Genomic DNA, 72,089 nt, shown 5'->3' on the forward strand with positions numbered 1-72,089 from the left:
AAGAGAAGCATGCACAATACTATCGATGTCATGCATGTAAGGAAAACAATGAAAAGAGAGAGAGAGGAAAAGAAGAAAAGAGTAGCAGTGAGAAACAAGAGAAAGAGGGAAGAAAAAAGAAAGAAGGGAGAGGAGGAGGGAGACAAAACGAGAAAAGAAAGAAGGGGAACATGGACGGCAATGAGCTTCCGCCATCCATGACAGAGGAAAGAGAAAATAGAGGGAAACATGGACGATGATGAGCTTACGCCGACCATGATAGAGGAAAGAGAAAATAGAGGGAAACATGGATGGCGATGAGCTTCCGTCGTCCATGACAGAGTGTCAAGATAGAGAAAACATGGACAGCAATGAGCTTCCACCGTCCATGACAGAGGAGTGAGAAGAAAAAAAACATGAGCGGCGATGAGCATCTGCTGTCCATGACAGAGGAATAAGAGGAGAGAGAAAATATAGATGACGATGAATATCCACCATCCATGAATGAGGAATAAGAGCAGAGAGAAAATATAGATGATGATGAGCTTTTGTTGTCCATAACAAAGGAATAAGAGGAGAGAGAAAACATGGATGATAATGAATTTCCACCGTCCATGATTGAGGAATAAGAAGAGAGAGAAAACATGGATGGCGATGAGCATCCACCGTTCATGATAGAGGATAAAAGGAGGAAGAAAACATGGATGATGATGAGCATCTGCCATCCATGACAAAGGATAAGAGGAGAGAAAACATGGATGGTGATGAGCACCCATCGTCCATGACAGAGGATAAGAGGAGAGATAAAATATAGACGGTGATGAACATCTGTCGTCCATGATAGACGAATAAGAGCAGAGAGAAAACATCGACGAAGATGAGCTTATGTTGTCCATGACAAAGGAATAAGAAGAGAGAGAAAACATTGATGGTGATGAGCATCCGCAGTCCATGACAAAGGAATAAGAAGAGAAAGAAATCATGGATGGTGATGAGCATCCGCCATCCATGACAGAGGGGGGAAACATTGGAACTTTGACGGAAGCCCGACCTGCCACTCGGGTTAAGGCCCAACTCACTGTTTATGTCCCAAGAGTAGAAAGAAATCACACTAGGAGATAAGCTCCGCCATGCATGAATGGAGAAGAGAGAGAAAAGAACATGGAAAGAGAAGGAAAGAGAGGAAAAATAAAGGAAAGGTAGAAGAGGCGAAAAGGAAAGTGAATAAAAAGATTAATGAAGAACGAGGAAAGAGAAAGATAGAAGAGATGAGAGAAAAAGAGAGATAGATGAGGGGAGAGCAAGAGATAGATGAGAGGAGAGAGAAAGAGAGATAGATGAGAGGAGAGAGAAAGAGAGAGATGAGAGGAGGAGAGAGAAAGTTACCTTCACCCAATAGTACTAGACCTTTTCTTCTCTCTCCTCTCTCTTTCTCCAAAACGTGCCCACAACTTCAACGTTAAAAACTCTTAAAGTTTATTAATGAGATTAAAAAATCCAGGGTTTTTTTATAATTATGTTTAACATGTACTTATAGAATTGGGTCCAAACATGGCTGTACACTCAAAAACTACCTAAATTGATGATGATTAAAATTTAATTAAATTAAAATAAATTCTAAAAATGGGTGCAAAAGGACTGTTTTGCCCCTACCCAATAGTAGATGAAATTCCAAAATAGTTCTTGCTGCTACCCTAGAACTTGCATGATCTTCCATGGATGATTCGGGGTTGCTTCGGCTTTCGTTTAACCGAAAGCTTATTACTTTCTTATCGCGCTCGTCATGACGATCGAATTGATACCAACTTCAAGCCATGGATCGCGTTTTTTTGTCACGATCATGCGACTCGAAATTTGCATAGATCTTGAAAGCTCTCGATCGATAATGTGTTTGTTTCTTGATGTTTTTCTTTGATTTCTTCACTGAGTTGCATTGAGCATGTCGTCACGATCATGTTGCAATGAATGAAGCTCGATTTCGTGTCTAAACGAAGATTTTGTCGTCTTGGGTTTTTTACCATAATCTGAAAATCTGGCGGTCGAATCTGTAGCAACTTTGAAGCCTTCCTGTGCTGAATCCAACCGTTCATCATATGCAGGGTTTGGACCAAACATAGCCTCGAACCTTACGTACTTAATGCAATTGATTTTGACTTGATCAGGTACGCGAGCATCGTGATATGGCCGCTCAAGAGAGGCGTGTTGCTGTTGAATTTTCTACAACTATCTTCACGAATCACCAACTTCTCTTTAGTTTTTCTCCCTGCTGAGGTATTGTCACGAGCCGTGCCACTTATCAAAATGCTCATCTTGATGAGACAAACATGCTCACAAAATTTGACCACAATCCGACTCGAAACAAGTGAGTTACGGGTCTTCAAAGTTACTCCTCATGACAGTGCACACTAGTCTCCTTTAATGAAGATTGGTGCAAGGAGACACCGCACGGGAATAGCGTGCGGCCTACCTCTTTTTAATATTTCACCCATAACTTTGTCTTGAAATATTTGTTTAAGCCGAAACTCGATCCCTAGAGGTTTTCGACTGTGCCGGATCCAATGGCGGTGGTTCCACAACTGTTTGACACACCAAAAGTAGATTTCTAGTTATGGGGTCCGTTTCAAGGTGCTAGAGGCCGATTTTTCCAAAACATTTTCTTTGTCTGTGCTGCCATATACATGTCAGATTGAGACTAAACTTGGCAAGTGGCCTTTTAGAGTGCTTAGGAAGATTTTGATCAGATCTGGGGCAATTTTGAGACTGTTGGGAATTCCATTGTATGTCGAGGCTTTATTGACTGACTTCTCTTTTATTCCGCATCGGGGACCCAAGGTGCTAAAAAATGTGTTCAAATAAAGACCTCTGGGTATTCCCTTACCACTGGTATCTCTTCTAACTTGGACTAGATGTTCTGATTTTCTACCACATAGGCTAAGTATCCAACACATCTCTTAGCCAAAAGATGGTAAGCCCGAAGAGCCGAAATAAAATGTAGAGGGGGAACCTCCTTGATACCAACAAAATGTAACTCAGGTTGGTTAGGGTGTCTAAGGGTAACAGTCGTATCATAACAACCAACAGTGGCATGGTGTGGGGACAACCAATTCATGCCTAAAATAACATCAAAGTCCCGAAAATCTAACAGTATCAAGTCTATGGGCAGGACACACTCCTCAAGCAAAACCCCACATTGTTTTTGTATCATGTCAGTTTCCATAGAATCCCCCATATGCTACTAAAGTCCAGTCAAGAAGTGAAAGTTCGACATTTAGATAGCATGTAAAATGAGGTGCAACGAAAGAATGAGAGGAATCAGGGTCAATTAAAATTCTAGCCTCTCTACCACAAACAAAAAGCTTGCCTCGGATCACTAAGGTAGAAGCCTTTGCCTCCTAGTCTATAAGCACAAACACCCGACCTTAAGTCTACAGTCTGTCCTTGGGATTCATCATATGGCAGTTCTTGATCAGGTGGTCAGGATTGCCAGATCGATAACATGTCCCTGACTTCTTGTAGCACTCAATCGAAGAGTGGTTATTCAATCCACAGTATGAGCAGGTCGGGCGCCGGTTATCCCTCACATCGCTCGGGAAGGTCCTTTGGATTTCACATTGCCCTGAGTAGGCCTTCCCCTAAAGTCTCTCCTAGGAGCTGGCCGAGTCTTCCTCTCAAAGCTTTTAGACGATGCAGGCCTTACTCTCCCTTCCTTTCTCAATCGGAACTGTTCACAATCTCTCTCAATCTTCATGGCTAGGTCTACCAACGGGGAGAATGTCTTAAGATTGGCTAACATTTTTCTCCCTCGGATATCTAGCCTGAGGCCCCTCTCAAACTTGCTCGCCTTACATGCCACTGTATTGATGATATGTGGTGCGTAGCGAGAGAGCTCTGCAAATTTAGTTGCATACTCCTCCACTGACAGTCCCCCTTGCTGCAACTCAATAGATTCCATTTCTTTTCTTTCTCGAACTGAATCAGGGAAGTACTTCTCATTAAATGCCACTAGAAAACTTTCCCAGGTTGCCTCAGTCCCTGTCTCCTCCCAAGATTGCCTCATCAAACTCCACCAGTGCTCGCTATCCCCTTCTAAGATAAAAGTCCATAGTCTCACTTTCTGCTCATCTGAACATTGCAACACTTCGAAAATCTTTTCTACTTGCCTCCTCCATTTTTCAATCTTTTCCACTCCTTCGTGTCCCGAGTATGCTAGAGTTGCAAGTGTCCTAAACCTCTTTATCTATCCACTGTCATCTTGGCCTGGGATGGAGGCAGTCAGGGTCAGCATATAGCCCTTCATCATTTGAGTCATGGCCCCGATCGTCTTGAAGAGTTCCCCCAAGGCCTCAGTGTTCTCGTTACTAGAACTCGCATTGTTAGCATGAGTCCTCGTCATCTTGACCTAAAATAGGAACACTCAGTTACTAGCCTATCCAAAAACCACTCTAAGGACACTTCTACGACTCTCTAGGCCAAGAATCCTATCTTGGCTGCTTTGATACCATAAATTGTCACAGTCCTGCCTCTTGCCCCCTTGATGTACATGTCGAAAGGCAACAGCGTGCGGGACCATAATTAAAGGTAGCGAATTCCACTCAGGTGGGAGTGCGCTCAATATTTTTGAAAAGAATGAATCAAAGCAAACCACTAAAGAAAACAAAACTAGAAACACAACAATAAAAAACTAGGCAAACTAAAACCAAATCCAAAATTATTACAAATATGTCCAAGGCACTAAAAGCCCAACAACAGTTACATAACACTAAACAAAACAATTATATGGCCAAACTACCACAAAACCTTCAATAAAAGATAAGCATCCTCACCAATTTTGAGCTCCAACTATCAACAGCGATCACCGAACCGTCCATCCTCAAACTACGAGTTATCACTCAACATTGAAGAAAGTCAAAGGGATGAGCTATAAAGCCCAGTAAGTAGATCAAAGCGCCATGCATTCCTGCCTTTACACAGTTATTCATAACCGTCCCCAAAATTCATACAAGTTTTACAATATGGGATCATGCATCACACTTCAAAATATTCTGAGAAATTTCTTTGCATGGTGGAGCAAGCACAAATCAGACATGAGATATCCAAGAGCTAACAGTTTATCAACTCTTTTTATTGAAATAACTGGTCAATAATTCAGGCAAATATATATAATGATAGTAGGCAATCCTAATATCACAGATTCCCGAAGTAGAAGCCCTATCAAATAGGTCAATCCAAATACCATTGCTTAGGACAAGTTAGATGCTTTGATCTCACCCTCTGGGTCGAGTTGACCTGGTGGCACGTGTCTCGAGTGTCAAAGAAAACCTAGGACTTGAGACCGCTCTCTCAGGAACCTTGTTAAGGAGAAAGGGTAGGTACCGCAACTGATGAGAAAGGAATTTGATGTGAGGCGGGACACACCTCACCTGGGTTCGTGACTCACTGGGGCTGGCTAGCATGGGCGCCCTCTTAGATCACGACGGAAAGGCCCCCAGTCCTTCAACTGGTTCGAAATCTCCTCCCTTGACCTGTACTCTCATGTTTCTGCAATCATACACACATGATTAATTTTACAAGACAAGTGGGCAGAGGGACCCCACCTTGTCTTTGAGCAAATGCACACAAGCATGTGCATTCAAAAGAAGAAAGAGAGAATAAGAGGATAGAGATTAGGGTGATGAAAGAAGAAGAAAGAGATATAATAGAAGAAAGGGAAGAGAAAAATTTGACCAAGTGGCTAGACAGACACGTGGCTAGACCAACAAGTGATTGACCGGACATGGTAGCAAGACGGGCACAGTAACTCAGACCGACAAGGCGACAATACTACTCGTCGACAGAGCCATCACCAACCAGTCCTGACACAATGGCTAGCCTGTCGTGGCAACAAGAGGGGCACAGTAACTCAGACCGGCACGATAGTAATACTGCTCGACGATGGGACTACCATAACAGTGTTATTCTTAGCCTTCCTTAGTCAAACGAGAGAGAAAGAAGAAAGAAGAGAGAGAAGAAAGAGAAGGAGAAGAGAAAACAGAAAAAGAGAGAAGGAGAATAGAAGAGAAGAGAAAGGAGAGATAAAAGAGAAGAAACCAAAAGAGAGAAGAGATAGAGAAGAAGAGAGTTAATGCAAGGAGAAGAGGGAGGTGAGAAGAAGGGAATAAAAGAGAAGAGGAAAGAGAATAAAAAGAAAGGAATAGAGGAGAGAAGAAAAGAGAGGAAAAAGAGGAGGAAGAAGGAAGAGAAGGAAGAAGATAGCGAAAGAAGAAAGAGAAGGGAGAAGTAAGAAAAGAAACATGGAGAGAGAAGTAAGAAGAGAGAGAGGAGAAATGCGAGTAGAGATGAGAGAAAAGAAAGAGTGAGGAGAAGAGGATATAAGAGAGAGAAAAGGGTGATGATAGAAGAAAGAGAAGAGAGGGAGAAACATGGATGGTGATGGGCTTCAACCGTCCATGACAAAAGAGAGAGAAGAGAGAGAAATATGGACGACAATAGGCTTCCATCGTCCATGATAGGAGAGAGAAGAGAAAGAGAAACATGGACGATGATGGACTTCTGCTGTCCATGACAGGAGAGAGAGAGGAGAGAAAAACATGGATGGTGATGGGCTTTTACTGTCTATGATAGGAGAGGGAGAAGAGAGAGAAACATGGATAGTGATAGACTTCTGCCATCCATGATAGGAGAGGGAGAAGAAAGAGAGAAATATGGACAACGATGGACTTCCACTGTCCATGACAGAAGAGAGAGAGGAGAGAGAAAACATGGACGACAATAGGCTTCTACAGTCTATGACAGGAGAGGGATAAGAGAGAGAAACATGGACGGTGATGGACTTCCACCGTCCATGACAAGAGAGGGAGAAGAGAGAGAAACATGGACAATAATGGACTTTTGTCATCTATGATAGGAGAGGGAGAAGAGAAAGAGAAACATGGACGGCGATGGACTTCCATCGTCCATGACAAGATAGGGAGAGGAAAGAGAAAAACATGGATGATGATGGGCTTCCGCCATCCATGACAAGAGAGAGAGAGAAGAGAGAGAAACATGGATGGTGATAGACTTCCGTAGTCCATGACAGGAGAGGGAGAAGAGAGAAAAACATGGACGATGATGGGCTTTCATTGTCCATGGTAAGAGAGGGAGAAGAGAGAGAAACATGGACGGTGATGGACTTCTACCAACCATGACAGGAGAGGGAGAGAGAGAAACATGGACAGCGATGGGATTCCATCGTCTATGATAGGAGAGGTGAGAAGAGAGAGAAACATGGACGGTAATGGACTTCTGCCGTTTATGATAGAAGAGGGAGAAGAGAGAGAAACATGGATGACGATAAGCTTTTACTGTCCATGACAGAGAAGAAAGAAGAGAAAGATAAACATGAACGGCGGTGGACTTCTATCGTCCATGACAAGAGGGAGAAAAGGAAAGAAACATGGGTGGCGATGGGGTTCCACCTTCCATGACAGATAAGAGAGAGAAAGAAAAAAACATGGACACTGATAGGGTTCCGCCGTCCATGATAGAGAAGAGAGAGAAAGAAAGAAACATGGACGACGATAGAGTTCTGTCATAAGAAACATGGACGACGATAGAGTTCTGTCATCCATGATAGAGGAGAGAGAATAAGAAAGAAACATGGTGATGGGGTTCTGTCGTTCATGACAAAGAAGAGAGAGAAAGAAAGAAACTGAATGGTGATGGAGTTCCACTGTCCATGACAAAGGAGAGAGAATAAGAAAGAAACATGGACGGCGATGGAGTTTCGTCGTCCATGACAAGAGGGAGAGGAACTTGGAAAGAACATGGATGGCCATGACAAGAGGGGGAGAGACCTTGACAATGACCCGGCCTGCCACTCGGGTTAAGACTCGGCTCACTGTTCTTGTTTCAAGAGACAAGAAAGGAAAGAGAATGTCATGCATGTGATAAGTACTGCCGTGCATGACTAAGGAGGAGAGAGAAAGGAAAGATTAACGAGAGAAAAGGAAATACATAAAAAAGAGAGAAAGAAAGAGGATAGAAAAAGGAAGAAGGGAAGAGAGAGAAAGAAACTGGAGGAGAGAGAAGAGAGAGAAAGAGAGAGGAGAGAAAGAGAAAGATAAGATGAGGAGAGAGAAAGAGAGAAGAGAGAGAAAGAGAGAGATGAGAGGAGGAGAGAGAAGAGATAAAGAGAGGGGAGAGAGATGAGAGAAAGAGAGAGGAGAGAGAAAGTAACCTCACCAAATGGTATCGAACTTTTTCTTCTCTCTCTTATCTCTCTCTTCAAGACGTGCACACAATCTCAATGCAAAACTCTCAAATTTTATCCATGAAATTGAAGAATGAGGGAATCCTTTTGTAATTAAGTTTAGTATGTATTTATAGAATTGGGCCCAAATATGCGTGGATCCCAAAATCTAGCTTAATTGATGATAATTACAATTTATTTGAATTAAAGAATATGATCTTGCCCCTGCCCAACATTACATAAAATTTCAAAACAATTATTGCTGCTACCCTAGAACGTGCGTGATCTTCCATGGGTGATTCGGGGTTGCTCCTGTGCTTGTTTAGTCGAAAGATGATTACTTTCTTATCAGGCTCGGCATGATGATTATTTTGGTACCAACTTCGAGCTATGGATCACGTTTTTAAGCCATGATCATGCGACTCAAAATTTGGATGAATTTTGGAAACTTTCGATCGATAATGCAGTCATTCCTTGATGTTTTTTCGTGATTTTTTAGTTGAATTGCACTAAGCATGCTGTCACGATTGCGTTGCAACAAACACAGCTCGATTTCGTGCTCGAACGAAGATTTTACAATCTTTGAGTTTTGATCGGAATCTGAAATCTAGCTGCCGAAATTACAGCAAATTTATATAGTTCACGTGAAATCCGACCGTCCATCACGTGCAAGGTTCGGACCAAATGTAACCTTGGACCTTACGCATGCAATGGAACTGATCTCGCGTTGATTCGTTATGCGAGCACTATGATTTGGCCACTAGAGCGAGACGTATCGCTGTTGAATTTTCTGCAACTATCTTCACGAATGACAAACTTCTCTCTAGTTTTTCTCCCTGCTTGGGCATTTTTACGGGGCGTGCCACATATCAAAACGTTAGTCTTGATGAGATGAACACGCTCACAAAATTTGAGTGCGATCCGACTTGAAACAAGTGAGGTATGAACCTCCAAAGTTTCTGCTCGTGATTGTGCAAACCAGTCTCCTTTAATGGAGATTAGTGCAAGGAAGCCGCACGGGAATAACATGCGGCTTACCCCTTTTTAATGTTTCACCCATAACTTTATCATGGGATGTTCATTTAAGCCGAAACTTGACCCTTAGGGGTTTTTGACCGTGCTAGATCCAATGGTGGTGTTCCCACAGCTGTTTGAAGCACCCAAAATAGAGTTCTAGTTACGGGGTCTGTTTCAGGGTGCTAGAGGCTGATTTTTTTGAAACTGTTTCTTTGTGTTCAGTACCTTAGACATGTTGGAATGTGGCGAAACTTGACAGGTGGCCTTTTGGAGTCCTAAGGAAGATTCTAACCCATTTTGGGAAAATTCTGAAACATTCAGGAATTTCACTGTATGTCAGGGCTTTATTGACCGACTTCTCTTTTATTCCGCATCGGGGACCCAAGGTGCTAAAAAGTGTGTTCAAACAAGGACTTCTACCATTATTCAGGAGGGAAGATAATGACAAATAGATGACCCATTCATAATGTCTTCACACACACATACAACCCCCAACGCACTTTGAGGCTTTTGATGGGCGGTGGCCTTGCAAGACACGACCCTCTTTTACTCTCTAACTGGAGGGTGTTACACAACTAATGGATGACCCATTACGTAGTGTCATTTATACATATATTAAGGGGGGTATCCCACCCATATGACTCACATCCTAACTCTCTTCCTATCATTGGAAATCAGGGAAAGATCTCAACTGCAGGCATAACTTTCGTATTATATCATATCACACTACCAATGGATACCCCATTGCATAGTACTTCATATCACATTTGTGGCATGTCTTAATACAACCATGCACAATCAATAATTCATGGGCATGTCTTATCACAATCATGCACATTCAATAATTCATAGGCATGTCTTATTAAAACCATGCACATTTAATAATTCATAGGCATATCTTATTACAATCATGCACATTCAATAATTTATAAGCATTCACTATTTCATAGCAAAGAAAAAATTCCAGTGTGACAGTCTCTCCGAAAAATGGGCATAACTTCCAATCCATAGGAAATTTCATCATAATTCTATAACCATTTTGAAACTAGTCATTCATCTGTCTTTTAGAAGTAGTTTGGCCTCATTCTGAGGCATTTTGGTCAGTAAAAAATGCTACACATTACATGTGATAATTCTGGAAAACTCATCAGAAACTTCAGTATGGTATCCTTGTAGAAAAAATAACATAACTTCCGAATCACAGAGAATTTGATCTTGCTTTTGAGACCATTTTTAAAATAAGTTCATATATATTTCATTTAGAAGTGGTTTGAGCTCATTCTGACATGATTTGGTCAGTGAACAATCTTACACAAAACATGTAACAATTCTGGAAACATACTTGCATTCACAATAGTGACATCTTCATAGAAAAAAGGGCATAATTTCAAAACCGTAGATAATTTCATTTTGATTCCAGAACCATATTTAAAGTAGACTCACTCATCTTTCATTAGAAAGTAGTTTGAGCTTATTCTAATATGATTTTTTTAGTGAATAATCTTGCTAAAAAACATGTAAAGTTTCTGGAATTTCTTTCTATAATTCTGGCTTGTTTTAGCAAATGGCTCATACCTTTCCAATCAAAAGAGATATTGATATGGGGCCTTTTCCCTCTTAAAATAGACTTAAATGAGTACTTCCCTATAAAATTTCATAATCAACAGAAATAATTTCAGTACTCAAATACTTACTCAAAGTGGAGTCACAATTCTAAAAAAACAAGTACATTCCAGCAAGATTGCAAGAGCATTCAAGCCATATTCATGTTCAAAGTTTCATACAAAATCATGCTTAAACCTCATAATTTGTTAGACTAAGAAAACATGCATTAACTAAAAACATGAAGACATGGTACCTAAACCCACTTACATGCACCAAAAGTTCTAAGTTTCCCCACACAGGCCAATCTTCCAAAGATGGTCTCAAGCTTGAGGTTCTAACTATTTTGAAAGGTAGGTCATGGGTGAGAGGGAGAGCAAAAACTCTTGAGAGGTGAGTGAAGGGAGGTACTTATAAGAAAAGAGGGGGAGGCAACAGGCAGGTGGCATGCATGGGCACTCAAGTGGCATATAGTAGCAAATATGTGGCATTCAATGGCATACAAGTGGCATACAAGTGCCACATGGTACTCATAGAAGTTCCCTGAACAGTCCTATACATTCACTCATAGCAGCAACACACACGGCGGTGTCGTACAAGGCGGTGACGCTCACGGTGGTGACGCCCACGTCGGTGTCATACATGGCAATGACGTGCACGGCAGTAACCCCATGCATGCACAGCAACGTCCTTGTCACACACGGTGGCTTCCTCGTCATGCACGGTGGGTCCTTACAAGAGGAGAGAAGGGAGAGCGGGCCGGCAGCTTAACCGCTGATCCCGTTGACCGTGAGAGAGCAAGAGAGAGGGAATGGGAGAGAGAGAGAAAAAAGGTGGATCGACAGCTTAGCCGTTAGCTCAGTTGGCCGTTAAGAAAGAGTGAGAAAGAAAGGGAGAAAGAGAAGGGGAGAAGAGAGAGAAAGAGAAGAAGAGGGAAGGAAGAGAAAAAGAAAAAAACGGAGAAAGAGAAGGGGAGAAGAGAGAGAAAGAGAAGAAGAGGGAAGGAAAAGAAAACGAAAAAAAGGGAGAAAGAGAAGGGGAGAAGAGAGAGAAAGAGAAGAAGAGGGAAGGAAGAGAAAGAGAAAAAAAGAGAGAAAAAGTGAGAGAAAGAAAAGAAGGGAGGAGAAAGGGAGAGAAAGAAAGAAGAAGGGAGAGAAGGAGAGAGAGGAAGGGGTAAATAGAGAGAAAGAAAGGGAGAAAGAGAAGGCAGACCAGCAGCTTAGCCACTGACCCAATTGGCCGTGTAGAGAGAATGAGATAGAAAGCTAGAAAGAGAAGAGTGAGAAGGAGAAGAAGAGGGAAGGGAAGAGAGAGAGAGAGAGAGAAAGGGAGAAAGAGAAGGCAGACCGACGGCTTAACCGCAGGCCTGGTCAGCCGTGAATAAGAGTGATAGAGAAAGAGAAGAGGACAGAAGGGAGGAGAAGGAGAAGAGGACGGAAGAGGACGGAAGGGAGGAGAATGAGAGAGAGAAGGCGGGCCGGCCCGGTTCGCTATGAAGAATGAGTGAGAGTGGAGGAGAGAAGAGAGAGAAAGAGAAAGAAGAGAGAAAAGAGAAAAGAGAGAGGGAGAAGAGAGAAAGAGAGAGAGGAGAGAAAAGAGAGAGGGAGAAGATAGATAAATAGGGGGGAAGAAGAGAAGAGAGAGAGGAAGAGAGAAAAAAGAGAAAGAAGAGAGAAAAGAGAAAGAAGAGAGGAGAAGAAAAGGAGAGAGATGAGCAAGAGAGAAAGAGAAGAAGATAAGCCCGGTTGACCGTGAGGAGAGGGGGAGAGGAGAACAGAGAGGAGATGGAAGAAAGAGAGAGAAAGGGGAAGAGAGGGAAAGAGAGAAGATTACCTAGTCAGATCGTTGAATCGGACTAGCGGCTAGGTCGAAAGTGGAGAGTCCCAAATGAGAAATTAGAAGTTCCAAGTGAGGAGTGAGAAGTTCTAAGAGGAGTGACTTATGGGAAATGTTTTCTCTCTCTTATCTTTGGATGAAAAGAGGTAAAGAAAAGTATTGCAAACCATGGGAAAACTCAAATTGAAATCCTTAAGCTTAGGGGGCAAATCTCATTAATTTCTCCTCTTTGAACTTAGGGTTACAAATGCTTGTGCTCAAAACTAACTAAAATTGCTAGAAAATACAATTTTCATGAATTAAATTTGAATCATGTTCCACAACCTTCCAAATGACAAGATGGTCCCGAAAAAGTGGCCATGAACCATTATGATCTTTCGAGGTTCGTTTCAGGTGTTTCCGGTGACTTTTCGGTAAAAGGAATTCCACGAACGTAACAGTCTCGACGAGACGATCGTTTTGACATATCTTTTGATCCTCAAATCAAAGTATTGAGTTCTCGACGACATTCGTCAAAAGATGGGAAATGTGCAATCTTAGATCTTGGATCTTGGCCATTCTTTGCCCTTTTTTATTAATCTTCTAATCATGGAATGACGAGGAAGTCATTACAATCGTTTAGCGACGAGAATGGCTCAATTTGGTGTCCAAATCTCCACTTGCAGAATTGGGGAACTTGCCGGAATTTGGATTCTGATCATCGAAACAATGCCTCTTTTTCTACCTTAAAATACAGCCCTTCTGTCCATTCATCATGTGTGATGCTTAGCTTGGATCGAAGCCCTTGACCTCGTGGTTGCAACGTACCCAGTTTCAAGCCAATCCGATATCGGGGCTCCATGATGTGGCCATTTGATTGAAGGGATCTTCTTTTTCCAAAAATTTGCAACACATGAGTTTTCTTAAGCAACGTCTCTCTAAGATTTCTCCCGTCTCGGGCCGCATCATGGGTCACGCCACATATCAAAACGTGTGCGTTGACGAGACGAAGGTCCTCGCATTTGAGCTTAATCCGAAGATTTATGGCCCTTCAAAGGAGATATCAAAATCACATTACACAGTTCCCGTCTATAGAAACTGGTTCACCGAGGGCATACCAAAATAGTGTGTAAGTTGGCCACATAGTGGTCTAGAAGTGTCCGAATGATAGGAACCAACCACGCACGCAGACCCTCCACGATTGTTTGAGAGAGGATTTTCTCCCTCGTGCACACTTCCCATCTGTGTGAAGACCGAAGCAAAAATCAGGCCCTGACCACTATCATCATGAAGCATAAATCAACTGGAGAGGAACGATTTGATATATTTTTTGCATGATGTCGCGAAGGATTGATCATGTTCTTGGAAGTTTTGAAATTCCGGTCAAACATGAAAACTTGACTTTCTCAAATGGCTAATAATTTGGTCTTCTTTTTTATGGTCAATTGAAGAGGAAGTCATTTTGCAACAAAAACCACATGATTTGGACTCCGATTGATCATTTTATGATGGAAAATTCACAATCGAAAATAAGGTTTGTTATAATGGAATACCCCAAAATTGGGTCGTTAATATATAGAAGGACAAAATCCTTTTTTTTTTCTTTTTCTGACAAGTTTTACCCCGGTTTGATGTTTTTAACATCAGACTGATAACTTCCCCGCAATCTTGTAAAGTTTTCCCCTTTTTTTACCAGTATAGCCTCGGGCCCTTGTTCTATCTAGCATCTAGAGAGAGAAAGAAAGAGAGACTACTATCTTGGACATCTTCGCATAGAGAAAAAAAGGAGAGAGCTTGGAATCTGTTATCATCTTGTCAAAGCGAGAGAGCACCATGACCATGGCCAAAGAGTGTAGCACCCACCGCTACTTGATGAGTCCATATATCCCTAAACAAGGGATATGCCCCTATTGCCTCACCTAGCGCCTTCCTTTCCTCCAAAACCAACAGAAATATGAAAAACAAGGCTCTTCTTTCTCTCTCTACAAAGAAAGAAGATCAAATAACTCAAAAACCTTCTTTCTCTCCCTTTTCGAAAAACTCCATTGTGGAGGTTGCCTGCCTCGTCGAAAACCCATCTTTCCGACTGCCCCACCCTTGGTCCAAGCAAGAACCACTGTTTTAGTAAAATTCCTAACTAAAACCATTTTTCCATTGAGGATTTCGATCAATACGGCAACTCAACGAGCTCTGACTACTAGTGGGCTTCATCGCTTGATGGAATTCTTTGCGTGAAGAGAGAGGTTCACGTCTGATGGCATTATTTGCATGACGAGGGAGGTTCAAAGTAAGGCGGTCCGATGTTTGAAACATCAGACCCATGGCAACCTTGTCAAAAAATAGGATTCCATCCTTATTTATAATAAGGGCCCAATTTTGGGGCATTTCGTTATAACATACCTTTTTTCTGGTCCATACGTAAATTTCCCTTTTATGATTTTTGTAAGTCGTCGAAAAATAGTTTTCTCGCAACCCAAAAATTACGTCTTTAGTGCGAGCTTTGATCCAGTGCCTTCCCTGTCTTCATCACATGTATATCTTTTCTCAAAACGAAGCCCTTCGAGTCATGGTCGTAATGGTTCTTTTTTTAAGGCCATCCAACTTCGGGGCTTCATGATTCATCCGTTGGAGCGAGGGGAGGTCACATGCACAAAATTATGCAAAAGGTGCTTTATGAGCAACCTCCTATTTAGGATTTCTCCCATCTCAGTGATTGGATTGTGGCATGTCATATGTCAAAATCTTCCCCTTAACGAGGGGAATGACATACAAAAATTGAGCTCGATCTAACCTGGGGTCGCTGAGATACAATCCTCACAAGAATGCTCCATTTTTTTTAACGCAACGCTTTTACTATAAATGGAAAATGGTTCTTGGTAGTTCCACATGAATAGTAAAAGGTGTGCCCATTTTAGCAAAGGGGACCTATTGAGCTGAAATTTGGAGGTTAAGCTTATATCGGTCTTCTGAATCCATCTGCAGTGGTCTGATGATCATCAAAGATCACTATAATAGGGATCTAATTATGAGGTAGCCGGTGCACGTTAGAGAGTTGTAATCCAAATCGAACCTTCATCATGTTCCCTTTTGCCTTTGTCTAGTTGGAGCGGAACTTTAGGATAGACTTTGGGATATCAAAGGTTATTCTCACATACCTTTTGGGGGTCGAGATGACAGCATTTCGATAGCTATTTTTGCACGGGCTTTTGTAGTCAAACAGGTCTGGGTTGCAACCTCCTCCTATTTTATTCACATGGGGAAACAAGTGTGTCAAAATACCTTACAACAGAGAGATTGGAGATAAATCTTCAAATATATGCCAGTTTTCCACGGAGAGAATACACACTCCAAGATTTCTAGGAGGCAACATCTCTTGTATGACGTTGATCTTGACGGGCTTATTCTCCAAGCCTCAATATTTGACAACGGAGCCCAGGAATTTCCCATATTACATGCCAAAGATACACTTCAATGGGTTCATCTTGAGTTGATGAAGGTGAGTCGATTAAATACTCGCTTGAGGCCCCTTTCACCCCATTTGACCACAAGATCATCCATATGGCATTGCACCTCTTTGTGCAGCATATCTTCGAAGATGGTGATCATGGCTCACTGATAGGTGGCTCCCGCATTTTTTAATCCAAATGACATCACTGTGTAATAAACCCCCTTGGGAGTCAAGAAGATTGTAGCTTCTTCAACTTCAGGAGCAATCCTTATCTAGTTATACCCCCCCGAATAACCATCCATGAAGGAGAAGGCCTGACAATTTGCTGTCGAGAGCCTCTCTTTTTTCTTTTTTTTGATGTTTATCTTTTGTTACCTAAAATGTCCTTCATGACCGTGAAGGTAATCATCATCCTTTCAAGACTGATCCTCGTAAACCCATCAACGCACCCTCAAATGGAAAGGCAAAATCACGATTTTAATAGATCTGTGATGGTTTAAGTTGGATTTAAAACTTTTTAATTCACCACGGTTCTTTTAGAATCGTGATGGTTAATAACTTAAGAAAATATATACTATAGTCCCATGGGAGCTATACTATGCATCTGCTCCCTTTCTCAAAAACTTAATTGATTGCAAAGTAATAATCCTACTCTATCCGTCCCCTGAGCTATTTCTCCATAATTTAAGTCCGCATATGTTACTCCTTCTTGGAGTTAAAGTCTTACCTTCTTAGCAAAAGACTTCGGAAGTCCAGATACAAACCTTTCTTTTTGGTCTCCTTATCTATAGTTTTAGTCATATAGTATATCTATCCCCTGAGCTATTTCTCCATAATTTAAGTCTGCATATGTTACTCCTTCTTGGGGATGAAGTCTTACCTTCTTAGCAAAAGACTTAGGAAGTCCAGATACAAATCTTTCTTTGTGGTCTCCCTATCTATAGTTTTTAATCGTATAGACATTTTTATATAATCTATATTCAAATAAAAATTTATAATAAAGATAATGTAACAAAAATCTATTTTTTCATCGATATCTTCATTTTTTCTTCAAAATTATGAATTATAGTAATAATTAAAGTATTTACTACATCTTGAATAGTTTGAGTTTGCTCATTTTTTATAGATTGTCCATTTGTATTTGATTTTATATGAGTTAGTATAAATGATTTTATCTAACCTCTCATAAATAATGATCCCACCAACCTTCAAGATGCCCTTCAAAATCTTTCTATTACGATCTTTGATATAACATGATCAAATCTTTCTATTACAATCTTTGCTATAACATGATCACTATTATCTGTTATGATACAAGAATTTGAGAGCATAGTCATATTACAACAAACATCCAGTATCCGATATTTAGATAGTCCATCAATATTATATTTTAGGATAGCATCCTTGCAAATGACATGGAAGTTATATGACCCTTCTTTTCAACTTGTATGTCTATTACAGTAGGTCTTTTGATAATAATTTTTTTTCTAGAGGTTTGAGTAACTAGGTTAGATTTAGAAAATGCAACTTATATGAGCTTAAAGGGGCTACTTTCTATCTCTTTTACCAATTAGTTCGTTTGCATATTTAATATTGAATATTTCGATAGTTTTCTTATTTTAATATTCATTCTCTTTGATAATGAGATTAAATTATACGATTGCTTCTAAAATAATTTATATTATAAAATTTTAAATATTTAATATTATTAAAATTTTCTAATAGATATGCAATTTGTACATTCTCTGGTAGATAAAGCTCTTTATCTTATATAATATATTTAATATTTATTTGTTTTATTGTTTGTTCACTTTCATATGACGCCTATTTTCATTCTTTTATCAGATAAAGAGTAAAAGTTTTCTTTTTTTATAATTGTTAAAATTATTAGCATAATGTGAGTTTATTTTATTTTATTAGTAGATTAATGAAAAAAAAGAAAGAAAACTAGTTTGATATTCTATATTAATAGTTACTATTGTTATAACTATAATTAATTATTAATATACAAATACTCTACAATTATTACTATAATATATAGTATGATATGATTATTACAATTTATTGGATTATTATTATTATTATTTATCGTATTTATTAATAAATTATCCTCAAAATATACTTATATGATATTATGATTACAACGATAGCATTTTGATAATAATACTAATAATAACAATTAATATGTATAATCATAATGAAAATAAACTATCGATACTTCCAAACAAGAAATATTTATGACATTTTTATAGTTTTAGTTGTTAAAAGAATATTATCTTGGCATGACTACAGAAAAAGAAAAGTAGCTTTCTTTCATTTTTATTTTTATTTTGTGGAATTTATAAATTTAACTATAAGTTTTTGTACATTACTTGATTTACTCAATTTATCTTAGCATAAAGAGGTATGTTTTATGTTTCTCTATTAATTATTTTCCGTGTATTTTTATTATTAAATATTTTCATATCTTTAATTTCTTTTTGCTGACTATTCTCTTTGATAAAGAGATTATAGGATCCATTTAAAATACTTTTTATTTTCAAATCTTGAATTCTTTATGTTGTTAAATTTCAATCGTAACTCATTTTGTTATGTTGTAAAGAGATTTTAATATAGGTGTGGTTTGTATAAGGCTGAGGCCCCAAAAAAATCAAAGTAAGACGTATCTTCAAATAGTATAAAAGATATCATTTTAGTACCAAAAATATTAATGATGGCCTAAAAATTTATTTTCATTTCTAATTATAAAATTAAAGCTTAAAAAATATTGTAGATCAAGCATATTTATTAATACTTGAAAATCTTGAAAATTGACGGTCTAAATAATGCATTACAAGATGTATTATTTCCAATTCTTGAATCCTTTTTTTTTAGCACTTATGTATCTCGAGGTCGAGATGATCAGATTTGAAGGTTTTCTGGCATTGAAACAACTCCTTTTAGTGAATTTTTAATGTGCACCTTATTTTAATTGTTTAGAGCTTCAACTTCATATAAAGTTATTCCTTTTAATATAATATTAATAGGAATAATCTATAATTCCAAACCCTTCAAATTACAAAGGTTAATGTTAGAGTAAGTTGTGAATGGTGGATTTATTAATTATGTAGTTTTTTTTTTTGAAAAATTAATTTTTTGAATATCTTCCTCATTAAGTAAGGGTATTTGTACAAATATCATTGAAAGACAATTGATACTTTTGTCATCTTTATAAGGGGTGTAAAGTTCATTAAAGATAAGGGTACTCTACAAATAAAAGTTTAGGATACTAACTTGTAAATATCATTATATTTTTATAAAAGTTTCAAAAATTTCCTCACTTAATGATTAAGTAATATAGTAAAATAGTTTTTAAATAAAAGACAATATTTGTTTAGGGAAAATATCCCCTTATTCCCTATTTTTCACTTCTATATCTCATGAGACCCAAGAATTAAAAATATTAGTTGTAAGTCAATGTGCTCTCATACTGACCCAAGAATTATTTTAAGAATTAAAAATAAATCGTGGCCAGAGAGGAGGGAAGCGTATTTTGCCAATGACTTTGGCGGTCCTTTGGCATATGCTAAGGTAGTGACAGGAAAAGTGACAATAAGATGATAAAAGAATAAAAAAAAAAAGATAAAACATTTGTATTTGTTAGAGAAGAGAGAAGAAAGAGAAAGAGTTTAGAGAGAGAAAGAGATAGGGACTCGATGGAGAAGAAAGGGGAAGCGAGGAGAAGCAGGCACAATTTAACGGCCGCAAGACAATCCAAGACTTCTCCAGTGGTAAAGCTCATTTCGGTAAAACACAGAAACTGGTTCCTAAAAACCATGGATTCTCAATTTCTAGAGAGGAGAAAGGGACGTTGTAAGCAAAGGACTTTCTATGCAACTTTGGGTTTTAGAGAGAGAGAGTTTTGAGAGAGATAAGAAAAGTTTTAATAGGATGTCATTGTAGTGTTTTTTTTTGTCACAATTTTATGGTCAAATGGGTTTAAGGGGTTGTAAGATAGAAAAGATGAAGACCTTTTGCTTAGAAGTAATATTTTCAATCCTTAAGTCTCATGATATATGGAAATTAAAAATAGAGGAAAAGGAGATATGTTCTTATTTATTTATAAATATATCCATCACAACTCATTTTAACATTAATCTTTGTATCATTCACTCTAGACAAACCTATATAAATATCATAAAGAATTTTTTTTGAAGATTTTTTAATACTTTAATTTATGACAAATTCTCAAATTTTATAATATTCTCAAATCGTTCAATTACTTGTAGTCATTGGCTGGTTTTAGATTCCATAAAATGCTTTTTATTAATGAAGATTATTTATCTACATTTTAAGTACCCTACTTTTATGATTTCTTTCCCTAAATAAAAAATAAAGTAACCTTTATAATATAAAGATTAAAAAAATGGATGTGGTTTGTATAAGGTCAAGGCCCTAAACAAATCAAAGCCCCACCTTCAAATAGTATTGAAAGATGTTGATAATAGAAATTTTTGATGGCTTAAAATTTATTTTCATCTTGATTTTATAATGATTCGAAAATAGTATGAATTGATTAGACCTATGAACACTTGAAAACATGAAAATTGACAGTAAAAAAATGCATTACAAGATGCACTATTTTCAATACGTAAAATCCATTTTTATACATCTTGAGGTCGAGAGATCACTTTGAAAATTTTTAAGCATCAAAACAATTTTTTTAGTGAAATTTGATTATTTAGAACCTCACCTTAAATTTTTTCTAGAAAAAATTAAAAATAAAAACACATAACATGCACCTACGTTATTTTGATGAGAAATTTGGGGGATTTGACCTTTAAAAAAAAGTGTTGAATATGAGATGGATGACAGATAGGCTGTAACACCAGCCCAAACACGACTGTCCTACCAGCCACACGTGCTATAATTCCTTTTTTACCCAAACGACCTCCCTCTCCACACCAAATATCAATAATACGGCCCCTATGGGATCCCGCACGAAGCCTTTCAATTGGACGCCCAAAAGACCTCAACCAGCGCACCGCAGCGCAGTTTCGCAAGTTTTTCGGGGATACCGAGAACGGAACCGTAACATGAATCCATATGAGCATTTATACCCATAATGCCCCTAACAAGTCCGAATTTTTTTCATCGTCCAGGACCATGGGTGCAATTGGCATCGTAGGCGTAAAGGTAAGGCGCACCTTCAAATTTTATCATGATATATAATTTTGATGTAAAATATTGTTAAAATTATTTCAAAATTTATTTTTATATTTAATTATAGAATTTTAAATCTTAAAAAATAGTTAAAATCAAGTAGATCCATAAACATATAAAAATCTTAAAAATAGACGGTATAGATAATATATTATAAAATATACTATTTTTTATATTTAAATTTTTTTTATTTTTCATGATCATACATCTTGACATTGAGGTGATCAAAGGTTTTACAACAATAACACTACTTTTTTCTGATAGATTTTCGATGTGCATCCGTAATTTATTTAAAGTTGCATCCTTATATTAACTTTTCCTAATACGAAGGATAAAGTTGTTTACAATTTGTAGTTAAAGTCTCACTTTGTAAAAAAAAGAGGGCATATAAGGTATTGCAGCCGGAAACGGGGTCAGTGCAGATATTTTTTCCGCTTTATAAATTAGGGTTTCCTATCCTCTCTTTTTCTTTCTTGGATACTGAGAGAGAAGGTTCAGAGAGAGAGAGAAAGAGATACCAGGCATAGGGAAAGGAAAAGGGCAGGGGTCTCAGAAGCCGAACCGCGCATGCCTGAGCGGCTCCGGCTCCAGGTTAGGAGCCAGGCCCAATTCAAGACAATCAGAGCCATAACCAAACCCTAGCAAGCAATGTCAAAGCCATGGGGTGGTGGCATCACCTCATGGGCTGCGGAAACGGAGCTTGCTGAAGCTGAGGAGCAGGAGCAGCTCGAGCTCCAGCGTGCTGCGGCCGCCCCTGCCGAGCCGAGCTTCCCAACCCTCAGAGAGGCCACTGCCTCGAAGCCGAAGAAGAAGAAGCAGGTCCTGTCTCTTTCTGAGTTCGCAACTCGTTTGAGTTTGGCTCCTGGTTCAAGAAGGGACTATGAGGCCAAGGGGTTAACGGCTGATGAGTTGATGAGATTGCCCACTGGCCCTAAAGAAAGGTCACAAGAGGAACTCGAACAAGGTAGGTTAGGTGGTGGGTTCAGGTCTTATGGCACAAGCTATGGGCCAGGCTCAAGTCGAGGTGGGGGACGAGGATTTGGTAGAGACAGAGGGGATGACAACAACGAGGGGTCATGGAGTAGTGGGAGAAGGGCATTTGGCCGAGGGTTTGATGACGAGCGGCGGTCATCTAGGGTTTCTGATTTTGAGCCTCTGCCTCCATCAAGAGCAGATGAGGTTGATAGCTGGGTGGGCGCCAAAAAGACAGTTCTCCCTCCCCCTGAGCGGCGTAGTAGTGACCACCGGGTGGGGTCTCGAGCTGATGAGGTGGACAATTGGCTCTCTGCAAAGAAGACGACAGCAGCACCACCAACGCGATCAGATCGATGGGGCGCTCGAAGGGAATTGGACTCTGATGTTGGGGGCCGGCCGAGACTTGTGCTCGACCCTCCTCGTGGGGAGGTTTTCATCATGGAGGAGCCGGTGAGGGCTCGGCCAAGCCCTTTTGGCGTGGCGAGGCCGAGAGAGGAGGTGTTGGCGGAGAAAGGGGTGGATTGGAGGAAGATGGAGACTGAGATTGAAGTGAAGAAGGTCGGTTCACAGTCAGGAAGTAGGCCAGGGAGCTCACAGTCAAGCAGGCCGGGGAGCCCAGGGGCGGATACTGGTGTGAGGCTGAGGGCAAGGGTGAATCCATTTGGGGATGCAAAGCCAAGGGAGGTGCTGCTGCAGGAGCAAGGCAAGGATTGGCGGAAGATGGATTTTGAGCTCGAGCATCGTGGGGTTGGCAGGTTTATTACCCAACATTTCATTATCTTCCATCCAAATATTTCTAGTGATACTTGTTATATTTGCTGTCTTATGATGTGTTATGTTATTTCTCTTCTTTTTATTGGTTTGGTTTGAATGGATTGGCACATATTCGGCAGGGGATGTGGGATCAATCCTCCTTGAATTTGTTTTACATTATAGGATACATCTTGAAGATTAACCTACTGAAAGAACAATGGATGAGGTCTTTATCTTTAATGGGTGTTTGTATGGTTTTCTTACTTGTTACTGTGGTTAATAGGCTCCTACAATTATGTTTGTTGTGTTTTGGTGTTTCTTATTTATGGATTGGTGTGTATTGAAAGATTTTTGCTTTTTGCTTGTGCTAGGTGTTGTTTGATGGGAAGGGTGGAAGCAGGGTAGATATTGATTAGGAAATGAAGTTCCTAGAATTTAGCTTATCAGCTTGCCCTTGCAAACTTATTTGTAGGAACATCAATCGTAATTCTACAACCAGCATTCCCTTAGATATCTGTGTTGATAAAATGTCTCATCTCCCTCTCCCTGTCCTCCATACTAATGCTTCCTTCGTATTTCCAGAGAGTGGGACGTAAACTTTGATTATAATTTCTACCTATTCTTCATTGTAAGTTGAATGGGGTCATAGTTTATAATTCATGAATCTGTTCAGGTTTGATAAAACTGGAGATGACTTCCAGCTATGTAAAGGGTGTAACTAACCTTCGCATGATTAAATATTATCAATTATTAGTATCTCCATGATTTTTAATTATAACATTAAGGATGGTTCACTTTTCTAACTTGCTTCCTCTTGTGAACTTGGGGGTACTTATAAATTTATATCTCTTTGAAGTGGGTGATTTGTTTCCTCTATGATCATAAGGTGGAGTCAGAGGCATGTTGGTTTAAGGTTTAAGGCCACCACACCTGGTCTCCTTGTCATTTGCCTGTCTGATATTTGAATTGTAGGTGGCTAGTTTGAGCTTATTGCTTTATTTGTTTTCATGGCTACCATGCCTCTGAATGAATACGTGGCTGATAAGATGCTACATTCATTAATATGAGATGTAGTGATTCTAATGGTTGTTTTTGTTTTGTTGATTTTATTTGATCTTGCAGATCATATATTTTGTTCATGTTTACTCCTTATGTCTTTTTCACCCCATACTAGCCTTGGTGTTTGTCTTGTCACGAGAAGTCAAATGATACAGTGCTGCTTACCTTCATTCATTCACTGTGGGGTTCCATCCAGTTCTCAATTAATCTAATGGGTGGTGGCTAAACTATCTACTGTGGAGTACTGTTGTAAATTGATTACAGGGGCTGGACGTGTGACTTTATTGCATGAGCCTGGTGCTTAGGGATAGGGTGGTTGCCCTGCTTCCAAATTTCGTACCCTAGCTTTCGCATACCCTACTCCTTCTAAATATAAATCTTCTATTGACATTCTTCTGTTCCTCACCTGCTAGCTGTCTTGGTAAGTGTATTTTCAAGTTATGGTATTTTGGAGGTCTTAATGGGGTGTTTCTAGGTGTGTTTTTGAGTTTAATTGATGTTGTAGGTGTCTGTTTGCTCTTTGATATGAGAGATATTTTGTTTGTGTAGTCCTTTCTAAACTATGTCTCAACATGTAAATATGAATAAATGTGGTTTTCTTGGAATTCACTTCTGATTTGAATCTAGCACAATTTGCCAATCCATAGGGTGTGAGACCAAATCCTTCCCTTGTAGATACGTTGTTATGTGTTTGGTTTGGAGTGTCAATAGATGCAATCAGTGTTCAAAAAGGCGGAGGTGGCTGCCTAAGCGGCCAGGTCATCCCTAAGTTGTGTGTACAACTCGGGCATATAAAATAATTGAAAATAAAAAATGCGAAAAATGTGGAAATGTTTCATAAACATTTCTTGTATGATTTAGATGTATTGGGAAAAGATTGGTGAGTGTTTTTTGCCATAATCACTATTTTTATATTTTCCTTCTTTTTTGGATTTTGAAAATGTCCCAAACTGTAAATCATTTTTTTAAATCCATTTTTCTCTAGTTTTTAATCTTGTCTTATCTTTTTAAGTTTGTTTTAGGTTTCATTTTACTTTTGACTATATTTTTCCTATTTTAATTATCAATGAAACTTGCAAATTGTACTTAGCCAAGTGGGAGGAGATGTGTAGGCCCTAATTTCATGGGGGTGTTGGGCTTTAGGCTAAATGGTTTGACCAATTTTGCATTATGGAGAAAATGGCAGTGGAGGATTGGGAGGGAGTACTCTGTGAATAAGGGTTATAGTAGTAAAAAAGTGGAGTGTAAATTAGGGGTGTAAAATTCTGTCTCAAGTAGACAACTGAGGGTCTCAAAAACGTGGCTAGGAATTGCCTCTGTTGCCTTAGACTTTAGGGGGAGTGGGCAGGGGTGACCATATCTCTTTTGGATTGCTTATAGTGTGGAGACCTACCCTGTGGGGAGACTTTTTGTAGCTATCTTACTGACCAGGAGATTGAAAAGTTGTGAATGCTTCTGGTTTGTCTACAGTCTATTTGTATGCCACGAACGTTAGATGCAACAAGGTTTTCTGTTACTACACCCTTCCATGATACTTTGACACTGTATATAACTTGTTGCATTGGGATTTGCTTTCTCCCCCATGTGTACGATGCTTTGGCTGTTTGATGGTTTTAGATAAGGTGGTAACTAATGATTACCTACAACATAGAGGCTTTCAATTTCCTTAACATGTGCCTCGTGCATCCATGCAAATGTATCAGTCCATCTTTTGTTGATTCATTGTTAGTTTGTGGTAGATATTGGTGCCATTTCTTGGAGCTCTTTGGTGTTCAATAAGTTTTTCCTGGTTTGCGCCAAGAGGTTCTTTTAAAGTGGAGATCTTGTCCTTTGTCTCAAAATGTGAAACTTATGTGTCGCTCTGCATTGTAACGATATTTTGGGGCATCTGGCTTGACAGAAATAATAGGAGTTTTGAAGGTAAATATACAGGAGCTTGAAGGTGCAGATAGAGTGAGTGTATGGTCATCTCTTGGGCCTCAAAATGCACAAAATATTCATGTTCAAGTTTTGGATCAATGGTGGCAAGTTGTTGCACACAGTTGGATTACTATTAGCAAGGACCATGCTTGAGAGAACTGCCTGAAGGCGCCCGTAAGATGAACTTTGATGGTATCTCCTTTGGTAATCTAGGTCCTTTAGGTTTTGTGGGTGTCATCAGAGATCATCTGAGTATCTGAGGTCTGGCAGGCCATGGTGGTGCCAATGCCATTGAGGCAGCTGCCCTCTTTACCAAACTTAAGATCTTTTATCAATCGTTTTTGTGCCCCTTAATTATGGATGTTTATTCAGTAAATGCGGTTCAGTGGGTAGCAGTTCAGGCATGCTATCATGGAAGCTTGCTGGGAGTGTGTCAGGAGATTTTTGATCTGTGCAGGAAAGGGTTTGTCTTTACTCTTTATATCATACCCAGGGAAGGTTGGTTACTTTCTAGCGGGCTCTCAGAGTGGCAAATGACTTTGTTGACTCACTGGCTTGTGCTGGAAACTCAAGGGGTCTACTTTTCGACCCAATACACCCTTCATACTATCTCCACCTCCTCACTCTACATCCATTGCTCTCTACCCTGTTTGTGTCTCTTCTCTTTCTACATTGCACGCGTAGCTTGTATGCTCTGGCTTGGAGTATCTTGCTGTAATCGTCTTCAATACTGCTATTTGGGGAAAAACAAAATGTCTCAAAAAGTGAAGTATTTTGTTAAGACCATTCTTGAGCCTTAACTGTTTTGCTCTTTCCCTCTTCCTTAAAGGGTTAGTTCTCTCTTCAGTGAACTAAGAATTAGGCAGGAACATCATGAGATGAAGTAGCTGAGCATCCAAGAAAGATTTTTCTACCAGACAGAAAAAAGTCTACATCATGGTTAAATATATCTGGGTATTGTTTTTTATGGATGTTTGGACATGGATTGTATTATATGCTAGCCAATCTTCCTGTATATTAGCTACTCAGCTATGCACGATTCCTTCTCTAATCTTATGCCACTTGGAAGATAAATCTTCCGATGCAACTAGTGTTTTGATGAAAAAATTTGGAGTTTTTTCCACTGCCATTGCATTCATATATGATGGAGGGTGATGTGTGAGAAATCAGTTCCACTAGAAATGTAATAATAATGTTTTATCCCTTTGTTTTGTAAAAACATAGTTTTGACATGTAAAAGGATATATAATTTAGTTTTGTTTGATTACATTTTAATTTGACCATGATATAAGTCTCTGTCGATATGGAGAAAATGCTGATTCACTGAAATTCCGGCCCTTGATATTTGTTATTCTTTGCATTCGGAGGCGATTGCTCTCCTCGATGGTCTCAGTTTCTAAGTGCTAGTACAGATATAGTGGTGGAGGGTGATAGCCTGAACGTTTTAATGGGAGAGGAAGAAAAGAACAAGAATACCTTGGTGGCTTTAAAGGAAATTTGACAAATTTTTTAATGGCTTTCTGGCTATTTCTCTTTTCATCATGTCTATCAAGGAGTGATTGTTCTATGATTGTTCTATCTATTTGGAGCCAGGAAGTTCTATTCATTGAGCTGTTGCCTTCACATCTCTTTGACTCCCCATTTTTGTTTTTGATTTTCCAACTTTTTCGATAGAATTTATATTGATCTTTCACCAAGGATAAGTAGATACGAGACTGACTAGTTGCAATTTTGTGAAGGGTTCACCTTAAAATATGACTTGAGCTGGAAGGAACATTTAGTATTTTTGACAAAATCTCTTCCTTTTTGGATTGTTTCTGCATAATTTATGTGATAAAAATTGGCTGTTTTATGAATTTGATTTTCACCAAGAGGACTTATAGAGATGAATGCATGACGCAAACATGAGTTTTAACTTTGTGATGGTTCTAAAGGAGCCAAACGTTCTTCACCATACGAAATAAAGCTCTTGGGGTTGGAATGAGACCTTATTGAAGTTGGTGACTATATGGAATTTTGTGACATTATCTTGGATTATTTATATTATTGTTTAAAGAGGTTATTTATATTATTGTTTAAAAGTATGCTTTATGCATTTCATCCTGTTATTTGAATGACCTGCTTTAATTGGTTATGACACAAGTTATCTGAAACTCCCTTGGGTACTATGGCCCAAGTCTGAAAAGAAACACTCCGAAATTTGGGTTGTTCTATTGATTTTCTATGAAAGCCGATCACAAGGTTTCAGAAAAACAGTCCGCCCGGCGCCTAGGCACCCAAGAGACCTCAGGCTGCACGCTTAGGCCTAGGCACTCCATGCTGGGCAGGCGCCCAGGCCAGCCAGGCAGTAGCCCAGTGCCCAGTTCTGGGTGGGTGCCCATGGCCGTGGGCCTTTTTTTAATTTGTAAAGATGCTCAAAACGGCAAAGGCGGTAATTTTGACCCCCAAAAAAGTTTAAAATAAATTATGTGGGTTATTTTCAACCCCCCAAAATTAAAAGAACACTTCCATAAGCCCTAAATCTCTTAGCTATACTTATCTTTGAGAGTCAAAAAGTATTTTTTGTGGTTTCAAGAAGCATCGTAAACTTTTCCTTTCTCATTAAAATTATTTTTAGGGTACTATTGGAGGTTGGAGAGTTGGAGTCCATGTTATTATGGAACATGGAGAGTTGGAGACTATTACAAATACATAGACTAGGCTTTGAACTTTTTCTTAAATTTTCTGTGATTTAAATTTTGAAATTTTGAATAGATTTATTCTTAACATGCGATATGTGTGTATTGAAAAAGTATGTTACGATACATACAAATGCAATAAATTATGGAATTAACACAAATATATGCATATATGTGCATTTAGAAAACACATATTTGTATATATCTAAATAATTTGTACTACAGGGTGCCTGCCTAGGCCGCCTTGCATTTTTTGAAACCTTGGCTGATTAATTAGGTTATACCTGCTTAAACTCCAATGGAACAGAATCATAAAGTCCTTGACGTTTGGGCAGTTGTTAGAACTTAGAATATATTTTCTCACTTGGGGAGTTGTTAGAATACCTTCTTTCATTTGGACTTCTCAATAGAGAATTTTAATCTAGTTTGCATTATGAAAATAGAGAAGAAAAGTCATAAGAAAAAATGTAAAAACTGGTTTGATTTTTGTCTCATTGTAAACTATTTATTTTGGAAAAGTTGTTGTACTATGTATATCGACCTAACACACCTTTTGAGATTACCGATCAGACTAGAAGTTATACTTTATCAAAGGTGATCTAAATTCCTTGCAGTGAGGGCCATTTTAATGACTTGGAAATACTTGCTCATAGTTGATCGATGGGTCGACCTTCCCATCGCTCACGAGGGACTCTGCTGGCATTGAAGTCTCCTCCTAGGCACCAAGGGCCAAAATAGGGTGACCTAGTTTCTCTAAGTTTTAATCAAAATCCTTCTCTAAGTTTTGGTTTCCTACGCTTGTGCATCATATAATCTGCCATGAAAAATTAGTCCCTATGAGATTCACTTTGATAATGATTGAAATTGTATGCCATGAAAAGTTAGTTTCTGCTTTTTCTTTTCCTTTTTTTGTTAAGATTAGTCCTTGCAAGGTTCACCTCTATCAGTGATTCAAATGTCGGTGGTTTGGGCATGGGGTGGGCTTGAGCTTGGGCTTGCTGAGTCACTTGGACCTCGAAAGCTGCTGGGTCTGGTTCAGAAATCTTTAGACTCAGCTGTCTCATGGGATTAAATACCCTACTTTGTTATTTTTTCAAAGGCTCGGCCGATTAAACTGCTGACTTGGGCTTGGGTCCCTGGACTGTCCTGACTCGAACCCGAGTTCAAAACACCAATGTCGATCACTGTTGAATGAAGGCCTGTGATCCTGATTCTTATTGAGATTGCATATCGCTCGAATACCCCCATTACCAACCATAGTGTGGAGAATGAAGACTCGTGTTTTCTCCAGATTACTTTTATCAGAGGGTTCTCTGATCAGTTAAACATTTATAAAAATTACACCCACTTTATTTACCTTTATCCATGTGTGGGTGCATTCTTCTTTTTGGGAGTATTAAGGTCTCTAATGTTCTGGCAAATGCTATTCATGAGAAGGTTCTTGGGTTGGTTCCTCTCTCCTAGCACCTTTTCAGAAGCCCAGCTTTTCTTGACTTTTCACATGGTTAACAAATGACAACAAGACTCTTTATTCTTTGGTCCTTAGCTTTAAGTCTTCCTAGACGTTTCTTGAGTGTTTTCTCCCACTTGTGCAGTCTCTTTGTCTCTCTCTCTCTCTCTCTCTCTCTTTTGATTGTCCTGTAATTGTCCCCATAGCCTCCAATACTAGCTCGCTGATTGTTGTGAAAGAATTGCCGAAGGAACTAGGCATTTCATCCATAGTATTCCCTTCTACTCCATGCCTGTTCGCTTCATTTTGGTGGACTTGGATGCTACGTCCTGTAACCTTGGATGCCTTCGTAATTTTCTGTCTACCTGTGTTTGTACTCATTCTGAAGTACCGCCCATCTTGCTCTCGGAATTCATTGAACTTGGACGTATAAATGATTTGTCAGTTTCTCGTTTTGCACCCCTTTTACTCACTAAAATGTAGAAGGCATTCCTTATCATTTATAGATACATTTGTGTAGAACTAGGTGTTCCTCTCTCTCTCTCTCTCTCTCTCTCTCTCTCTATGTTCCTCTCTTCTTTCTACCAAGGTCATTCTGGGGGGCCTATCTTCATTTATACCCTATCATACCCTGTTTAATCTCCTCGAATGCTTTCTGGTGGCCATACTTTATGAGCTTGTTTATTTATCCTTAATATTTTCATGGTAGCAGCTATTGTTATCCTCCTAGACATTATTCATGTCAACACCCCTCTCTTGAGTTGTGATATCCCTCTCCCTTGGGTGGGCTTTCCCTGTCTTAACCATTTTCACTATACATTTGAATACTTGATTAATCCTCCCTTAGGATCTAAGTTTTCTGTGTCCCTCCAAGAGATGCATGGAACGTGTCCATACTTTCCACATATTATGCAGCGGTCCCTCTTGACAGCTGAAATTTTCTACATCCCTTTGATTGATGGGAAATTATTTATGCATTGGAACATTACTGACCTTCTTGCTTCTAGGCTTTATTTGTTTGCATTTCTGAAGCATTGATGATCTTGCGTTCCATGTCTAGCTCTTCTTTCCCCCAATCTATTCTTGAGATCATCTGCATACTCATAGAACCTTCTCCCACAAAAACCTAGTTGCTTCTTCTAAGGTGTTCAACTCATCGATGTGTCCCGATGCAAATGGCATAAATCCTTTGTTCGTAGAACTCAAGTCTGGCTCAAGTTCAGCTCCAAGTTTTCTTCATCTGTTCTTTTATGAATGAGATGGTGTTGCCATAAGGACATAGCTTGCCTACTAAATTGAGATTAATCACCACCTTAATGCCTGTTTTTTTTGGCGTATTATGGATGCGAGTGAAATAGCACTCTTTCCTCTTTGATGTTTGTTAGTTTCTCTGATGCCTCATCTTCCATCATTACATTCTATTTCCTGTTCTGCTGATTGGCATCTGCAGCCCTGGTGACTCAAGCAAGCAACCTCCTGTTCATCCTTAATTCTTTTCTTTCCATTGAAAGAAAAAGAGCAATTGCAGTTCAAGATTAACAGGCTGTCTAAAGATGAAGGTCAGCTGGGATATAGAAGAAGAGGAATTATTATGAGAGACGGTGACAAGGATAGATGTCAAACTGGATTGATCTCAGCAGAAAGCGGAGAGTAAAGTGCAGTGTATCTTACATATTGGCTACACATCAGAAATTTTGCAGAGCATTTTTGAAATTTTCGTACTCAGTTGAATTATATTTGAGATTCGGTTTGGTGTTGATGGGATTGGGAATGAAGTGGAAAGATAAGTGAGGCTTCATTACTGAAGCTTTATTTGATGATAAATTGCTTTGTATTATAGCATGAGCATGACAGTGGTGACTATTTGATAATGTAATAAATTTGCTTGGTAGAGTGCTTCTTTTGGAAGATTAACTTGGCATTATGTTTTTCATGTAAGATGATTCTTATCTTGTGGTGCTGAGCTTATCTAGGATATTCTGCTCATCGGGCTGCTGCATGTTTCATTCTTCAGCTTCTGTTTGACTTTCCTTATCGTTGTTTGAGTAGCTTTTTTTCTTGTATTACTTGTAAGAAGATACTAGTGTATTCTCAGGGAAAAAAATATCAAGAGGATACTAGCATGTTTGATTGCCTATATATTATGTGGAAGGGTTTATAAATATGTTATGTCATGCTTGCCTATATATTTTGTAGTTTATCAAAGAAAGATTATGATTTTCATTTTCTACTTCTATGGATTTTTCAGCAGTCTAACCAAATTATTGCTAATCTATGGCTTTTAAAATACAGATTTTCGTTAGTTTTCTCTGACCTACCCACTGTGTCGAAATTTGAAAATTGGATTCCCTCACGATGTAAATGGTTACCCCTTAACTTTAGTCTTTGGCTCCTAATAATAAGCTGCCAAGAAGCAGGCGCTCTAACAACTTCTTGTCTTCAAACATTGGTAATGACTTGGAAAAATTATGTTGACTCATTGTGATTAGACAACTGTCTGATGTGGCTGAAGAATAGAGAAGAGTTCAATATTTGGAATGTACTCCAATGTCCTTGTGCTAGACTCTTTTTTATCACCTGTAAGTCATTAGCTTTCTTGAATGTTTGGTATCTAATCTGATTGATCATGCATAATGATCTTGGCATTGCTGTGGTTGGGTGGGTGGGATGAGGTTCCTAGAAGTTGAGGGTGTGGAATGAAGGTTGACTATATGTGTGCAAAGCTAAGAATTCCAAAAGCTTCTGTTTTTGAAATAAAAACCAATAAATTTTATATTTACAAGAGAAAGGTATCATCATAAGCCAACCGGTTGGTTAGTGGCTGGTGCAATTTGAGTTGTCTCAATCTCTAAGAGTGCTGTTTTCTAGCGATGTCTTCTAACTACTGAGCTTGTTATTTGCTCACGTGGAAGATTTTTATTAGGTGCATAGGATTGTTAATTTCAGCTCTCCTCTCCATTTATGCATACGTCTCAATTTTCTTGTACTTGGATTACAAGTTGATGTATGTATTACTTCAGCAATGAATTGAATTTACCTATTGGAAAAAAAAAAGAATCGAGAAACTTTGGGAGCTCTTATGCCAACAGAAATTTTCATCAAAGGACTGCAGTTCTTGGCTCTTTTGGACATGGTTTTGGTTCCTGGCATTATGCTAGTTCTGCATCAACCGTCAAGCAAGAATGGCTTAGGCAAAATTGTAGAGTTTGAGATGTACTTCACATCCATAAAAGTTAAAAAGTGATGTGATTTAGAGATACGAATCCATCCTACTGGGTTTTACTGTTAGGTTATCTTATCCCCCTTTCCTTTAGGTTGGACTTTGATATTGTAAAATGGTGCAGACGATACTACCACAATTCATGCACTTCTCTCTATATGAATATCAATTATGGTTCTCTTAGATTTCTATTAGCACTAAACTAGTGTTAGATCATCATTCTAATGGTTTGCCATCATATTCTTTTTACTTTGTACCATGGTGTGTCTATATCTGTGAATTGATCGTTGTTGTGTGTTTCTTGATGTGGAAAACTTAGACCGGAGACTGAGGAGGAGAAGTTGTTGAAGGATGAGATAAACAATTTGAAGAAAGAACTGGCGAAAGAAGCTGAGCTGAACTTTGGAAAGGAAGCATCTGAAGAACATATGGGCCTGCAAGAACTAGTTGCAAAGAAAGAGAAAGAGCTAGAATTACTGATACGAGAGTTAGATGACAAGGTTCGGTTTGGGCAGAGAGGCATCGAGAGAACTGGCTCTGCAGCAAGCGGGTTTGGAACTGGTTTTGATAGGCCTCCATCTCGACCAGGAACCTCGGAGGGTTCAAGAAGCATGGATCTCACTGAAAGGCCTCGATCTCGAGGAGCTGCAGATTTGTGGACTAGGGCTGGTGATGATAGAAGAGGTAGAGAGAGAGGGTTTCTTGGAAGCAGGGATTCTGACAGGTTCGACAAATGAGTCATTCTATATCTTTCATTTTATGTGTTCCTTTTCCTAATGTTGGAGAATTCGTAATGTTGGAGAAGGCTTAATTACCACACGTGCAACCAGAGAGTACATTAGACACCCAAGGACAATAGAAAACAATAGTCCTTAAGGGTCATCACATCTAGTCCAGCGAAGTAACAGAGGTTGATGGAGAGAAAGTGGGACCCTCATAGGTGTCGTCCTTAAGTGTCTCATTATTTCTTCATTATTTTCATTTCAATGGAAGATGATGACCCAAAGGACTAACGTTTTCCCATAGTCCCAGTTATATATATGATAACTTTCATCTGGGAAAGTGTTTCTTGTTATTTTGGAGAACAGATAGTAATTCCAATTGTTTCCTGAGAAGATCTACAAGTGCCTTGATTTTGAGGTGGCTATAATTTGTTGTGCCTTTTTCTTAGTAATGGCACCCATCTGTAAATTTCAGACCCCATGGATCTGGGTTGTATGGAAGGGTGCATTTACTAAAAAAAATTGTTCTTGAACTAGCCTCCAAATTTCAAATTATCTGTTTTGTTCTGTATAACTTTGTTTCAAATTGGTTCGAGGTCACCTTAAGACTAAATGTTTTTGGTGCAATAGGTTTACTTGAAAAAAAGGGGCTGTCACTTGGTGTGACGGTAAAAGGCTCGGGTAGCCAGCGCAAGAGCGCAGGTTCAAGTCTTGAGAGCGGCTACTTTGTGCATAAGCCAAAGGTTAGGACCGTTTCCAGCCCATCCCTACGGGGACCGTGCTTAGGCGGGACCAGCACAAGATAACTTCCCTTTTTAGGTTTACTTGAAAAAGAATTGAATGTAATTTGTTGAAATGAGTTAGATATTGGCTCTCTTTGAGAAAATTGCCATGACATCCAATTTCACAAAGACTATTTTGTTTCCATGTCTTTAAATTTGATTTGTTTGCAGAATCCACTCTTCTTATTCCAGACGACTCTCCCTCCTCTGGTGTGATTGTAGTGTTATTGCTGCTCTAGTGTGATGTATCACCTGATGTTTGTTGCTGTTTGTTGGTTATGGCAGGCCCAAGTCGAAAGAAAGGTGGTGAAGCGACTGGTGAAAATTCATTGTTTTCTTTTTTTTAAACACCTATACAGAATAATGTGTCCCCCTCTCCTGGTCTGTTTTTGTGTTTGGATTCTTCCTGCAAAGTGCTGGGTGGTAAAATGGAGAAAGACTTGTTATAATTTATTGCCTACCTTGATACGGTGTAAAATTACATTTTTCCATGTCAAGGCGAGCAACCTCGTGCTGTTCTTGACTTCCTGGTCATTTGAGTTGGTTTTCGTGATCTGTGGCTTGATATTGTGCCAATGCATTTTTCTTTCACGTATCATGGTTTTGTTGAGTATGATCTGCTGCTCCTTTATTTCTGAGTTTGGCTTTTCAATGTATGCTGGCGACCTGTATCATGTTTTGGATCAAGGCTGCCATCTTGGGTCTAACTTGGGTTCTCAGAAGTTTTCAATTATATTATGGACTTTGATCCTTTAAATCACTGAAATCACAGTATCTCTAGTGATGGAAATTCTCTCTCCCTCTCTAGGTAAATGTGGAATCTTTGTGAGGTTTTTTAAGAAGGCTCCCCCTCTAATATGGTGATACCTCTTGAAATAGATTTGTAATAAACTAGTGGTGAGGTTTGTGTAAGGTGCCCTTCTTACCAAATCAGCCTGGCCCTAAAAGATGACGCCTTTGGGCCGGGCTTGGGCCAAGGCCAAGATAGGGTTGGCACAGACTATCTTTTATATTTTCTATCTATACATGTATATGTATGTTTTTGCAACGTTTGTTTTTTTAGCTTTATTTAGCCTGAGCTACCCGGTCGGCTTGAATAGGGATGGCCATTTTGGCCCGGTCTAGCTCTCAAGGAGCGTTAGGGGTGGCCCGGGCTGTTGTCAGCCTAAGGTATACCTTTAAATTTTGTCAGGAGATGTAGTTCAAGAGTTGGAAATCTTATGTCTGAAAATCAATTTTTGTCCGCAATTATGAAAGTGGAAATTTCAAAAATTGTACGAATTGAATAGATTTATATACATAAATTTTGAAAATAGGTGGTTTAAATAATTTGTTGCAAGATATGGGGATTTATGGTCTAACTGAGGATATAACCTTTAATAGAGCAGAATGGTGGATTCAGATTCATATAACGATTTTAATTAGTTGGGAAAAGACGTTGGATGATGATGATGACTTGAAATCTTTTTCTTTATATTCATGCATTTTGAGGTTGAGGTGTTTAAATTTTAGGATTTTGTAACTTAAGAGGTTCTTGTAAAGGATTTTTAGGGGCACTTTACTTCTAAGGTTGACATCACATACGATGTTGGGGGGGGGGGGGGGGGGGGGGGCCGCGTGGGTTGGGTTGGGGGGATTTTAATTAGATTCGGTGGTTTGAATCAATCCATCTATGAGATCATTTAATGGATTTATTGAATGCTATATCCCGATTGATATGCCAATGTCAGGGGCAGCTTATATTTAGTCGAATAATAGCCTACATAATCTTATTATGGCTAAAATTGATAGATTTTTGGTCTTTAATGAATGGCTTGAAATTCTCTCTAGTTTTTGTCAAAACTTTGCTTAGATTTTTTTCAGATCATGCTTCTATTCTATTCAGTTCCACCAACCTTTTGAGAGGCTTTTTAGGGGTATTTTGGTCATTTTATTTTATCAACTTTTTATGATGGAAATTGAGTGTTTGGACGAGGGGATTGGGGATTTGATTAGATCTACTTGGGAGAATACAGTTATTTTTGGGTCTTTGGATTTCAATTATACAAAAAGTTGCTCAATATTAAGCATAAGCTAATTGAATGGACAAAGGTTACTTGATATCAGCTTAGTGCAAAAATTGATAGCACTCTTACATGAATCCAAGACATTGATCAAATTGTTCAGAGTAAAGGGTTTATATCTAAACAGAATGCTACAGCCAGGAATGAGAAGCTTCTTACATTGAATGAGTTGTGTAGGGTGGAGGAAGTTTATTGGAAATAGAGATCTAGGGTGAAAAAACTTAAAGATAGGGATTTGAATATTAAATATTTTCATGCTATGGCCAGTGCCCGTCAGAGGCAGAATGATATTTCTGGGTTGTCGGTCCTAGGGGTGGATGGAATTGATCAAGCTATTATTGATCACTTCCGAAGAGCTTTCACTCCAAAAGTTTGGTTCACCCCTAGAATGGCTCGCATCCCTTTCAAAGTGTTGCCATTGCATGTGGCTTCCCAACTTGAAGTAGATGTGTCTTTGGATGAACTAATATCAGCAGTATTTGCATTGACAAGAGACAAAGCACCAGGTTTAGATGGCTTCCCAATTTGTTTTTTTTATTTCTAAAATTCTGGTTTATGCTCTATGGGGATTTGTTGAATATGGTGAGGGGTTTTATGTTAAGGGGCAAAATGTTCAAAGGGGTCAACTCCACGTTTATTGCATTGATTCCTAAAATAATATGTCATAGCCAGTGCTCGAAAAATCGGCTGGTCGGAACCAGAACCGGCCGATTAGCTCACTACCGGTAGGGTGGCGATCCGGTTAGGTCCGGTTTTAGTGTACTAGTAAAAAACACATTGTTCTGAAAAAAATTGGCTAAAAAACAGGCCAGTTTGTTCTCGAACAGGCGACTTTTTGACAAAACAGGCCGGTTTTGTAAAAACCGGTCCGGTTTGGCGTTTTAATAAAATAACGGCGCTATAGAAAATAACGGCCGTTATTTGTAACAGTGCCTGTTATTTGGGCAAAACCCGTGATCCACCATTTTTTGCAGCTTTTTAATGTTTTTTCCTACTGGTTTTTTGTTTTTTTTGGCTCAATTATTGTATTATACCTCCAAATCTTCAATAAATCCATCAATATTGAATAAAAAACTCCAAGATTAGATTGATTTTGGAGAATTTTTGGTGCGTTTTTTGGTGTTCTTCAGTTTTTTACGAAAGATCCGCCATGCATTTGATTTTGGTCTAGTTTTTTAGTTTTTTTTGATAAAAAGTTAGGGATTTTAGTGATCACAGAGATACGTATACTTCAAGACTCCTGATTTCATTGAAATGGAGAGATTTGAGGCTCGATTTTGAGATTGAAGCAGACAAGGTAAGCTTGAACCCATTTTTTTAAATTTTTTTCCTAATTTTGCAGCTTTTTTAGGATTTTTCAGACAATATTTGACTAGTATTATTTATTGCAATAAATAAACAAATGATTCTTTAACAACAAAAAAAAAACTTTAGAGCTCGATTTTAGGAATTTAGGGTTTTTTTGTTTTTAATGTTATATAATATATATATTTATAAAAATATGTTTTTTGTGATGAATATGAGAATATATATACAATATTTGTGTGAGATTATTGATTGCATAAAATAAATGAGCGAAGTTTAGAACAAACACAAAAATTTGGAGGTCAATTTTGGGGATTTTAGGGTTTATTGAATGAAAAATAAAATTGATATTTTTTTTTGTGAGGATTGCTTTTAATGTTATATAATATATATATTTATAAAAATATTTTTTTTGTGATGAATATGAGAATATATATAAACAATATTTGTGTGAGATTATTGATTGCATAAAATAAATGAACGAATTTTAGAGCAAAAACAAAATTTGGAGGTCGATTTTGGGGATTTTGGGGATTTTAGGGTTTGTTGAATGAAAAATAAAGTTGATATTTTTTTTGTGAGGATTGTTATTAATGTTATATAATATATATATTTATAAAAATATGTTTTTTGTGATAAATATGAGAATATATATATATATATATATATATATATATATATATATATATATATATATATATATATATATATATATATATATTCAATAAAAAAAATTTGTATTCCAAGTACTCTTTAAATTTTAGGGAGACATTTTTTTATGAATGATTTGATTTTGTGGAATCATTTTGATTAAAAAAACACTTAGTATTCCAAGTATTCTTTAAGTATCGGACTTCCTGTTGGCTATACTTCATTATGCAGTTGTGATATAAAGCTTTAAGATTTTATATCTTTATGTATGCAGCAATGTTATGAAAGATGGATATATTTAGTTGTTCAACTTTAATTGTGTTTAAAGCCCATTTTTATAGAGGTTTCAGTTTTGGCAGCATATCTTATCAGATCTTCAGTTTTGATCAACATACATAATTGATCATTGTACTAGCTTGTATCACTCCTTGGAGCAATGCATGCTTTATAGTTTCAACTTATAGCAAGGAGTGTATTAAATTACACTTTTGGAAAGTGGATGTATTTTTCCCTTCTGATGTATCCATTTAGGACATTTTGAGAAATACTTTTTACCTTGAATATATATTCATGGCAAGTGTCACTATCACATGAAATGCAAACTGCTCATCAGGAATTGAGGTATCTTTATATGGATTACTTCTTGTTTAATAAATTGTTGTTCTTATTCAATTTCATGGTGTACCACGTGCTTTGTGAAAGGTTTGGGCACTTATTTTTGTTCATATTCCCCATTGAAGGATTTACTTGACCTTAGCCCTCTAGAAAACATATTTCCTACTATTACCATGTGCTTCTTCAATAACTGGGAAAATCACTTCAATCTCGGTTTAAAAGCACCACATTTTTTAATGCATTCCCCTCATGCATGGCTTTTTCAGCTTTCATGGTCTAGAGGCACACATACATGTTTTTTATTGAGATATATTAATTGAATAGCATGGTAATTCATAGTCATCTTAATTTAAATTTTTTTTTCTATTGGATGTTATTGTAGCTTGTTCAGTGTCATGAGAAAATAGGGCTTAAATATCCATGCTTACAGGGTCCCTTGGTAGAATGATTTTCCCAAATAAATATTTTTTTAATGAACTTTTATGTTCAGGAAAATTTACAAGAAAATAATAAGATGAGAAGGGGAGATGTGACATGGCAGTATGGTACAAAAGTGAATAACAAAGGAAGAGTTCGATGTAATTTTTGTAACAAGAAAATGGGTGGTGGTATTTATCGCCTAAAAGAGCATCTTGCTTGGGTAAAGGGCAATATCACCGGTTGTAAAGAAGTACTACCAGAAGTAAACAACAAATGATAAAATTAATTACAGAAGGAAAAGTAAAAAAAGTATGAAGAGAAATGGATGTAGAGGAGATAGGAAGGGGTTACGAAAGTCCAATAGATGAGGAAGATGACCAAGAGGCAGAATTTGAGGCGCAAATGGAACGAGCTAGGATTGCCAGTGTTCAAGAGCTTAATTATAGACAAATGGAAATTCAAGAGATATATGGGAGAAGGGAGGGTGCATCCAGTATCCGTCAACCTCAAGAACATGTAGTGCCGGGTAGAGGAGGATGTGGCCATTCATTGCTTAAATCCACATCTCGAAGATTGAGACGTAGTTTCTCTAGTCGCCCATCCTCTTATAGTCGGCCATCTACTACTCAACGACATGAACCCATAGATGTGCCATCAGTGACCCGCGAACCCTCTGGACGTGATCCCCACAAGTCACAATATCATAAAAAAAAATTAAAATTTCCGTCAGCATGTGTATTAATAGAACAAGCGAGAAACATGATTAGCATGTTCTGGTATGCTAATGCACTACCATTTAATTCTGCAAGCTCAGACTTCTACCCACAGATGGTAGCTTCAATAGTTGAGGCAAGGTCAGGTGTTAGAGGTCCAACTGCGAAGTAGCTTGCAGGGCCATGTTTAGAAGCTGTTGTTCATGATGTTGATAACCATATTGTACAGTTCAAGGTTTGTTGGCTAAGTACATGAGTGACCATCATGACTGACGGTTGGAAGGACAAGTCCCATAGGTATCTTGTCAATTTTTGAATAGGTTGCCCTAGAGGCATTGTTTACCACTCTAGCATTGATTTATCAAGAAAGAGACATACTGGGAGACTGATATGCGCACACCTAGACAAACTTGTAGATGATGTTGGGCCTAAAAATGTTGTCCAAGTAGTGACTGATAATGCTGTGAATTACAGAAAAACAGGCTTGTCGCTAATGGAGAGAAGACCCAATTTTTATTGGACTCCTTGTGTTGCCCATTGTATTAATTTGATGCTCATGGAAACAAGGAAGCCGAAGAGGGTTAAATATTGCATTTTGAAGAGGAAGGAAGGCATAGTGCTACGAGGTCTGTTTTTTTAAAAGACATCTTTCATGGAGGCCTTACCGTCGATGTAATTAGATGGTGCGCTAGGAATGATTCCCAAATTTCCTTTTGACACCATAAGTGGATTGAGGATTGCCCACCTAAAATATCCTTTCCTGATTTATTTGACAAGGTGTCTATTCCTATGGCTCTTGTATCTAATGTATATGAATTCATTGGAGAGAAGGTTGTTTGGAATGTGCAATTTCCATATAACAGAATTAGAGATGAGATGTAGGCGCAATTGACTCTATTGATGGCTAATCTGGAAGAGATCTTTATTGCTCGATGTATGGAAGATGAGATAGTATTGGATATTAAACAAGATGGTTTTTTTTTTATAAAATCAATGTACGCCTTACTGTTTCATGATCGATGGTGGTGGTCCTTACCACAGATTGCTCAATTTGAAAATGGCCAGTGTTGCATAAGGTCGAATGCTTCTTATGGCTAGAGGGGCAAAATAAGATCTTGACAATTGATAATCTAATAAAAAGATGTAAGATTCTCCCAAATATCTGTTTGATGTGTAAACGTGATGGTGGATCAGCCTCAATCTCTTTGTGCATTGTTGTTTTGTTTATAATGTTTGGGAATTCTTTTTAAATATCTTTGGTATTCGGGTGACGTTACCCCAAGATGTGATGAGTATCATCACTCACTTAACATTTCTGATGCTTCGTAAATTGGGGTGTGCTATATGACAAATTATTAGTGGAGCGATCTACTGGGAAATTTGGAATGAGCGTAACATCAAAATATTTGAAGGGTTGCTCTTTCTTATGATAGAGTACTCAGTTATATCCTTCATATGATTTGGAGTTGGCTTTCGGTTACCAAGGAAGGTAGCGGTATCTCTGAGGTGGATGTGTGGCTGCACCTAAATAATTTAGCTCTCTCTCATGTCGTGAACTACAGGCGTGTTGGATGTTGGGTACCTCCCGTGCATGGAAGTTATAAATTGGATTTTGATGGGAGTTCTATGTGCAATATTGGTTTGGTGCGTGACTGGAATGGATTTGTTATTTTTTCCTTTGTAGGTCCAATTGGGATAGCCTCTACAAATCTAGTTGAATTTTTTTTCCTTGTCCATGGTTTGTTATTCTTTAGATTCCATAATTTAGGGTCAGTTTGTGAGGTGGAAGGAGACTCGCTAAATGTTATTAAATGCTGTAAAATGGAACAACGAGTGCCTTGGACGCTTGGATCAATATGGTATAAGGTGATAGACCTTATTGGAGTGATGTATATATCCTTCCAACATGTTTACTAGGAGGCAAATAGTGTTGTAGATGCCTTAGCTAAGATAGGGGTCTCTTGTGATTCGATTTCCATTTTGAATTTGAATGATGTAAACTTCCTTTGATTAGTTGGCAATAAAATTTATCGGCCACCGAACTCGTGATAAGTTTGGTTTAGTCAAAACTAGTCCAACTACAGTCAATCAGGTTGGAGCGGATTTTAGAAAGAAAAAAAGATAAAAAGATAAAATAGTTTAAAAATATAAAATATATTAAAAAATTTGTGCAACTTCATTTAGCTCATCAAAAAGATTAAAACCTTTATGTTCGCACAACTAAAGTCACTCAGACAATGGTTTTGACCAATTCTTAACCAAAACTGGGTTTTGTTGTAGACTAAACCCACCAAGGTACCGATCAGCTATACGATTGGTCGAACCATTGGTTCGATCTAGTCTTAATAACTATGGTTAGTATTATGACTATTGAAATATTACATATATATATATATATATATATATATATATATATATATATATATATATATATATATATATATATATATATATATATATATCAAAAAAAGCTTATGTTAGCCAGCTCGTGCACCCTGTTCCCATGCCCCAACGGTCTGGATTGTGGAGCTGTTAGATGACTATCTTTAAAGCTGATGGAAAACGCGACATTTTCCATTCAAAAATAATAAGTTTATAATAGAGTCGACACCTTGTACACTAAGTACTGACTCCCTGGTTTCCTTTTTTCTCTCTCTTCTCTCTCTCTCTTCTAACAGAAAAGAAGCTCTTCTCCTATGCCATTCATTTTCTCTCTCCTCCCTGGTTTTCTTCTCCCTAGCTTAGCCCCTCTCACACACCTTGCTCTTGCTCCCTGTGCCAAGCCACTCTCCAAAGGCCCGTCCCTCAGGCTTCCCATTGATAGGCGCTTCATCTTGCGTAGGTACTCTCTCTCTCTCTCTCTGTATTTTTGGGCATGGTTTCACATATCCTCTATCTCTCTCTATCTCAATGTTTTTTCTCTCTGTATCTCTTGCTCTGTCTCTTTGTATTTTTGGGCATGGTATCGCTCTCTCTATATTTTTGGGCATGGTATATATATCTCTCTCTCTATTTTTGGGCATGGTATCTCTCTTTTTTTGTATTTCTGGGCATGGTATCTCTCTCTTTGTATTTTTTGGCATGATCTATCTCTCTCTTTATTTTTGGGCATAGTATCTCTCTCTCTTTGTATTTTTTAGCATGGTTTTTTAGCATGGTATATCTCTCTCTGTATTTTTGAGCATGATATCTCTCTCTCTGTATTTTTGGGCATGGTATCTCTCTCTCTCTGTATTTTTTGGGCAGGGTATCTCTCTTTCTTTGCATTTTTTGGTATAATATCTCTTTCTCTCTCTGTATTTTTGGGCATGATTTTTGGACATGGTATCCTTTCTCTCTATATTTTTGTGCATGGTATCTCCCTCTCTGTATTTTTGGGCATGGATATCATCTGGCACAGGTATCTCAAACAAAATGGATGGGCTTCTTTTTCTTTTTGCAGTTATATCCATTATTTTGTGTAGTACTTGAAGGCCATGAGCTTGCTCTTTATTGTTATTTGTTTCTTCCTTTTGGGCATTCATCTCAACATAGTTTTGAGAATCCAATTGTGAGTTCAAGTGTTTCCATTTTTCTTTTCTCAGGGCCCTTGAAATTTTCTGTCATCTAGACTTTGTTATTTTTGGCTAAGACCCAATGAATCCATAGATATCCATCGCATTTAGTTATCAGACTTCAAGATCCTCAATGTGTTAAAAAACTTACCCACTCCTCAGCATATTCAACAACAAAGAAATCGTCTAGAAAATGTTCCATTAGATGTGAGTATCAGTCAGGATGGTAGCATGTTGGTCAAGCCCTATTCCCCATTAATGTGGGCAAAAATGGAAGGCTAGTGTAAGCCCAAGCTTCAAATCTCATCTTAGTATTCGGGGGGCTTGAAATTCTCCCTTGGGTAAAACATATCCTGAGCTTTCAGGAGCAGATAGTTGCTCTAAGCTAACTAATTGCATTTCCTAAATTGTTTTGAATTTACAATATCACATTGGGCGAATAGACAAAAAGCATTGTGTTTGAGAAAGTCCAACATGTGCTCCACGATATAGAGAAAGAAATAGGTTGGATTTAATTGTGATTTTTTTTTTTATGGGGTTTGAAAGGGAACTTGCGTTTATGAAATTTACAAAAACAAGAAAAGCGAGGTCAGTGGCAAATTCTAATCTGATTATTGATTGCTATCTTTGAGTCGAACTTGTTGAGTTCAACTGACCATAGAAGGGGTCACTTCTATGCGCCTTGTTATGATAAGCCTTGTTTTTTTTTTTCCCTCATTACTGTTATTATAGATTGAGCATGCTTTATGTTTCCTCATTACTATTATTATAGATTGAGCATGCTTTATGTTTCAGTCCCTATGGTTGTTGACCCAAAAAGAAAGAGATATTCATGATGATGAATAAATTGGATGTTAAGTTTAAGGGATTTGGTTTATGTATCTACTAAGAACTATGTCGTAAGCAAGAGATATTACAAATTTTTTGAGATCTGTTATATTTATTTTTATATATTTTGATATATCATATTTTGTGTCCAAGTCCAATATCTTCATGTGGCATATGATGCACCATATAGTAAATCACTTACTCTTAGAAATTAGAATACCTCCATTGTAAAAATTTATTTATTTTTACAATTGTGTATTTCTCCCCCATTGTTTTCCCTTTTTCTTTTTTTGCTGCATTTTTTTTTTTCAATTAGGTTTTGTCGCCCTTGCTACATTGAGTTCATATTACAAGTATGTAGTATCTATTTGTTGCAATTTTTGCATGTGGCAAGGTGGGTTGAGAAAAATATGATTGGTATTCTTAACATGAAGGTTTGATTATATGTATTTTTGTAGTTTACGTCAAAAAACTGAGATGGATCCTACGAATTCAGTCGGTGTGACATCTAGTACATGTCCAAATGTAGGTAGCATTGAAGAAATCCCCGATGGTGGTTGTGGCTCACCAAACATAGGCCAAGAAATAGAAGAACCATGTGTAGGAATAATGTTTGGATCAGAGGATGATGTATATGAGTTATACAAGTCTTATGCATTGAGCAAAGGTTTTGGTATTCGGAGGGGGACTAGTCATAACAAGGAAGGTAAATGGATCGATAGGGTTTATGTTTACTCAAAGGAAGGGGTTAAAAGTGGAAAGGTTTTCCCTGAATTAAGGTGTGGGTGCAAAGTTAGGATGTGCATAAGTTGTCAAGAAGATGACAAGTGGAAAGTGATTAGCACTGTTAATGATCATAATCATGTTCTAGTTAGTCCAATAAAAGCTCGTCTAATTCGTATGTATCGATCATTGTCGAGTGCTACAAAGTCATTGATACACTCAATGAGTTCGGTAATGGTTAAGCCTAGACATATTCATAAAGTAGGTTGGAGGGATCGACAATGTCCCTTGTATACAAATGGACATCCAAAATGAAATAACAAGCGTTAAAAAAAAACTTAGAGGAGAAGATGGCAATTTAATTTTGCAATGGCTCTATAAAAAGAACCAATCAAACCCATCATTTTTCTATAGATTAAGATTAGATGATGAAGATCATATTCACAGTATATTATGGGTAGATTCTACATCTAGAGTTTCCTACCAGTGCTTTTCTGATGTGGTTACATTTGATACCACATATACGACAAATACATTTGGTATGCCTTTTGCACCTATAGTTGGTGTAAATCACCATTTCAGTACAACTTTCTTTGGATTTGCACTCATATTGGATGAGAAAATAGAATCATTTATATGGGTATTTGAAAACTGGTTGGAAGCCATGGGTGGATGGATGGCAACCAGCCGTTATTCTCACTGATCAAGATGTTGCAATTTCATATGCAGTGATAAAAGTTCTTAACCAAAGTAAGCATCATTACGTATGCATATGCATATGCGTTTTAAGTGGCACATATTTGCGAAGATCAAAAAACAAATGTGTCATGTCTTGCATATGCATCATTCTTATTCATATATCTTTAGGAGGTGTGTGGCTAGCCCAACAATTGAAGAATTTGAATTGGGATGGAAATCAATGATTGAGAATTATAAGCTAGAAGATAGGGAATGGCTCAGTAGGCTTTATGGTTGTCACATGCAATGGGTTGATACATACTTGGCTGGCACATTTACTGCAAGTATGAACTCTACTCAAAGGCACTTCAAAACGTACTTGACGCCCACAACAAGCGTGTACACATTTTTAGAAGTAGTTGCAAAATTCCAAGATAAGAAGGTGCGAAAAGAGAGGGAAAATGATTTGAAAGATATTCAAACATCTCCAGTATTGCGAACAATCACTTTCATTGAGTCACATGCATCAAAGATCTATACTCAAAAGATTTTAAAGATATTTAGTGAAGAGGTGGCTAATTGCTTTAATTTTACGAGGGAGGCAGTTGAAGACAGTGGACAGGTTACGACTTTCAAGGTGGCAGTCTCGGGGACCGGATCTAGACCCTACTTAGTGAAATTCAATTGTTATGACAATTCCGTTTCTTGCAGTTGTCACAACTTTGAGAGGATGAGACTGCTTTGCAAGCATGTACTGAAGATTTTTATGGTGAAAGATGTGTTTGAAATCCCTCCACAATATATAATGAAACGTTGGATCAAGGATGTAAAGAAGGGAGTTTTTCTTGATGACATTGGGGAACAAATTCAAGTAACATTTGAACTACCACGCTCCATTAGATATAATGAGGTTATGCAGGCATGTCGATCCTTTGCCAAGCATGCTTCAGTAAGTTTGGAGGGCTATGAGTGTGTAAGGTCCATAATACAAAATCGAATTTGTCAATTTAATGAAAAGTTTGTGTGCAATAGAGGTCCATAGGATAATGCAATGAGCCATGTCAATGAAGATGACAATTTTGCTAATTGTAGTAATACACCAAGTGGAAGTAACCATTGCCGCAATGTCCTTGAACCTACACGAGCACGGACAAAGGGACGACCAGCCACTAAAAGATTGAAAGCTCGTTCTGAGGGATGGAAGCCGAAGACAAAACAAAGGAAATGTGCAGTCTGCAATGGAAATGGTCATGACAAAAGGAACTGTCCATCGTTTGTATGTGATAGTTACAACTGCATTCTTTTACAAGGCTAAGGACAACTGCTTCAATTTAAATGCTAACATATGAATTTACCTTCTTCTTACAAGGCTAAGGACAAAACACATCATAATCTTTGGACCCATAAGAAGGCAGTAGATGTGCTACAATGGTAAGTTCATCTTTTAAATTCAATTTGAAACATTTTTATATGCATGTAAGTTCTTATTTATAATTTCATTTGGAACACTATTGTCGCTCATCACAATGCATTTTATGTCTCAGACAGAGAGGACAAATTCATATGGAAGTACTTCAAAGGAGGGGGCTATGTTGCTGTAGAGATACAAATTTTATGTCTTAAACGTGTATATAAAATTCTAACAGAGATACATCTCTCTCTTTATCTCTCTCTCTCTCTCGTTATTTATATATATATATATATATATATGTATATATATATATATATATATATATATATATATATATATATACATATATATATATATATATATGTATATATATATATATATATATACATATATATATATATATATATATATATACATATATATATATATATATATATATATATATATATATATATATATATATATATATATATATATATATATATAAAACCTCTTACATCTCTGACGACCTCAGCGGCTCTTCCTGGCCTTAACGGTCTTATGGACTGGGCGACAACACCGTCAATTCTTGGACCAACTTTCTTATACTAGGAAATTTAATTAGGTTTCCAACTATTAAGATATTATCTTACTTTTTTTACAATTTTAGAATAAAAAATAAAGAAAAATATTAATAGAAAATATTGAAAAACAGATTGAAAATTGGAACATTCCAAAGTTACCCATAACTGCTGTGTATAAAAAAGGATCCTTTGAACTAAAAATTGGATATGCTATAAAAATAGTAGAAGAGACGATATCTATTAACCAGGAATAGAAAGATTTTCAGTTCTTAACTAATAAAATAATACAATCTCATATAGATAAGGAATACAAATACTTACATATAGAGTTAATTCAAATAGCAATTAAACCACTTACTAGATTAGGATTAAATAATTCAATATTATTATGTCTAAGAGACAATATACACAATAAATTTTCAGATTCATTATTAGGAATAGTAGAGTCCAACCTATGTAGTGGACCGATATATTTCAATTGTTTCCCAAATTATTCTGTCTCACTCAGATATCCGAATATATTAAAAGTATTAACTCTTAACCTTAGGACCCAAGGGTTCGATATGAATCTTGGATCTCAAAATATAGCTCTAGTTTATAGAATATGCTATAAAGTTATGAATACTTTATGTCCTAATGTTGTACAAAAGGATACTAAAGGTAAAACAATATTTTTTCAACTAATATAGAAAAATCTAATACAATTATTCCTAAGACAATAGAATGGTCTCAGATAAGTTGATCAGAAACCTGGTCTATATATAATGAGAACCAACATTATCAAACTCCAAGTAATAGAAATCCTGATCATATTGTTGAACACCCAACTGGGGATATTGAAATTCAATTTAATAACAGAAGAATAAAATTAGAAACCAAAGATGATTCTGTTTTAACCCCACAAAGGCGTAATCCTGAACCCTCTCGTAGTTCTACTTCTTCCATAAGATCTGAACATAGATTCCAGGGTTTAACCAGAACCTCTAGTAATATACAAATAACCCAATATACTCGGATTGATAATGATCAAAATTTCTCTGATGTTGATTTTCAAATTCTAACCCTACAAGAAAAAGCAGAAATAGATTTCGAATATCTAAAATATGATTACTTGGCTGATCGTAATGCAGAAATAAGAAATTGGTATCTAAAAGAATTTTCAGAAGAATTATTAAGTATGTTCCATAAAAAATATAACAAATTCTTAAAGAAAGAAAAACAAAATATTGGATTTTTTAATTGGCTTATTACTATATTAAAAGATAAAGGTGTTAGAGTCCCAAAATTTGAGATAAATACCCTTGAAAAACAATATCAAACATATAATTTGGTTGAAGGAGGACAGACAACCAGTATCTATCCTCCTGAGAAGAGTATAGTAATGAAAGGAACTTCTCAAAAGGATGCAGAAGAAATAGTTACTTCAGAAACCAAAGCCACTCCATACAAAATGACATCAGGTTATAGTACACTGAGAATAGAATTACTTCCCCATATGATTGAGCAAAATAATTACACGAACTTATTTTTAAAGTCTATAGGACATCAGACTACTAGAATAGAAAACCTTATTCGACAACCTCAGGAAAAGATTGGGGAAAAGAAAAAGGCAGTATTATTTAAACCACCTCCTGAGTTAAACAGAAGTAGATTTAATATCAAAGATAATCATAAAGATTTAGTTGATGAATTAATATTAAAATTATCCAATCTAGAATTAAAAGATAAAAAGGGAAATAGTCCAATGATAGAATCTCAAGTTCTAACTATTGAAGAACCAATTATTGAAGATACAATTGATAATATGGAAATTGCTTTCAAAGAAGTTAATACTCAAAATATCAATAAAATTTCATATGGAGCTAAGTGGAGACTTGTAGCTTCAGCTAGAATATATCACACACGACCTACACATGTAGATATTCAATTTGAGGAAGACCTTATCTCCCATACAACTTCATATTCAGGGAGAACCATAGTGAACTGGAATATAGATGGACTTTTCGAACACCAAATACTTGATACCATGAAGCATATGACTATGTATGCTTCGGCCTGTAAAATAGCAGGAAACCATGACCAGGAAGTAGCCAAGGCTATTGTATGTGGATTTACTGGCTGGTTAAGAGGCTGGTAGGATTTTTATATGAATGATATAACTAAAAATCAAATATTATCTACTACAAGACAATGGGTGGTAAAAAATGAGCATAATCAAGAAGTTATCCAAAGTGAAAGTGACGCAGTCAATACTCTTATCTATACAATAACATTACATTTTGTCGGTAATACAGCCTTACTAGAAGCTAGACCAGAAGATCTGCTTTCTAATCTCAGATGTCCTACTCTTTCCCATTATAAGTGGTATGAAGATGTATTTTTCCTTAGATTATTAATACGAGAAGATAGTAGTAGTGATCATTGGAAAGAAAAGTCCATAGCCGGCTTACCATCTTTATTTGCTGAAAAGTTTAAAACCAGATTAAAAACAAGAATGGCGGTATTATCCCATATTCCTCTTATACTTTAGGTGAATTATCTGCTAAGATATGTGCAGAAGGACTAGCTCTCTGTACTGATTTAAAATTGAAAAAGCAATTAGATAAGCAGAGAATGACAGGAAAAAGAGAACTAGGAGATTTTTGCGAGCAGTTTGGTTATAGTGTCAATTTATCTCCTGATAAGAAATATAAAAAGAAAAAATATAAAAATGAAAATAGGGAAAAAAGAAATTATAAAAGTAATAGTAAAGAAAAATTTATACAAATATTTTCTCCTAAATTCAAAAACAAAAGGGGTAAAAAGAAGATACCTGTTTGTTATAAATGTGGAAAGGTTAGACACTATAAAAGTAATTGCAAGATAAAAAGAAAAATTGATAATATAATCTTAGATGAAAATATCAGAAATAAGATATATAATATTATCCAGATCTATAATGATCAAACAGACAGCAGATCTGATAGTGAATCCAATGATAGCTCCTTACTTGGGAATATAGAAGATGAACAATTCATTCTTGGTACAACTGCGGAAGAGTCAGGCGAAGACATGGAAGATTGTGCCTGCAGCACATTGACAAATGAGGAAAACTTAATTATAGAAATAACAGATAAAATTTCAAATCCAGAGGAAAGAAAAGGAGTAATTGCTCAGTATCTTAAAATAGCTAAGACAAAAAATAAGCCCAGTCCCTTAATAAAAACTTCAGATGAATATAGCTTTTCAGAGATATTAAAAAGAGTAAATAAAAGAGATATGAATCATCGAGAGCCTACCATTTCAGAACTAAAACATGAAGTAAATGAAGTAAAATTAGAAGTTCAGCAACTCAAAAATAGAATAAGAACTTTATAATTACAAAATATACTTTCAGAAACTGGTATAGATGAAACTGAAGAATTAGAATTTGATCAACTAATCAGCTCTCATAAACTTAAACCCAATACACCAGAATCTTCTAATACAAAGGAAATAGAAAATAATAATTCTTTAAACTTGAAGACAGATAATATCACAATAACAGAAAATGGAGCACTATCAACCAAAATCCATGTAGTATAAGTTGTCTAATATAGCTTAATACTGAAGATTAACTTTAACTGCATTATAGATAAACAAACTGTTTATTACATATAAACTGTCAAGCCTTACAAGCAAACTTTAAAAACCGGCAAACAAACTGTCACACCTTACAAGCAAACTTTCATATAGGCAAACAAACTGTCAAACCTTACAGGCAAACTTTCAAACAGGCAAATAGACTGTCAAGCCTTACAATCAAACTTTAAAACTGGAAAACAAACTTTCAAACTTACAGATGGCAAATACAAAGGCTCGTAAAGATCCTCCACTTCGCTGGACAATAAGTCGGAAGCCTTTTTAGATTACAATCACACATTCAAGAGGGATAAGAGCCTGAAAAATCTTAAGAGAGAGAGAGAGAGAGAGAGAGAAGGCTCTGGTTTCTCTGGCGAGTAAAGGATCCTTCAAATGCTTGCCTTTTCTCCCCTTTATAACTGACGGACCTCAAATGCTTATGAACTAAGGTTTGTTTTCCTTTACAGGTGGCAATAGACGACTGGAGGCCTTCTTGGTGGGAGACTGGTAGAATATTCGTCTGTAGTGCTGGCCAGCTGGAGTTGCTTTTCTGACAGGTTCTTTTGAGCTGTCGAATCTTTACTGTATATGGACCTTGTCTTCTTGTACATCTGAGCTGGTTACTGTTGCTTACTTTAAATAGTGGGAATCTTCCTTTACACCTGGGTTGGTTACTGTAGCTATCTTTTAGATAGTGGGAATCTTCCTTTACACCTGGGTTGATAGTGGGTTTCTATAGGTAGTGGGTCATATGTCGGGCCTGGACCATATTTCGGGTCTAATATAGTGTATGTTTTTGTGAACAGTCATGGAGAGTTCTTTCTTCCTCTTCTTCTGCTTCTGGATTTTGAGAACTATCTGCCTCTGCTTCCTCTTCAAATATCTGGAGCAATTGTTTCTCTAATTCTTCTTTTGTAGCCTTTGGATTGCGCTTTCTCATCTGTTTAATATAGTTTGACATGCTATTTGGGTTATCGTAGGAAAAGGATCCAAGGGTTGTGGGTATTTTCTTTATTTTTATATGATCTGGATTCAAATTTTCATACACAAAAATGTCCCACCATTTCACAGATATTTTCTTCCCTATTTTTGGTATACACTCATATGCAAATGCATTGGGATTTCTTTCTGATATGGCATATTGCCATTTCATTATCCAAGGGATTTGATAAGGGCCATAAAGTATAGATGGTAGTTGATATTTGGGTCTTTACCATTATTTTCTATAAACTTGGCCTGATATATCTGAAGATCTTCTGGTAAGATTTGGGTTCCAGATCCCCAGACTGAGAACCAACTTCTGAACCAGTTGGGGAATGGCTCAGTTACAGGTAGTTTGAATAGGATAAACCAAGTGTGAGAATGATAACTATTTTGGACAGATAAGGCTTTATGTCAGGCTTCAACATATTATGCAAATCTATAATATTTATTTGGGAAATTAGGTTTTTGTAACTTTTTTGCTCTTGCTGGGTTTGAACCCCAATAAGTATATGATAATATTTTTCTAATCTGTATTTTTGAATATGCTATATTGTTAGCATCTTTTGCATAGTAATGCATAACAGAGACTGAGCCTGTTTCTAAAAGTATTGCCTCATACCATTCCCTGGTTTTAATACCATGAGAAGGGTTAAGGTTATTATGTAAATATAATTTAGCAACTTGCATAGGATTTTCCATGGCATGATGGTGTTCAATTACCGAATCAATCAAAAAGGTTGTTTCTTCATATTGGGCTTTTCCAGCTGGAGATAATTTTCTTGGGATAGGTGAATGTATAAAGGTTGGCATTTGGTAGAATGATTGCTGGCTTGAATGTTCTGGATAATTAGTCATTGGACTATTTGGAGTGGATGGTGGAAGGGTTATTATTGGTAAGGCTGGAGTAGGTGAAGCTGAAACTGGGGACGCTGGAGTGTCAATTGGAATAATATCCATAGGACTTTTTCCTTTATTCTGAATATTTCTATCATTCATATTGATATTGAACAGCTGCAATGGCAAAGGTAGCTCTTCTTCTTCAAATAGATAGCAGTTCTGATAGTGAATCCAGTGATAGCTCCTTACTTGGGAATATGGAAGATGAAGAATTCATTCTTGGTACAACTGCTGAAGAGTAAAGCGAAGACATGGAAGATTGTGCCTGCAACACATTGACAAATGAGTAAAACTTAATTATATAAATAATAGATAAAATTTCAGATCCAGAGGAAAGAAAAGGAGTAATTGCTCAATATCTTAAAATAGCGAAGACAAAAAATAAGCCCAGTCCCTTAATAAAACTCCAGATGAATATAGCTTTTCAGAGACATTAAAAAAAGTAAATAAAAGAGATATGAATCATAGAGAGCCTACCATTTCAGAACTAAAACATGAAGTAAATGAAGTAAAATTAGAAGTTCAGCAACTCAAAAATAGAATAAGAACTTTAGAATTACAAAATATACTTTCAGAAACTGGAATAGATGAAACTGAAGAACTAGAATTTGATCAACTAATCAGCTCTCATAAACTTAAACCCAATACACCAGAATCTTCTAATACAAAGGAAATAGAAAATCATAATTCGTTAAACTTGATCAATAGAATAAATGATAAAAAATGGTTTACATTAATAAGGTTAATAGTCAAAGATGAATATAGTTTTCAATCCCTAGCATTAATAGATTCAGGGGCAGACCTGAATTGTATTAATGAAGGATCAGTACCATCTAAATATTTTGAAAAAACAACTCAAATACTTAATACTGCTGATGGTAGTAGATTAATGATTAATTATAAACTTTCTGATTCCGTTATTTGCAACAATGGTAATTGTCTAACTACACCTTTTATCGTGGTTAAGGGATTAAGCCAAACAGTTATCCTTGGGACACAATTTCTAAGTTTATTATATCCAATAACCATCGATGTAACAGGAAAATAATTAACCATAGATGGACATAAATTGAAATTTGAGTTTATTGATCAACCTAAAATTAAAGAAATAAACAGTGTAAAGAATAATTTAGAAAACAAAGAAAATTTCTTGTGCCATCTTAGAACAGAAATAAAATACAAAACAATTGAAAAGATTTAAGTTTTGCTATAAATCAAAGAAAAATAGAAATTATTAAACAACAGATAGAAAAGGAATTATGTAGTGATTTACCAAATGCTTTCTGGGAAAGAAAAAAGCATATAGTCAATTTACCATATGAACAAAATTTTGATGATAGTCAAATCCCTACGAAGGCTAGACCTATTCAAATGAATATAAGATTATTAGAAATTTGTAAAAAAGAAATAGAGGAATTACTCAGTAAAAGCCAATAAGAAATAGTTCTTCTCCTTGGAGCTGCTCTGCATTTTATGTTGAAAAAACAGTTGAAAATGAACGAGGAGTTCCGAGGCTTGTAATAAATTATAAACCTTTGAATAAAGCACTTAAATGGATAAGATACCCAATTCCAAATAAAAAAGATTTACTGGATAGATTAATAAGTGCATGCATTTTTTCAAAATTTGATTTAAAATCTGGCTATTGGCAGATCTAGATAGCCGCAACCGATAAATATAAAACAGCCTTCAGTGTCCCATTTGGCCAATACGAAGGGAATGTAATGCCTTTCGGATTAAAAAATGCCCCATCTGAATTCCAACGAATTATGAATGATGTATTTAATTCATATTTTAAATTTATGATAGTTTGTATAGATGATGTATTGATTTTCTCTGAAACTACAGAACAACATTTTAGGCATATAAATATTTTCCAAAAATTCATTAAACAAGCAGGATTAGTTGTCTCCTCAAAAAAGATAAGTTTATGCCAAACAAAAATCAGATTTTTAGGCCATAATATTTATCAAGGAACTATTATTCCTATTGATCGAGCCATTCAATTTGCTGATAAATTTCATGCTATAATTCTTAACAAAACAGAATTACAAAGATTTTTAGGTTGTTTAAATTACATTTCTGACTTTTATGAAAACCTAGCTATAGATGCAAAACCCCCTTATGATAGATTAAAAAAGAACCCTCCTAAATGGACAGAGGAGCATACTATAGTTGTAAAGAAACTCAAAATTAAAGCCAAGGAATTACCCTGTTTATCTTTATCTGATCCCACTACATATAAAATAATAGAATGTGACGCATTTAATATTGGCTTAGGCGGCATTCTTAAACAAAGAATAGATAATAAAGAATATTTAGTAAGATTCACTTCCAAAGCTTGGAATAATACCCAGAAAAATTATTCCACTGTTAAAAAGGAAATCTTAGCCATTGTACATTGTGTAACGAAATTTCAAAGTGATGTTCTTAATATGCCCTTTTTAATTCGAACAGACTGCAAAGCTGCTCGTCATATTTTATTAAAAGATGTGCAAAACTTAGTCTCTAAACAGATCTTTGCTCATTGGCAAGCTATTTTATCCTCTTTTGATTTCCAGATTGAACATTTGAACGGCACTGCCAATTTCCTTCCTGACTTTTTATCCTGAGAATTTTTACAGAGAGGGCCGAGAGGTCTTTGAAGAAGAAGAGCTATCTCTGTCCATTTAAGTGGTTTGAATAGTGAAAGCACCAGATAGATCTACAAAGTGACAAGGAACATTATTTGGTGATACCACACAAGCAATGCCTTGTTTTGAGATACTTTGACATGGCTTCACCTAACAAATTACCAGGTCCCTTTTCATTAACTTCAAGTCTCCCTGGTGACAACCAAGGAGTCCCAGATTAAACAAACCTTCACTTTCAAACAAGGTTGGGAGTTCCCACAAAAGATTTACTTCAATAACGAGGAGTGTATGCTGCCGCCATCATTTACATATCCCTTCCACGATTTGCTTATTGCTGATTTTTGGATACCTAGTTTTGGTGGGGTATAGAGTTTGGGATTGTCACAACTATTCGGGCCTGAGTTCATGTACAAACGTTTGAGAGCGAGAGAGAGAGCGAGGGAGAGAGAGAGATTCTAAGCTAGATCTCAACTAGTGGAGTGCTGCTTCTTCTAAAACATTATATTACGAATGTATTGATTAGACAATTGGGGTGGTAAAATGCTTACTCCAAATTATCCACACAAATACTCATTTAAACCTTAGCTTAACAGTAAGAGTGATGTTATCTCAAAAGTATAATTCAAGCGAGTGCATGTTGGTTCCACAACTTTTGTGATTACAACAGGTGTATAAGACTGAAAAAGCACTCCAAATTGTCCACAAAAAAGAAAAAATAAAATAAAAGAAAAAGCACGTGTATAAGGCTCTCTCTCACACACACACGCTCACGTGTGGGCAAACACACATCCTCAGTTATAATTCAACCAAAAAAGCAATGATGGATTCAAAGGTACCAAGTGATGAATGCGCACAAAAATTTTTTCAAGGCAAATAATTTGCACATCAATAGCATTCTCTTCAATACATTGAAAATAACCAATAACATTTAGAGTATCTTATCATATGCCACTAAATTTTGAGGTGGAGTTGCAATCCTGGTGGGGATAAACAAAAGTCATTCGACATAATTTCAAAACAACCAATAACATTTAAAGCATCTTCATATATGAGAAAGTTCGAGCAAGTATTCACAGGTTCCCATAATACATTTAGAACCTTTTCATTTCAGCAGAGTTTTTCCAAAGCCAAGTTTTCATCTCCTCCACAGTTTTCTAATGCAGTTCACACCTGGCTATTTGGAAACCCCATCTCCATCAACTTTTTAACCTATTCAAAAACCCACATCATTCAAGAGCCAAATAAAATGTTTCATGATTATATGTTAATGTATTTTGCCTTGTGAAAAAGATCAACCAAGATTAGACAGATGGAAAAATTTGAGAGAGAGAGAGTGAGAGAGAGAAAGCTTCATGTTACCATAGGCAGCTAGAAAAGTAAAAACATTAAGGTAATTCTGATCATCTCACACAAGGAATTGAAAAATATTAAAGTAAATACTCCATTGTAATGCCCAAGTAGCCTTGTTACAAGTCAAAGAAACAACTAGAGAACCAATGAAAAAAGTTTGCCCAATCAATTTGCTTAGCAAAAAAACTAATAATTATTCAGACCTCATGGAAATACTCATTAAATACATTATTAATCCCCTAAGTTGCCAGGAATGAAATATTATTTCAATTCCACTGCAATGACTGATATAATTATGATTCATAGACATGATTCACTGCAATTACTGATACAATTATGATTCATTAATCCCCTAATTTATCAAAAAACATACGATTCTTTCATTTATCAGAACAAAGACAGCAATAACGTAATGATCGTTAGGCAAAATGATATATATATATATATATATATATATATATATATATATATATATATATATATATATATATATATATATATATATATATATATATATATATATATATATATATATATATATGTCTCTGACGACCTCAGCGGCTCTTCTTGGCCTTAACAGTCTTATGGACTGGGCGGCAACACCTTCAACTCTTGGACCAACTTTCTGAAACTGGGAAATTTAATTAGGTTTCCAACTATTAAGATATTATCTTAATCTTTTAACAACTTATGAATAAAGTTAAATAAAGAAGAAATATTAATAGAAAATATTGAAAAACAGATTGAAAATTTGAACATTCCAAAGTTACCCATAACTGCTGTTTATAAAAAAGGATCCTTTGAACTAAAAACTGGATATGCTATAAAAACAGTAGAAGCAAAGATATCTGTTAACCAAGAACAAGAAGATTTTCAGTTATTAACTAATAAAATAATACAATCTCATATAGATAAGGAATACAAATACTTACATATAGGGTTGATTCAAATAGCAATTAAACCACTTACTAGATTAGGATTAAATAAGTCAATATTATTACGTCTAAGAGACAATAGACACAATAAATTTTCAGATTCATTATTAGGAATAGTAGAGTCCAGCCTGTGTAATGGACTGGCATATTTCAATTGTTTCTCAAATTATTTTGTCGCACTCAGAGATCCGAATATATTAAAATTATTAACTCTTAACCTTAAGACCCAAGGGTTCTATATGAATCCTGGATCCCAAAATATAGCTCTAGTTTACAAAATATGTTATAAAGTCATGAATATTTTATGTCCTAATGTTGTACAAAAGGATACTAAAGGTAAAACAATATTTTTTCAAACTACTATAGAAAAATCTAATACAATTATTCCTAAGACAACAGAATGGTCTCAGATAAGTTTACCAGAAACCTGGTCTATATATAATGAGAACCAACGTTATCAAACTCCAAGTAATAAAAATCCTAATCATATTGTTGAACACCCAACTGGGGATATTGAAATTCCATTTAATAACAGAAGAATAAAATTAGAAACCAAAGATGATTCTGTTTTAACCCCACAAAGGCGTAATCCTGAACCCTCTCATAGTTCTACTTCTTCCATAAGATCTGAACATAGATTCCAGGGTTTAACCAGAACCTCTAGTAATATACAAATACCCCAATATACTCTGATTGATAACGATCAAAATTTCTCTGATGTTGATTTTCAAATTCTAACCCTGCAAGAAAAAGAAGAGATAGATTTAGAATATCTAAAAAATGATTACTTGGCTGATCATAATACATAAATAAGAAATTGGTATCTAAAAGAATTTTCAGAAGAATTATTAGGTATGTTCCATAAAAAATATAATAAATTCTTAAAGAAAGAAAAACAAAATATTGGATTTTTTAATTGGCTTATTACTATATTAAAAGATAAAGGTATTAAAGTCCCAAAATTTGAGATAAATACCCTTGAAAAACAATATCAAACATATAATTTGGTTGAAGGAGGACAAACAACTACTATCCATCCTCCTGAGAAAAGTACAGTAATAAAAGGAACTTCTCAAAAGGATGCAGAAGAAATAGTTACTTCCGAAACCAAAGCCACTCCATACAAAATGACTTCAAGTGATAGTACACTTAGGATAGAATTACTGCCTCATATGATTGAGCAAAATAATTACACAAACTTATATTTAAAATCTATATGACATCAGACTACAAGAATAGAAAACCTCATTCGGCAACTGTAGGAAAAGATTGAGGAAAAGATTGAGGAAAAGAAAAAGGCAGTATTATTTAAACCACCTTCTGAGTTAAACAGAAGTAGATTCAATATCAAAGATAATCATAAAGACTTAGTTGATGAATTAATATTAAAATTATCAAATCTAGAACTAAAACATAAAAAGGGACAAAGTCGAATGATAGAATCTCAAGTTCAAACTCTTAAAGAGTCAATTATTGAAGATACAACTGATAATATGGAAATTGCTTTCAAAGAAGATAATACTCAAAATATCAATAAAATTTCATATGGAGCTAAGTGGAGACCTGTAGCTCCAGTTAGAATGTATCACACACGACCTACACCTGTAGATATTCAATTCAAAGAAGACCTTATCTCCCATACAACTTCATATTCAGGGAGAACCATAGTGAACTGGAATATAAATGGACTTTTCGAACACCAAATACTTGATACCATGAAGCATATGACTATGTATGCCTCGGCCTGTAAAATAGCAGGAAACCATGACTAAGAAGTTGCCAAGGCTATTGTATGTGGATTTATTGGCTGGTTAAGAGGCTGGTGGGATTTTTATATGAATGATATAACTAAAAATCAAATATTATCTACTACAAGACAATGGGTGGTAAAAAATGAGCATAATCAAGAAGTTATCCAAAGTGAAAGTGTATATACCCATTCAGTTTACAAAAAATAGGAGAGAAAACATCAATATCATAAATAAAATTAGACATATGAGAATAATTTTTTGAATGTCAGCTTTCCCATGGACTACAGCAACAGATTTGCACTTCTCTTTTTCAGATAAAATGCATCTACTCCATCAGCAACATAAGCATCTGGCCTCTGAGACACGAACCTTTTAACCACAGGCTTCCTAGCTGCACCTAGAATTTCATCACACCACTCTAGATAGCCGCATCCAGTCTTATTCTGGTGGTTAATATGTTAAGATAAATGTGTGTTAGATATATGCTTACAAATGAATACCAATATACTTATACATTATATCAACGAATAAATCACATACTTTTCAGTTAGAGCATTTATAAAAATGCCTATTATAGTTATCATGTGTCTTTGCTATAAACATACGCATCCAACCACATCCTGGTTTGCGTTTACAAATCCTTGAAGGGAATTGGTTGTTGAGATTCATTCTATAAAGAAGTCATAATGAATATATTAAAGAAATCATCATAAACATTCTTAATCCATTAAAAAAATCGTCACAAATACTATCCAAAAGCACTTACATGGCCCCAAGGAACCATATAGGAGGAAAAACCATACAAAAGGAAAAAGAAGTCAACGAAGAGAAATAATGATAGAGAAATGCATTGATCCCTAATATAATATCCAGGTATTAGCAATTAGTACAAAGTAAAACTAAGAGAATACATCCCCCAATAACATATAAAGAATTACCACGAGTTCCAAAGAATAAAATGAAACAAGAAACATGGAAAAGCAACCCTGTCACTAATATCTACTATCGTGGTTAGATAGAAAGAATACCCATATCAAATGGCTGATAAACCCAACAAACAAATAACATATAATCCTAATCCTCTCCATTAACCAGAGAACTTTGAAAGGCATTGAGCACCAACTAAAACAAACATATGATCAAGATCTAAGTCCCACAGTTTTATCTTCTTAGAACAGGAAAATATACCCATATAATGGTTTCCTCCTTAGACAACAAGACTATTGCACTCTAAACCATCTCCATTACACTCAAAACCACCTCCACACCTCTTATACTTTTCCATTTCCTTAATCCCCAAGTCTGCAAAATCACAGTCCTTCCAAGCATCGAACCACGGCCCCCCACTTGTGCACTGGAGAGATTTAGGGTAGGACTCTGATTCACCATCAACCACTTTATTATGACCCACAAGAAAGTTCCAAACAAATGGAATCAATCCAATTTCATGGTCCTCAAGCTACATAAACCTTTGAAGAAAAGCACCACTCTGTGTATTCACAAGCTCAGGTGTAAGAACCTTGTTCTGTGGGTGACTACAATTATACAACACCATTGATGACCAATTCTTCCTTGGATACACAGTTTGAACAACCCCATCCATTTTGGTGCTCTCTTTTAGGGTGTATTCATGCTTAACACATATAATCGTATACTTATCATCAATCAAGGGGCTCAATTCCTTAATATCAGTTGTATAAAGGAAATCACAGTCAACAAAGAGAACCCAGCCATTATGACCAGCAAGGTAAGGCGTTAACAACCTATTGAATGAGAATTGAGTGCCTTAAAAATCGATGATGGAAATTGAGAATCATAGATTGTATGAGTCAAATGCAACAAAAGAGAAAAAAATCCTTAGTGGATTCCACCAAACTTTTTTGGGATTCCACTAAAAATCTCAAACTTCCCCCAAATCGATAATGGAAATTGAGAACTCAAAGATTATAATTTCTAAAAATTTCAACTAGTATATGTTTGAGATAGAGAGAGATAGAGGAAAATTGGTGAAACTATGCCCAAACTCCTTGTTCCCATATGCCAACGGTCTGTGAAACCATGCCCAAAAATATATGATATGTGAAACCATGCCCAAAAATACAGAGAGAGAGAGAGAGATACATGCTCTAGATGATACCCATGCTAAAAAATACAGAGAGAGAGATACAGAGAGAGATACTTTGCCCAAAAACCATGCCCAAAAATAAAGAGAGGCAGATATCATGCCAAAAAATATAGAGAGAAAGAGAGAGAGATACCATGCTCAAAAACCATGCCAAAAAATATAGAGAGAGAGATATACCATGCCAAAAAATACAGAGAGAGAAATGCCATGTCCAAAAATCATGCCAAAAAGTACAAAGAGAGATACCATGTCAAAAAATACAGAGAGAGAGATATACCATGCCCAAAAACCATGCTAAAAAACCATGCCTAAAAATACAGAGAGAGAGAGATATACCATGTTCAAAAATAGAGAGAGAGATACAATGCTCAAAAATATAGAGAGAGATACCATGCTAAAAAATATACACCGAGAGAGATACAGGGAGAAAAAACATTGAGATACAGAGAGATAGAGGATATGTGAAACCATGCTCAAAAATACACATAGAGAGAGAGAGAGTACCTGCGTAAGATGAAGTGCCTATCAATGGGGAGCCTGAGGGATGGGCCTTTGGAGAGGGGCATGGCACAGGGAGCCAAAGGCAAGGTGCGCGAGAGGGGCCAAGCCAGGGAGAAGAAAACCAGGGAGGAGAAAGAAAATGAATGGTGCAGGAGAAGAGCTTCTTTTCTGTTGGAAGAGAGAGAGAAAAGAGAGAAAAAAAAGGAAACAAGGGAGTCAGTACTCAGTGTACAAGGTGTCAGCGCTATTATAAAATTATTATTTTTGAATGGAAAAGACCGCGTTTTCCATCAACTTTAAAGACCGTCCATCTAACAGCTCCACAACCTAGACTGTTGGTGCATAGGAAAGGGGTGTGCGAGCTGGCTAACATCAGATTTTTTCATATATATATATATATATATATATATATATATATATATATATATATATATATATATATATATAGGAAAGTCCTCCCAATGCCTATAGGTGAAAATGAACAGTGATTTCGCCTATGCTCATCACTATCCGAAGTTCATCGTAGGGTCACGATTGTCTGATAGTATTTCAATTTTTATTTTTTTCAATAAATTAGAATGATCTGAAATTTAGAAAGTGTTTACATCTTAGTGAGGCGCACCTAATAAAAATATGAAAAAATATTTGTAAAATATAAATTGATCAAACTACCCCCGTATATTTTCAGGGGTATTTTGGTAAATTTATATTTTACAAATTATTATTTTTATATTTTTGTTAGATTTTTTTATATTTGATGAACACACGTTCCAAATTTAAGAATATTGTAATTTGTAAAAAAAAATGAAAAATGAAATACTACCGGACAATCGTGGTCACATGATGAACTTTGGACGGTGATGGGGGTAGGCAAAATCACCGTTCATTTTCGCCTATAGGAGTTGCATAGTATTTTCCAACGCCTATATATGGAAAAAACTACGCAATGCCTATAGGCGAAAATGAATGGTGATTTCACCTATGCTCTTCACCGTCAAAAGTTCATCGCTCGGCCACGATTGTCCGATACTATTTCATTTTTCATTTTTTTTTTTACAAATAGGAATGACTTGAAATTTGGAATGTGTATTCATCAAAAATAGGGGAATCTTCAAAAGTTGTATAAAAAAATATTTTATGTGAAACAAATTTACCAAAATACCTCTTAAATGTTTTGGGGGTATTTTAGTCAATTTATTTTTCACGGATAATTTTTTTTTATAATTTTATTAGATGCGCCTCAGTAAGATGTACATATCATTCAAATTTCAGGTCATTCCAATTTGTAAAACAAAATAAAAAATGAAACACTACCGGACAATCGTGACCGCGTGATGAACTTTAGACGGTGATGGGGGTAGGTGAAATCACTGTTTATTTTCGCCTATAGGCGTTGCGTAGTGTTTTTCATACATATATTTATATATATATATATATATATATATATATATATATATATATATATATATATATATATATATATATATATATATATATATATATATATATATATATATATATATATATATATATATATATATATATATATATATATATATATATTCGATGAATTTTGGACGGTGATGGGGGTAGGCAAAATCACTGTTCATTTTCGCCTATAGGCGTTGCGTAGTGTTTTCCATATCCAAAGTTCATTGTACGGTCACGATTGTCCGGTAGTGTTTCATTTTTCATTTTTTTTTTTTACAAATCAGAATGACCTTAAATTTCGAATGTATATTCATAAAAAATAGAATAATCTTTTAAAAATATAAAAAAAATATTTTACATGAAAATATAATTTTTTTATATTTTTATTAGATGTACCCCAGTAAGATGTATATACCTTCCAAATTTCAAGTCATTACGATCGTGACTGTAGAAAAGAATTAAAAAATAAAACACTACCAGACAATCGTGACCATGCAATGAAATTTGGATGGTGATGAGGGAAGACGGAAGATGTTGCATGTATGAAGAGTAACATAGAGCAAATAAACATGAAATTGCATTAAGAATAAGCAAAAGGCCACCATAAAAAATTAAGTAAAGAAACATGTTAATGTGTAGTGGTTTGCAATTTTACGGTGGTACCTCTAAATCTTACTTGTAATGCTTTTCTTCCTACTCTTTCCTATTGATTCTTTTTTTTTTTTTTTTTAAATGTCTCTCCCATTGATTGTGTGAATTTAATCTTATCTAAAACCTAAATCTATATCTTTTTTGGGATAAGGAATCCTACGATAAAATTTTTTATCCAAAAATAAATAAAATGGAAAAAATAAAATGAAAATTTTTCTTCTAATTATGGTAATATTATTGATTTATATTACCATAAATTTTTGTTAAATATCTAATGATTTCACATGAGTCAAATAATCACATTTTCTAAATTTTTATCAAATCTGGGATAAAAGAATCATATATTATCATAAATTTTAGTGAACATATGTATTTCTTTTCACTCGAAAAAAAAATCACGTGACTATACAATTTGTTACAAATAATATAATATGTAAAGTTGGGTGTTCCCATTTTTTAAAGAAGTATACGATTTTGCTTTTCTTCCTACCCTTTCACATCGAATTTTTTTTTTTTCAGTGTCTCTCCCATTGATTGTGTTAGTTAAATCTTATCTGAAACCTAAATCTATTTCTATTTTGGGATAAGGAATCCTAAAATAAAATTTTCAAATCCTAAAATTAATAAAATGAAAAACTTCTATCCTAAATTTTCTTCTAATTATCATAATATTATTGATTTATATTATTATAAATTTTAATAAAATAACTAATCATTTTACATGAGACAATGACTCTAAATATTATAATATGTAAAGTTGGGTGTTCCTTTTTTTAGTTCCCATTTTTTAAACAAGTATACGATTTTGCTTTTCTTCCCACCCTTTGACATCGATTTTTTTTTTTTTTCGGTGTCTCTCCCATTGATTGTGTTAGTTAAATCTTATATGAAACCTAAATCTATTTCTATTTTGGGATAAGAAATCCTAAAATAAAATTTTCTATCCTAAAATTAATAAAATGAAAAACTTCTATACTAAATTTTCTTCTAATTATCATAATATTATTGATTTATATTATTATAAATTTTAATAAAATAACTAATCATTTTACATGAGACAATGACTCTAAATCTTTATCAAATCTGGGATAAAAAGATCATACATTGCATAAATTTTTGTGAACATATGTATTGTTTTTTCACTCAGAAAAAAATAATCACGTGACTATAAAATTTGTTATAAATATTATAATATGTAAACTTTAGAGTTGCTTTTTTTTAGAAGTTATCATTTTTTAAAGAAGTATAGGATTTTTCAAGGTAATGTTTCGTTATTTCTAGAGTATAAAAGAGAAAAAATATATATGCTTCGATATTTAAAAACATTAAAATCCCCTCATTCTTTCTATGGAAAATTTATATAGAGTCGAGGCTCTAAACAATCAAATTAGAGCCTATCTCAAAAAATTCTCTAGAAGATGGTTTTTTGAGGTCAAAATATCTTCAAATCGATCATCTCGACATCAAGATGCACGGATACGAGAAAAAAATAGATTTCAAGTTTTAAAAATAAGGATCTTATAATGCATTTTTGGACAGTCAATTTTCAAGATTTTAGCTTTGATAGTTTTGCTTGATCTACATTGTTTTTGAAGCTTTAAATTTTATAATTAGGGATGAAAATATATTTTTAGGCAATCACAAATATTTTGCAAGGGTTGAACCACAATTCTGGACACTATGTAAAGGTGGGCTCCACTTTGATTGTTTAGAGCCTCAGCTCTATGCAAACCACACCCTTCTTTCTAAAGAGAGATTGAGAGACACTAAAAGATATACTTACAGATTTCTAATGTCAAGAGGGAAATAACATTGAAATTACCCATTATTCATTTCTTGATTCACCTCCCACATGAAAAAATTGAGTAAAAAAAAAAAAAGAGAAAACCTTCAAACATCAAGAGTCCCCATCTTTCAGGATTTCCCATTGTTAGGCAAATTTCATAGGAACTCTTGTAAGTTTGAATATATAAATTTAAGAGTTCCACTTTTTTAAGAGTTCCCATTTAGGATTTTTAGGGACCCTTCAAGCAAATAGATATATTTAAGCTATAGATAGATACTATTCAAGGGGGAAAAATAGAAGAAGTGCAAAACATAAAAACAACTAAAATCCTAGGTAAAAATCGGTATAATCATAAAAACAAAAAGAATAAAATTGTAAGTGCGAAAGATGCTTGTCATAAAAATAAAAAGGGCCCAGATATAGATAAGATAGTGAAAAACTTTATGAATTTTCATTTGTTGGTCACTACTTTTGATTTCGTGCAATGCATGTGCATTTTACTAGTCAATACTATATTATACTTTATTCATAGGGAGACATGTCACAATAATAAAAGTGGACTCTATCTATGGAGAGGTTGTTAGAGCATGATTTAGGATTTCTTTCCATTAGAGAAAAAAAGAAAAAGAAAAAAAAAAAAAAAAAAAAAACAAAAAACAAAACAAAACAAATCTTTATCTTTGTAGAGAAAATTTATGTACTTTAAGAGAGTTAAGAAAGAAGTATATCATTATGGAATATATATTATTAAATATATGAAAGTGAAAATAAAATATTACAATATATATATATATATATATATATATTAGGTTTTCTTTTTTAATAATAGAATTCTTAAATATTTATTAATTCATTACCAATAGTAATTATTTTGAACAACAACAATAACAATATAAATATCATAAATATAGAATGACATCATTATTATAACAATTAGAAAAATAACAAAATATAATAATATTAGTATCACTATAATATTATAATTTTCATATGATAATAAATAAGATAGCTAATATTTTAAATTTGATATAATGTGGTATTAAAACATTAAGATGATAGTACAAGTTTATGATAATAATATATGTTATTTAATAGCATAATATTAATATCATATTATAATATAATAATACTATTAGATTATATCTCATAATATATTATTTATTCAAGTAAATATGTAAAGGAAAACTTACCATATTGCTCGTAAGAGATGAACAATTTAGCGGTTTAGCCAAATAATTTCAAAATACCTAAAAAAGCACATTGTCTTGAGTTGGAATAGTGCAGTTAGGTAAAACATTAATTCTTCATCGCTTATGAGTATTTTGATAAATTTTTAGTATTTAAATGATCATTATCTCAATATAAATATTCGAAATATAAATACGTAACAAACAACAACAACCACAATAACAATTATAACAACAACAACTACTACTACTACAATAACAATTATAACAACAACAACTACTACTACTACAATAACAATTATAACAACAACAACTACTACTACTACAATAACAATTATAACAACAACAACAATTATATGAATATTACAAGTATATAATAATATCATTATTGTAATGATTATACACTATTATAATATCATAAAATCCATATTTAATAAAATATTATTCTATGAAAAATACTTATATAAGGTTGAAACCTTAAATTGTAGAATTAAGGTCCACATCTAAACTCTTTCAAAAATTGTTGTTTCAATGATAAAAAACATCTAATTGATTATCTCGACATCGAGATTTAAGAATTAAACGTACCTCAAACTCCTTCGAAAAAAGTTGTTTTCATGATGGAAAAACATGATTTTATAGATATGGAGAAAAAACGAGATTTTAAGTCTTGAAATAGTATACCTTGTAACATATTTTCTGGATTGTACATTTTCAAAATTTTCATATGTTTATAGATATGCTTGATTTGAATTATTTTTCAAGTTTTGAATTTTATAACTAGAGATAAAAATAGATTCTCACACTATCCTAAGAATTGTTTACACCAAAATTGCATCTCATGATAAAGTTTGGATGTGTATCTGAGTTTGATTGTTGACATTTCAACCTTACGCAAACCACACACTTATAATATTGTCATAAATTTCTACTAAAAGCATTTCCTATATTAATTTTTTCTTTTCTTTTCTTTTTCCTTTTTATTTCTTAAAAATGAAAAAAAAGTGACTTGATAAGACCTATACTTGTTAATAATGAATGATTAGATTTTAGGGGAGAGTGAAACACAATATAATTAAAATAAATATGACATTCTAATAGCTAGTAGCTCCGTAGACCTAATAAGGAAAACAAAGGAATTGATATTCAATAACTTTGACATGAAGGACTTAGTTGAAGGTACTTATATGTTGGAAAACTAAATTATAAGAGATGGAGCAGCCGAAACCATCTAATTATCTCAATCCACATATTTTAAGAAGATACTTGAGAGACTTGGGATGAGTGATTGTAAGCCTATCGACACACCTGTTGAGAAAATAGTAAAGTTGTGTTAATATGAGCCCAAGAAAAATATTAAATAGAAAATATCATAAAATTCATTTTAATATAATATTATTATATAGAAAATATTTATATAAGATTGAAACTTTAAATTGTAGAATTAAGGTGCACCTCTAAACTCTTTCGAAAAAAGATGTTTTAATAATGAAAAACATCTAATTGATTATCTCGACATCAAGATTTAAGAATTAAGGTGCACCTCAAATTCTTTCGAAAAACAGTTGTTTTCATGATGGAAAAACATCTAATTGATTATCTCCACATAAATATTTATATATATGGAGAAAAAAAATAGATTTTAAGTCTTGAAATAATATACCTTGTAACACATTTTTTGGAATGTCCATTTTCAATATTTCATGGGTTTATAGATTTGCTTAATTTGAACTATTTTGGAGTCTCAAATTTTATAATTAGAGAGAAAAATAGATTCTCACACTATCCTAAGAAAGTTTGACACCAAAATTGCATCTCATGGTAAAGTTTGGAAGTATATCTGAATTTGATTGTTGACATGTCAACCTTACACAAACCACACCCTTATAATATTTTCATAACTTTCTATTAAAAGTATTTCTTATACTAATTTTCTTTTTCTTTTATTTTTTCTTTTTGTTTCCTAAAGATGGAAAAAAAAAAGCAGAAGAAGAAGAAGAAGTGACTAGATAACATTTATACTTATTAACAATCAATGAAACACAATATAATTCAAATAAATATGACATTCTAATAGCTAGTAGCGATGTAGAATTAATCAGGGAAACAAAGGAATTGCTATGCAATAACTTCAACATAAAGGACTTGGTTAAAGCCACTTATATATTGGGAAACCAAATTATAAGAGATGGAGCAACCCGAACCATCCAATTATCTCAATCCACATATTTTAATAAGATACTTGAGAGACTTGGGACAAGTGATTGTAAGCCTATCAACATATCTATTGAGAAAAGAGTAAAGTTGTGTTAATATGAGCCCAAGGAAAATATTAAATGGGAAATATTATAAAATCGATATTAATATAATATTATTGTATAGAAAATATTTATATAAGGTTGAAACTATAAATGGTAGAATTAAGGTGCACCTCTAAACTCTTTCGAAAAAAGATATTTTAATGATGAAAAACATCTAATTGATTATCTCGACATCAATATTTAAGAATTAAGGTGCACCTCAAACTCTTTAAAACAAATTCGTTTTCATGATGGAAAAACATCTAATTGATTATCTCGACATCGAGATTTATAGATATGGAGAAAAAAAAGAGATTTTAAGTCTCGAAATAGTATACCTTGTAACATATTATTTGGCTTGTCTATTCTTAAATTTTCATACATTTATAGATCTGCTTAATTTGAGTTGTTTTTTGAGTTTTAAATTTTATAATTAGAGATAAAAGTAGATTCTCACACTATCCTAAGAACTTTTTACACCAAAATTGCATCTCATGATAAAGTTTGGAGGTATATCTGAATTTGATTATTGACATTTCAACCTTACACAAACCACACCCTTATATTATTGTCATAAATTTCTATTAAAAAGTATTTCCTATGCTAATTTTTCCTTTTTTTTTTTTGTTTCCTAAAAATGAAAAAGAAAAGAAAACAAGTGACTAGAAAAGACATATATATGTTAACAATGAATGACTAAATCTCAGGGGAGAGTGAAACACAAGATAATTAAAATAATTATGACATTCTAATAGCTAGTAGCATCATAGATCTAACAAGGGAAACAAAGGAATTGCTATCCAATAATTTTGACATGAAGGACTTAGATGAAGCTACTTATATGTCAGGAAACCAAATAAGAGATGGAGTAGCGCGAACCATCCAATTATCTCAATCCACATATTTTAAGATAATACTTGAGAGACTTGGGATGAGTGATTGTAAGCTTATCGACTCACATGTTGAAATATTAGTAAAGTTGTGTTAAGATGAGTCCAAGGAAGGATTATGAAAGAAAAGAAATAGAGGGGTGTCATATAGAAGTGTCATAGGATCACTAATGTATGCTATAATAGGTACAATGCCCAATCTAGCATTTGTCCAAAGCTTGATATGATACTTCTAAAGTGATCACGGATTAGAACATTGAAAGTGGTTTAGAGAATCATGAGATATTTAAAAGGAACAATTGATTATGCTTTAACCTATGGGGATGTGAGTGAATTAAGAGTTTTGGGCTACTTGGACTTCAATTTTCATGGGGATCCAGAAGAGTTAAAAGTCTACTTCTGCTTGTATCTTCATGGATGGAGGCGGTGCAATATCATGGGGCACAAAGAAATAAAACATAGTAGCCATGTCTATTGTGGAAGCTGAATATATGAAGAATTTCCTCAACCAACTTAGCCATAACGCAGTAAGACATGGAATCATTGGGATTATGTGTGATAACCAAGCTTCCATAGTAGTCGCAAATGAACCAAGGTTCCATAGTAAGTCAAGACATACATGAGCTAAATTTTATTACATAACGGAAGAGATTGAGAGAGGTGAGGTGGATGTGGCTTATATACCATTTGAG

The 72,089-nt window shown here is 35.5% G+C and overlaps 1 protein-coding gene, 1 long non-coding RNA gene and 1 pseudogene across 3 annotated transcripts; 1 reads left to right on the top strand and 2 right to left on the bottom strand.

The window, feature by feature from the left end:
* Positions 1-21,768: 21,768 nt before the first annotated feature.
* Positions 21,769-35,375, top strand: EIF4B1 (eukaryotic translation initiation factor 4B1). Of its 2 annotated transcripts, XR_016057817.1 has the most exons (4): positions 21,769-23,023; positions 33,668-34,072; positions 34,701-34,813; positions 35,138-35,375. XR_016057817.1 is itself a non-coding variant. In XM_011622349.3 (3 exons), the coding sequence occupies exons 1-3, from the start codon at positions 21,942-21,944 to the stop codon at positions 35,160-35,162; spliced, it is 1,512 nt and encodes a 503-aa protein (XP_011620651.1). In that variant the 5' UTR covers positions 21,769-21,941; the 3' UTR covers positions 35,163-35,375. The 2 variants fall into 2 exon arrangements, 1 of the variants encoding a protein (XP_011620651.1); XM_011622349.3 differs by lacking the exon at positions 34,701-34,813.
* Positions 35,376-47,390: 12,015 nt separating this feature from the next.
* On the bottom strand, positions 47,391-52,370 carry LOC148781651 (uncharacterized). The gene is made up of 3 exons (XR_016057818.1): positions 52,195-52,370; positions 51,366-51,441; positions 47,391-47,635 (listed from the first exon to the last, which is right to left on the bottom strand). It is a non-coding gene; the product is annotated as an uncharacterized LOC148781651 (long non-coding RNA).
* Positions 52,371-61,733: 9,363 nt separating this feature from the next.
* LOC105420364 (protein CDI pseudogene) lies at positions 61,734-62,944 on the bottom strand (annotated as a pseudogene).
* Between the last annotated feature and the right edge of the window lie 9,145 nt (positions 62,945-72,089).

Source organism: Amborella trichopoda, chromosome 6 (assembly GCF_054954075.1).
Source record: "Amborella trichopoda isolate Santa Cruz 75 chromosome 6, AtrichopodaSantaCruz75HAP2 v2.0, whole genome shotgun sequence".
Taxonomy (NCBI): Eukaryota; Viridiplantae; Streptophyta; class Magnoliopsida; order Amborellales; family Amborellaceae; genus Amborella; species Amborella trichopoda.

What these genes read in the sequence shown, in the direction of transcription:
- EIF4B1 (XM_011622349.3), top strand. Translation starts at nt 21,942, where the DNA reads ATGTCAAAGCCATGGGGTGGTGGCATCACCTCATGGGCTGCGGAAACG. An exon ending in GAGCATCGTGGGGTTGGCAG is followed by an intron (nt 23,024 to 33,667) that starts GTTTATTACCCA and finishes TGGAAAACTTAG; the next exon opens with ACCGGAGACTGAGGAGGAGA. An exon ending in GGAAGCAGGGATTCTGACAG is followed by an intron (nt 34,073 to 35,137) that starts GTTCGACAAATG and finishes TGGTTATGGCAG; the next exon opens with GCCCAAGTCGAAAGAAAGGT.